The sequence below is a fragment of the Narcine bancroftii genome, chromosome 6 (genome assembly GCF_036971445.1).
Source record: "Narcine bancroftii isolate sNarBan1 chromosome 6, sNarBan1.hap1, whole genome shotgun sequence".
Lineage (NCBI taxonomy): Eukaryota > Metazoa > Chordata > Chondrichthyes > Torpediniformes > Narcinidae > Narcine > Narcine bancroftii.
Genome location: NC_091474.1, coordinates 241,283,555 through 241,355,643, shown reverse-complemented (window position 1 = coordinate 241,355,643; position 72,089 = coordinate 241,283,555). Strand labels below are relative to the sequence as shown.

The following is a 72,089-nucleotide window of genomic DNA, read 5'->3' as shown; positions in this document are numbered from 1 at the left end:
GTTGGCCATGGATGGGAGGTCAGAGCTCGCGATGGACCTGGCTGTGTTTTCTACTTTCTGCCGCCTTCTGCGTTCCCAGTCAGTCAAATTCTCGAAACAGGCTGTGATGCAATCCATCAGTGTGCACTATAAACCTGCAGCAGTTTGACTGAGAGACTGTTGCATCCCAAATCTCCTCAGACTTCTTGGAGAGTAGAGGTGTAGTCTACCTCGATGTGCTGTCTCCATAGGAGAGACCCTCTGAAATATGGACTCCCAGGAACAGACTGAGTAAGAGCATATGAAGTAGGAGCAGGAATAGGTCATCCAGCCCGTCGAGCCTGCTGTGATCATGGCTGATCTAATGATAGGCTCATCTCTGCCTACCTGCCTTTTCCCCCACATCCCTTAGATTTCCCTACTATGTAAAAATCTATTCAACCTTGTCTTAAATCTGTTTTCTGACTACATTTAGAGGCTGAAGGACCTGTGCAGTAGGGTTCCATGCTTGCATGTTCGCACAATCTTCCATTCCCTGCCTATTCTTGTGTCTCTGGAGTCCTCGTAACATATAGCAATTTACCCTCATTCAGCCCATAACCCTCCACACCTCTCCCATCCATATACCTATCCAACCCATCCTTAAATATTAACATCGATCTCACTTCTACCACCACTGCCGGAAGTTCGTTCCGTACCCCCACCACCCTCTGCGTGAAGAAATTCCCCCTCACGTTTCCCTTAAATGTTTCCCCTTTTACTCTCAATCCATGCTCTCTTGTTTGAATCTCTCCCACTCTCAGTGGAAAAAGCCTATCCACATTGACTCTATCTGTCCCCCTTATAATTTTGAATACCACTATCAATTCACCCCTCAACCTTCTTTTTTTCTTTCTTTGGCTTGGCTTCACGGACGAAGATTTATGGAGGGGTAATGTCCACGTCTGCTGCAGGCTCGTTTGTGGCTGACAAGTCTGATGCGGGACAGGCAGACACGGTTGCAGCGGTTGCAAGGGAAAATTGGTGGGTTGGGGTTGGGTGTTGGGTTTTTCCTCCTTTGTCTTTTGTCAGTGAGGTGGGCTCTGCGGTCTTCTTCAAAGGAGGTTGCTGCCCGCCGAACTGTGAAGCGCCAAGATGCACGGTTTGAGGCGAGATCAGCCCACTGGCAGTGGTCAATGTGGCAGGCACCAAGAGCTTTCTTTAGGCAGTCCTTGTACCTCTTCTTTGGTGCACCTCTGTCTCGGTGGCCAGTGGAATAAAGTCCTGCTCAACCTTTCCCTGTAACTCAAACCCTGAAACCCTGGCAACATTCTCGTAAACCTTCTCTGCCCTCTCTCTATACTGTTTACATCTTTCCTGTAATTCGGTGACCAAAACTGCACACAGTATTCCAAATTTGGCCTCACCAATGCCTTATACAATTTCAATCATGTCGTGATTGTGTCTACTTCCACCACTATTTCTTCCGGCTAGTTCCAGGCAACTGAGTTACTCTCTGTGTGAAAAAACCATCCCCGTACTTCTCCCTTAAACCTTCTGTAGCAGTAGCTATATGATAGAAAGAAACCACAAGTTGAGGTGAGTCCCAGGTTCAACTGTTTATTTCAAACTCACACGCTGCTCTTTAAGGGTGAGCCCGCGCCACGTCACCATGTTGGCTGTGATGTCATGACATAGCCGAAAGGGCATGCACTGTGGCCGATCCCTGAACCCAATGGCGCTATCTTAACGTGGCTGCTCTGCTACCACGGCCATGACATACGGATTCGGTACGCCTGCGTCACGGTGTGCACTACCACACTTCCCCATTTGTCTTAAATGCGTTGTCTTCTGGTCTATGGTAATTTCATCTTGGAGAAAATGTTTTTGACTGTCTACCCTCTCAATACCTTTCCTCTCTGCACTGCACTTGATCAGTCTCCCAGCAGTTCTTGTGAGAAGGCCGCGGTGTGGCAGGGCACCCAGCCTCCAGCCTCCTTGTCTGACCAGATGAGCTTCTGGTCAACGGCAATGCCTGGGGTGCTGTGGCTTGCCAGCCTGGATTGAGATAAGGTTGGGAGCAGGGCTGAGAGGTAGCAGACGGAGTTTAGCCCAGAAGTAGTTCATTTTGGCAGGCCAAGTTTGAAGGCAGAATTCCATGTTAACGGGAGGACTCTGAGCGGCGTGAATGACCTCCGAGACCTTGGGTTCCGTGCCCATGGGACACTCAGAACTGATGCACAGCTCAATAACGTTTTTAAGGAGGTGCACGGTTTTCATTAACCGAGGCAACGAGTTCAAGAGCCGAGAGGTAATGTTACAGCTTCACAAAACCATGGTTAGATCCCACTTCCAATATTGTGTTTCATTCTGGTCACCTCCCTGCAGGAAAGATGCGGATGCTGTAGAGATGGGGCAGAAGAGATTAGCAAGGATGCTGCCTGGATTGGAGAACATGTCTTATAAGGATAAGAACTTAGTCTTTTGAGTGACTGGCGATAGGGGGGTGGGGGGGTGGTGTGACCTGAGATAGGTGTATAAAATGATGTAAGCCATTGATTGGGTGAATGGGCAAAGACTTTTTTCCCCAGGGCTGAAGTGGCTAGCATGAGGGGGTATGGTTTTAAGGTGCTCAGGAACAAGTACAGGGTGGGTAGGGGCATGGAATGCACTGCCGGCAATGGTGGTGAGGCGGGGACAATAGGATCTTTGGAGAGACTCTTAGATAGGACATAGAGCTGAGAAAAATGGAGGGTTATGTCATAAGGAAACGCTGGGCTGTTAGAGTAGGTCATCAGGTCAGCACAACATTGTGGGCAGAAGGGCTTGTATTGTGCTGTAGATTCCTAGGGCCTATCTCTGAGCCCCTTGCCGGTGGTGCATTCTTCATTTGTGCTCACAGTTGGAATGTCGGAATTTTAATTGCCACTTTGTACAAAGAAAGCTCCCACGAACTAATAATCTTTTTATGAGGCAGGTCACAAGGCAAATATTTGTTGGGACAGCAAGGAGAATTCCACTGTGCTTCGGAACCCTTGCCTCATCATCCATGTGTGTAGACAAGGCCTCTCTTCAAGCCTGATCACCACCCAGCACCAAAGATGTTGCAGCACAAAGCGCATCTGGCGTACGTGGCAACTGCAGGTAAAAGAAGCTCACGACCCCGCTAGGCTGACAACAGCCGATCTCCGAAGCCAAGCCGGCTCGAGCTCGGGTGGGAGACTGCCGTGTGCACTGCAGGCTTTGGGGTGGCTCGGCGAGGGCAACACCGCTACAGCGCCAGCGACCGAATCCATTGCTGCCTGCGCAGCCTCCCCGTGTCTGCGTGGGATCCCTCCAGGCGCTCGGAGCCTCCTCCCACCTTACAAAACGTACAGGGGAGAGAGGATTGCAGGTCTATTGGGCGCAATTGGGCGGCGCGGGCTCGTGAGCTGAAAGGACCTGTCACCGTGCTGCATGTCTAAATGTAAATAAAGGAAAAGAGATTATCACTCCCTTGCCTCCATTGAGCCAAAATTGACAAAAATGCATTCACAGATCCACAGCAGTAACCTCTATCCCCAGTTGTTTTCCCCCCAGACCTTATCGGTGTGGATAAGAATGCAAATCTTGTTTGGAATTCAAGGGCCTCACATCCTTGGTTTTAAGTTCACAATAAATTTGATTTCATAACTTCAATGCTGCACCTCAGTATCTCTTTAAAAAATTCACTGCACTAAGAAGTTAAATAAAAAATCTCTTCATGACGTACTTTAAACAACTCTAATGTTTATTTAAGCTCAGTGTCAACATATACAATTCCTGAGATCTACATAATATTTTGAAAACAGACATTGACCTCCAAGTTCACCCTCTGGTCTGTGGGCTGGTTTGTTATTTGAATGAAGAGGGATCTCATCTGTTGGGCCTCGTTCTTTCAATGTCCTCTTGTCTGTCTCCACACTGGAAAAGGGGCGACCTTCCCTCAGCCGGGGATTGGCATCTGCATGAGGCGCTGCCTCAACAATATAAAGGACCCCCCCCCTCCCATGACACCCTGCTCACCACCTCTTCTCACTGCAAACAAAGAGTCACCAGGAGCACTTCCCCACGCCCCTAACTATAGGAGAAAGAGAAGCAAATGAGAGTCCCTTCAGAGACACGGCATGTCCGTGCATTTGCCTCCAGCGCTCCCTCAGACTCTGAAGACCATCGGCAACCCCAGCTCCAGATCCAACACCTCTTGAACGGCTCCTGCCCAGAAACAACTCTGAGACCACCAAATCTGTCTGTAGGACGGAAATATCACGTTTTTTTTAACACTAATCACAACTGAATTTTTCTATCATTTTATATTTGTGATCTCTTTTTCTGTCTTGGCACACCATGGTCATTTAATTTATACTGTTGTGACATTTTACATGCCTGGTTGGCGCTCCAACTTGTCCACGCCGACCAAATTGTCCCTCTTACACTAGTCCCACCTGCCTGCATTTGGCCCATATCCCTCTAACCCCATCCTATCCAAGTATACATCCAATTTTTTTACTCACACCGCCTGCCTCAACCCCCTTGTCCGGCAGCCCATTCGTTACGCCCACCACCCTCTGCGCAAAAACGATATCCCTCAGGTTCCTGTTACATCTCTCCAACCTCACCTTAAACCCACGTCCTCTGGTTACCAATCCCCCTACTCTTGACAAAAGACTCTCTGCCCTTGGCCAATCTGTTGCTCTCTTGATTTTATACACCTCCACGAGATTGCCCCAGCCTGCTCAACCTCTCCCTGTAGCTCAGAACCCCGAGTCCTGGCACCACCCTTGTAAACCCTCTCTGCACCCTTTCTTGCTTGGCAACATCTTTCCTGCACCATGGTGACCAAATCTGAACCCGATGCTCCAAATGGGGCCTCCCCAACATCTTGTACAACTACAAAATGTGGTAAGCCTATTGGTGCATCTGACCATTATAATTAATTATTATGATGATAAACTCTCTCTCCCTCTCAGTTTCTGTGCCTCTCTATTTCTCTCTCTCTCTTTGGCTCAGTCTGTCTCTCCCCCCTCTCTTTCTCTTTCTACCTCTCTCCCTCACTCTTTGTTTCTGTCTCTATTTCTCTCCTCTCAATCTGTCTCTCTCCCTCTTTCTCCCCCTCCCTTCATCCCCTTCACTTTTACAACTTCCCAAAACACTAGGCTCATTTTACGCCGACCTATTAATCCGCACGTCTTTGGGACGTGACCCACTTGGTCACAGGGTGAGCGTGCAAACTCCACAAAGCCAGTGGCAGAGGACATCCAGTGCAGCAGGTCTAATTATTTCACCTGTCACTAATTAGCCTGAAAAAAAAGACAGTGTTTTCCTCTCTCCATAAACGCTGCCTTACCTGCTGAAACTTTCTATCAACTTTTAATTTTACTTCAGGTTTCCAGTATCATTTTTGTAATTGTGCGATTTTAGTTCAGGGATGAATGAGTTCTTGGAAATAGCTAGTGTCCAATTCTTTGAACAAGAGCCACAGGTTCCGTTCCATCCAGAGGGGGCCCCAATATGACTTCCCACCCAAATTGCAGCACAGTCTCCCCTCTGTATTATTTTGAATATTCTGTCCAAATTCAGTCCTGGAATTGGATTTCAGCGTCAGATCTTCCAACTCCAGGAAAAAATGTGTTTCCAACATGAGCTACAGCTGCCTCTTTCGAAGGAGGAAGGATGAAATTGGAGCCAAAAGGCTTGGATCTCTGAGGGAGAGCAGGAGTCACGGGGAGATGAGCTAACGAGGCGACTTCGATTTGCAAAGATGTCAGCATGAGCCGGGAGGCTGCCCTAGTTCAAGGCATGGAAAATCTATGAAGGGCAACAGAAGCAAAATATGCCGGAGCAGTCAGAGAAACAGCCGTAGGCAAAAGTGAAGAGGAAGGGGAGGTGGGGGGGGGGGGGTGCTAGACTGATGAGATGGTCATCGAGAGGGCTAGTGCACACTGGAGGGGCTGAATGATCTCTCCTGGCATATGACAGGGCAGATGTCAAAATGTTGTGACAGTGCCATTAGAGCAGTAGAGACCCAGTTTTGAATCTAGATAACAACACAGAAACAGGCCCTTCAGCCCATCTAGCCTGTGTCAAAGGTTTCTTCTGCTTCATCCCTGTGACCTTCCACATCACTCTATACACCTCCCATCCATCTCATTGTCCAAATTTTTCTGCACTGTTGAAATGGAACCCACATTCATTACTGGCAGCTCGTTCCACACCCCTACTGCTCTCTGTGAAGAAATTCCCTCTCATGCTCCCCCTAAACTTCACCCCTTTCATCCTTAACTCATGTTCCCTGGTTTATATCTCACCTAAACCTTAGTGGAAAAATGTTGCTTGCATTTACTCTATCTATACCTTGATCAAACCCCACCGTGCCCCCCTCCACCACCCCTCATTCCCTGACGCTCCAGGGACTAAAGTATTAACCTGTTAAACCTTTCCCTGTGGCTCAGTCACTGAAACCCCGGCAACAATCTTCTCTGTGCGGAGCTCATATGTTCTCCCCTTGACTTGCTTGGGCAAGTGAGCTGGGATATCGTTTCCCAAGTCCCAAAGACATACGGGTTAATTGGTCACGTGGGTGTATTTGGACAGCACGGGCTCATGGGGCAGAATGGCCTGATACCGTGCTGCATAGAATGTAGAACACTACAGCACAGTACAGGCCCTTTGTCCCTTGATGCTGTGCAGACCCATAGACTCCTACCAAGAACAAAAATCCCACTTTATCAGATTAAGTTAAAATTAAATTCAGCTTTTGTGGATCTGGACTGCTTTATATAAAAGGTCACCGGGATGACCCCTGATGACCTAGTGGTGTAATTACATATCACCACCTTCACACCCCCTTAAAAAATTGTTATTCCACCCCCCCCCCCCCCCCCCCCCCGTCCTCCTTCCCTTGTTTGTAAGTTCATAAGTCCAAAATTTTTCGTGGCTTCCGTTGCCTTCTGGACCTACTCGGTAGTGGTATAGGGGTGGGGAGTGCGGTCTGCCTTTCGGCCTTTCTTGGTGGAGGTGTGGGAGTGGGATGTACTAGATGGCCATGTGGGCGGGGGATCCTCTTATATGGGATTAGGTCCTGCCATCAAGTCTAGGATGGTGATATTTTGTGGGGTGGGCGTACCCAGAGTCCCGATTTCCAGGGTGGGTGGTAGAGTCCTCTGGAGTGACTTGATGGACGACTATTCTAGTGACTGCTGCTGTGCTCCTTGTTGATCCATAGACATCTGTGTTTCCTCTGCATTGTTCACACATCCGGCTGGTGCGAGATCCCTGGTGGCCACCTAGTCTTCTCTTCCATATGGGAATGTGACAAAGGCGTACTGAGGGTTCGCGTGCCTCAACTCCACTTGAGCCACCAGCGGGTCCGCTTTGTGGGGTCTGCAGTGCTTCCAGAGGAGAACAGGTCCCGGGGTCATCATCCATTTAGGCACCACTGTGCCCGTCGTGGCTTTCTTTGTGAAAGAAAAGATACGGTCATGTGGGGTCATGTTAGTGGCAGTACACAACAAAGAACATATAGCGTGTAGGGCTTCTGGCAACACTTCTTGCCATTTAGTAACAGGCAGGTCTTTTGCTTTTAAAGTCAAGAAGACCGTTTTCCAGATAGTGGCATTTTCCCTTTTGACTTGTCCATTCCCCCTGGGATTGTAACTTGTAGTGCAGCTGGTAGCAATCCCTCTCTCAGGTACTATTCTCTCAGGTACTGCTGTACTTCTGTGCTCATGAATGCAGCTCCCCTGTCTGTGTGTATGTAGTTCGGGTACCCAAATATGCTGAAGATGGGTTGGAGGCATTTTATAACAGTGGGTGCTGATACATCAGAACACAGGATTGCGAAGGGGAAACGGGAATATTCATCTATTATGTTTAGGAAATAAACATTTCTATTCAAACTTGTTTCACAAGATCTTTACTGAAGACAGAGTAAAAGGAAGAAAAATGAAAGGAATTTAAAATGATGGCACTTTCATAATTTTCTCTCAGTATCTTAAAAAAAATGCATCATTTTAAATTACTTTCATTTATCACATCATTAAAAGGGTCTTTTTTTTTTCTTCTTTTCTTTGGCTTGGCTTCGCGGACGAAGATTTATGGAGGGGGTAAAAAAGTCCACGTCAGCTGCAGGCTCGTTTGTGGCTGACCAGTCCGATGCGGGACAGGCAGACACGATTGCAGCGGTTGCAAGGGAAAATTGGTTGGTTGGGGTTGGGTGTTGGGTTTTTCCTCCTTTGCCTTTTGTCAGTGAGGTGGGCTCTGCGGTCTTCTTCAAAGGAGGCTGCTGCCCGCCAAACTGTGAGGCGCCAAGATGCACGGTTTGAGGCGTTATCAGCCCACTGGCGGTGGTCAATGTGGCAGGCACCAAGAGATTTCTTTAGGCAGTCCTTGTACCTTTTCTTTGGTGCACCTCTGTCACGGTGGCCAGTGGAGAGCTCGCCATATAATACGATCTTGGGAAGGCGATGGTCCTCCATTCTGGAGACGTGACCCATCCAGCGCAGCTGGATCTTCAGCAGCGTGGACTCGATGCTGTCGACCTCTGCCATCTCGAGTACCTCGACGTTAGGGGTGTGAGCGCTCCAATGGATGTTGAGGATGGAGCGGAGACAACGCTGGTGGAAGCGTTCTAGGAGCCGTAGGTGGTGCCGGTAGAGGACCCATGATTCGGAGCCGAACAGGAGTGTGGGTATGACAACGGCTCTGTATACGCTTATCTTTGTGAGGTTTTTCAGTTGGTTGTTTTTCCAGACTCTTTTGTGTAGTCTTCCAAAGGCGCTATTTGCCTTGGCGAGTCTGTTGTCTATCTCATTGTCGATCCTTGCATCTGATGAAATGGTGCAGCCGAGATAGGTAAACTGGTTGACCGTTTTGAGTTTTGTGTGCCCGATGGAGATGTGGGGGGGCTGGTAGTCATGGTGGGGAGCTGGCTGATGGAGGACCTCAGTTTTCTTCAGGCTGACTTCCAGGCCAAACATTTTGGCAGTTTCCGCAAAGCAGGACGTCAAGCGCTGAAGAGCTGGCTCTGAATGGGCAACTAAAGCGGCATCATCTGCAAAGAGTAGTTCACGGACAAGTTTCTCTTGTGTCTTGGTGTGAGCTTGCAGGCGCCTCAGATTGAAGAGACTGCCATCCGTGCGGTACCGGATGTAAACAGCGTCTTCATTGTTGGGGTCTTTCATGGCTTGGTTCAGCATCATGCTGAAGAAGAAAGGGTAGGAAAGAAATAAATCACAACATTCTGTGGTTGAAGTAAGAGAAGGTTGTATGTGTACATGGAGGTGAGGGGGTTGGAGGGTTATTGGCGGAGAGCGGGAGGTTTGAGCTTGAGGAGTCATTCTAGTGAACCGGTGCGGACTCGAAAGGCTGACATGGCTTGTTTCCGCTCCGTAAATGGTTATATGGTTATATGGTTATTGGACGGGAGTGGGCCTTTAAAATTGAGGCTGAGGCACTCAAAAGGTTTGGTAGCTTTTATCAGGGTGGCTTTGTCTGGCCAGTAAAATTGTGGTTTGCATTCCGCACAGATGGGGCAGCTCTTGTTCACTGACCTCACTTCCTCTACTGAAGACGGGAGGTTTTGGGTTTTAACGAAGGGAAACAGTCTAGCGACTCCCGGGTGGCCCAGTTCATTGTGCAAGTTCTGCAACTGGGACGTGGGGTTAAGAATGGCACAAGTGCCTCTGGACAGCGCGTCCGGGGGCTCGTTGAGTCTCCCGGGGCGGTATAGAATGTTGTAGTTCAATGTAGACAATTCTATCTGCCAGCGCAGGATTTTGTCATTCTCCCCCTGTTCTGGTTATTGAACATAAAAGCCACAGACCGTTGGTCCGTGACGAGGGTGAAGTGTTTGGACACCAGATAATGTCGCCAGTGTCTTACTGCTTCCACAACGGCTAGGGCCTCCTTCTCTACTGCTGAATGTCTTACTTCTGACCCCATGTAGGGTTCGCGAGCAAAAGGCCACCGGTTGTCCGTCTTAGTTTAGGGTGGCTGCCAGAGCCACATCGGATGTATCCGTTTCTATTTGAAACGGGATCGACTGATCTATGGACCGCATGGTTGCTTTAGCGATATGGTCCTCATTGTCCCTGAATGCTCTGGTGGCTGCTGGGCACAATGGGAAAACTGAGGCTTTTATAAGTGGGCGGGCCCTGTTGATGTAGTTGAGGACCCATTGGGTGTAGTAAGCGAACAGTCCCAAACACCTTTTTAGTGCTTTCAGCATGTGTGGCTCTGGGAGGTCTAGGAGAGGGCGCATACGGGCTGGGTCTGGGCTGATTTCCCCATTCTGCACTATGTAGCCCAGGATTGGCAACTTCCTGGCACTAAAGACGCATCTGTCCCTGTTGTACGTTAGGTTTCTTGGCTGCCTGGAAGAAGCATTTTAAATTCGTGTCATGATCCTCCTGAGTGTGGCCACAGATTGTCATGTTGTTTAAGTAGGGGAACACCGCTTTCACTTGGAACTCATCTACTATTCAGTCCATTTCTCTCTGAAACAGGGACCCTCCATTGGTGACACCGAAGGGAAGATGCAGAAATTGATACAGCCTGCCGTCTGCCTCAAATGCCGTGTAAAAGCGATCGCTGTTTCTAATGGGCACTTGGTGGTATGCTGCCTTCAGGTCTATGGTGGAGAACACCTTATACTGCGCAATGTTGTTGACCATGTCTGCTATGCGTGGCAGGGAGAAGGCATCTAGTTGTGTAAATTTGTTGATTGTTTGGCTGTAATCGACTACCATGCGCAGTTTTTCTCCTGACTTTACTACAACCACCTGGGCTCTCCAGGGGCTGGTCCTCTACTCTATGATGCCCTCCTGTAGTAGCCTGTAGACCTCTGTCCTAATGAAGGCTCTATCCCTCGGGCTGTACCTCCTGCTCTTTGTGGCTCTTGGTGTGTATTCTGAGGTCAGGTGTGTGAACAGGGGAGGGGGTTCTATGTTCAGGACAGACAGGCTGCAGTGTTGTTTCTTCCTAAGGCGTAGTGTGGGGTACGGCCCGTTGTGCACTATTGTAATGCTTTCTAACTGGCACTGAAAATCTAACCCCAATAGTACCGGGGCACAGAGGTGAGGGAGTACTAGTAAATTGAACCCTTCATATTTTGTGCCCTGGATTTCTAGAGTAACCCTGCAAAACTGTTTTACCTCAGCCGCAAGGCTGCTGGCTGCTAACAGGATCTGGTGCTCACTCGGGCATGTGGGGAGGGCAAGGCAGTTGACTAACCCCTGGTCAATAAAACTTTCAGTGCTTCCACTATCTATTAAGCAATTTACCCTTACATCATTAATTTTGATGCACACAGTGGTGTCAGATAAATTGAGTGGACTCGCCTGATTCATGCGTAGGGAAGGAAGTCTGGCGCGTCCTTCATGTCCTTCCATCCGATAGTACTCGGCGTCATATTTGTCTCCTGAAGACTGTGTCCTCTGCTCTGTAGCATTTGTCCAAGATGGTCGGCTGCACATGGCATTCTTCTTCTGTTTGTCTGTGGAGAAAGAAGAGCTTTCCCACCTCTTATTAGCTTGAGAATGGGCCTTGGTTGTGGCCTTGGGGCTTCTGTGGACTTTTGTATAATGCCCACGTTTTCCACAGTTGGAACAGATATTTTCTCTGGCAGGGCAGAGGTCTCTGGGGTGCTTTCTTTGTCCACAGAAAAAGCACTTGGGACCTCAAGGTCTGCTGTGAGTTCCTGTGAGGCAGCATACTTATCGTGGGGCTAGAGAGTCCAGCAGTTTGATGTTTGTCCCAGCCCCAGGGTCCTGTGAGTACTCTTCCAATTCTTTCCTGGTGTTTTCTAAAGCTTCTGCAATAGTCTCTGCCTCATCTTGCCCCACCATTCCTTTCTCCAGCAATCGATGTCTCATCTCAGTGGACCGTATGCCCGCAACAATTCTGTCCCTAATAATGTCCTCCGCATACTCCTGGGCTGATACTGCTTTAAAGTTGCAGCCTCTCGCCAGGTCTTTCAGAGAGAGTATAAAGTCAATGGCAGACTCCCCTACTTGTTGTGACCTGGTCATGAGCCTGTACCGGGAGTGGAGTTCACTATGTCCCTTACTGTAATCCCTCTGTAAAATGCTCATTGTCCATTGGTAGGACCTGGCATCCTGTATAAGGGAGTAAGGGTGGTCTCCCAGCTGGACTAACAGCAGCATTAATAGTTCTTTATCTGATGCTTCTGCACCCTCCATGTAATTCAGAAAGCATCTCTGCCAGTGGCCAAAGTGTGTGCCGGCTCCAGGATTTCTGGGGTCGAACTCCAGACTGTTTGGTCGCAGCATGTGGCTAAGCCGCAGTCTCTGGTCCCTTAGGTGTAGCAAGGGTGGACCCTGGGGTACTGGGAGCTCCTGCTGGGGGAGTGATGGTAGTGGCGTCTGCTTTTCCTGGCTCTGGAGTGGTTTGGAATTTTGCACCTACGTGGCGATCGGGAGCATGACTTATGGAGATCCTTCCACCTGTACTTGTAGTGGCCCCTTTCTGATCGGACCGGGTTTAGGGTCGGCGGCGCTTGTACCGGCGAACCCATGGGCAGGCAGGGCTCTTGGCCGTTTCTTACCTACCCTATCGTACTTCTGTGGTATTCCCTGCATTCCACCACAATTCCAGTACAGCGGTTCCTCGTCGTCTCTGTCCACAGAAGCACATGCGTGCTCATCGTCCCCAGATTCCATTCCTCAGGAAGAGTTTCCTGATGGTCGGGAATGCGCGTTGGAGCAGAAGAAGCTTCCATCCTAATAGCTATCATATTAGTTTATTAAATTGTACTGACAATAACCACAACAGCAGTGTGAGTATAAGACAGCTTTAATAAACTAATATTTACACTAAGAGGCCTTGTCTCTCTGCAAGACGAACCTGGAAGACTAGACTGTAGCTCTGGACTGCTTTATAGACAAGGTCACCGGGATGCCCCCTGGTGACCTAGTGGTGACATTACATCTCACCACAGCTTTGACTCGTGCATAGCCTTCTTGGCATTCTCCCAACAGACGGTGCCAATATTGATCTCTCCTGTGCCCGTTAAATTTAGAAATGTGGACGTACAGCCCACAGGCCAAACCAGGAAAGACGGAAGGGCATAAACAATTTCAATAGAGGCTGGTGAATCTCTGGAACTCTGGAGGCCGGATGATCAGAGATATTTCAGGCTGACGTCGACAAATGGCGAGAATGAGATGGCAAAGAATTGAAGGCTCTGGCAAACTGGTGCTGAGGAGGTCACTGAGTGTCCGGATAGGCCTGAGGATTTGACTGAACGATCGAGGGCCCTTTCCATTCAGCCCACAGTGCCTTTGACCAGTGGCCACCAGGAAGGAGGCATGGGAGCATCAAAATCAGCTGGGAAATAGCTTCTTCCTACAGGCTGCAGGCAAGTAAATTATTCCAAAATATTTATATATATTTATTTCAAATGATATCTGCACATATCTGTTCGATGATTAAGAGCTGCATATTGTGGGCGTGTGCATGTACATTGTGGTCTGGTGGAAAGCCGTTTAGTCTGGTTGTAGACGTAATCAGATGATAAAAAACTGGAACTTGATTTCTCACTGGGTTTCTTGTGGCTTTCCTGGTTCCACATGGGCAAGGGGCAGCGGGGGAAAGGAGCACGATCCTTGCCCGTAGCCACCTTCTTGGCATTCTCCCAACAGATGGTGCTAATATTGATCTCTCCTGTGCCCATTAAATTTAGAAATGTGGACGTACAGCCCACGGGCCAACACCACCCAATTAACCTACAACCCCCGGTACATTTCAAACAGAGGGAGGAAACCGGAGGCCACCCCCACCCCCCCCCCCCCCCCCCCCACTCCAGGGAAAACCTATGCAGCCATGGGGAGAATGTGCAAGCTCCTTCCAGACAGCGTGGGATTTGAACCCTGGTCTCGGTGCCGTAACGGTGTTGTGCTAACCACGCCGCCCCCCCCCCACCTTTCTCTCTCTCTCCCCCTCCCTTCCTCCCTTGTCCTCCATCTCCCTGCCACCTTTCCTCACTTTCTGCTGCCTTTTGCATACCTGGACGCTTGAGTTTGTGAGGGCATCCGGTCAGTGTACTTTCCACAGTTGACCTGTAGAAGTTCGATTGAGTATACCTGACCTACCAAATCACGCAGACTTCTTAGAAAGCAGAGGTGTTCTCCATCCTCTGTCTCTCTCTCTCTCTGCTTCCAGGATGTCTCACTGTAAGTAAAACCAGGTTACCAACTACACAGCCAGCATAGCACAAAAGGGGAAACACAGGTTAAAAATAAAAGCACTAATTGACAGGCTGTCATGGGCAATTAGAACCATAAACCTTTGGAATTGGATTTAGAAGTTGTACATGGAACTTGTTTATCCTGGGGCAGAGGCCTGTCTCAAGAGATAAGCAGCAGACTCATGGATAATGGGGAGGCTGGTGAGTTACTGGCCTATGACTTGAATTTATCATAGCATTTTCCATGAGCAGGGGAGACCATTTGGCCCATTGGAGTCTGTACCTGCTTAAATAGACCAATCCGATCAGCCCTGTTCCCTTGTTCTGACGATAATGAGTTTATTGTCATGCGCACAGCACAATGTGTAGACACACTGAAGTTCACAGGTACAGTAAAATCCCCCGTTATCCGGAACTCAAGTAGCCTCAATCGACCAGAAAAGAATTTGCAGAAAATACATAGGTTAAAAAATATCAGTGCTTAAAATTGGCGTCCCCTAGTAGTTAGTTCATTAACCACACAGCACGCAGTCTCAAACAACTGGAAAATTAACTTATCCAGCTTCTACCAATGTCCATAAGTGCTGGACACTAGGGGTTTTACTGTACTACAGTAATGTACTGTATACCATGGGGTGCCATGATTGATGTAGCGGTTATTACAGTGCCAGCGATCGGGACTGGCGTCTGTAAGGAGTTTGTACGTTCTCCTCGTGTCTGCGTGTGTTTTCCCAGGGTCTCTGGTTTCCTCCAATCTTTTGAAACATTCCAGGGGTTAATTGGGTGTAAGTTGGGTGGCACAGACTCATGGGCCGAAATGGCCATAAGTGCCATAAGTCTAAATTTAAAATTTACATTTGAATGAAAGAGTTAATAAGTACAAAAGGTGGATACATTATAAATATTCACAATCCTCCTAGTGCAAGAAAGAAATGACTACTCAGTGGAGCAGACAAGTCTTTTTATGGTGTGGGAGCGGCCCTGATTTGTGATTCAAGAGATGTTCAAGAGCCCGATGGCTGTTGGAAAGAAACTGTTCCTGAACCTCGAGGAGCTGGTCTTCGGGCTTATGTACCTTCTGCCCAAAGGGAGCAGTGAAGTGGGGGGGTCCTGTTATGATGTTGGCTGCCTTCTCGAGGCAGCGCCTCACGTCGATATTTGCATTGGAAGGGAAGTCGGACCCTGTGGCCTACCTGACTACGTTGGTAACCTTCTGCAGTGTTCTGCCTTCCTGGGCACTCAAATTCTCAAGCCAGGTTGTGATGCAACCAATCCGTATTGTTTCCACTGGGCACGTGCAGAAATTTGAAATTTGATGGAATATTTGATGACATGTCAAATCACATCAGCTTCCTTAAATAATAAAGGCCTTCCTCACGATTTCTAGACATTTCTGGAATGAGGGGGTTGTCCTATCACAATAGATGTCCTAAATAAAAGATCTATGTCCTCCAGCGTTTCATTTTTAAAATTTGGACATACTGCATGGTAACAGGCCCTTTTGGCCTACAAGCCCATGCCGCCCAATTACACCCAATTGACCTACTACCCTGGTACATTTTGGAGGGTGGGAGGAAACCGGAGCCCCCGGACGAAACCCGCATAGACACAGGGAGAACGTACAAACTTCTTGCAGACAAGGCTGGATTTGAACCCAGGTCGACGATGCTGTGACAGCTAACTAGCTGAAACAAAGGGGGCTTGACGGAATAGATATTGAGATGTTTCCTCCAAGATGGGACTTAGTTGCAAGATTCAACAATCGCGTAAAACAGAGTTGCATTGGAACTTCACATCGCGGGTGGTGAATCACGGGGATTCTCTATTCTGGAGAGTCGTGGAGGCTTGAAGAGTGGGGATATTTAAAGAGGAAATAGTTACCTTCAGAAAGGGAGCCCTGAGGAACTGGAACGAGACTGACTAGGGCAGATCAACCTTGACCCTATTGAATGGTGGAACAGGTTTGAGGGACAGAGTGGCCTGAAATGGTTCCTATTTTCTCAGATCTTTTGGCGACTGCCTTGTGCTTCCCCATGTTGGATTAGTGAAGCTGAAGGAAGCTTGGGAGGCAACCCACTAAACATCAAAAGATGAGAAAATAGAAGCAGGAGTTGGCTGATGCTCTTAGATTATTCTTATAACTTTCAGCTCATTGAGTGATAAAGGCCAGTCGGCTCCCTTTCATAGTGTGACAGATTATGTATAGATATAATTTTGGAAGATAGATTGTGGGGTTTTAGTTAAGTCACACACAGATACAAAAACTCCAAAACAGATCTCATTTTAAAATGGCAAAGTTATACATAAAGTGGTGCCTCCAAGTTTGCAAAGGCAATAAACTCCTGCGCTGGAGATTTTCACAAGGAGGTGCGAATGGAAGGGCCCATCTCAGGAAACTGATAAGATCTCTTATGAATTGCTTTTGGGAGTCAGCTTTTGGTGGAGTGTGCTGTTTTAGGAAGGTCATGTGGTCTTGCAAGCAGAGAGAAGCAAACAGTTTTTTTTCTCTAAGTGTGACAGAGAGAGAGAGAGAGGGACTGCTGGGTTTCTACAGTGGCTTTTGGAAGCTTGGTTGAAACCACATTTTGAAGATGGGTTGTGAATTCTGAGTTCAGCTTGTTCAAAGCCCTTGTGGTCCATACAAGAGGAGATGGCTGCCTATATAATGTTTCATCTGAGATAAGGGAAAGAGAAAAGGAATTATGTGGTGACCTAAAGAAAGAGGTTATCATCTGGAAAACCCTGATGGGGCAAGTTTCTTTGGCAAGACACTTAAGTGGTTGATCGGAAGGAATCAGTTTGTGTGTGTCTATAGTTGCTGGGTTTTGGGGTCCTCTGGGCTCGTGACATTGGTCACTGCCCTTCTGATATAGACGCAAAGGAGATCAGGATGTCAAGAACATGGAACAGTAGGAGCAGGCCCTTTGGATGAACACATTGCTGAACACAATGTTTGAATTAAATGAACACTTTATGACTTGCACGTGATTCACATCTCTCTATCCCAATGGTTCTCACCCTTTTTATTTCCACTCACATCCTACTTTAAGTAATCCCTGAGCTATAAGTGCTCTGTGATTAGTAAGGGATTGCTTAAGGTGGGATATGGGTGGGAAAGTTGAGAATCACTGCTCTAGACCCAATTATTACTGAAATATTTTGCTTGAGAAAATTTGTCATTGGCTCATTTCCTTTGGAGTTATGAAACTGTGCACATAATGAGTCAATGAGGGACGATTAAAGCAGTGGTTTTCAAACTTTTTCTTTCCACTATCATTCCACCTTAAGCAATCCCTTACTAATCACAGAGCACCGATGGCATAGGGATTACTTAAAGTGGGATGTGAGTGGAAAGAAAAAGGTGGAGAACCACTGCTCTCTCCCCTTCATATTCACGTAACTATCTTAAAGTTTCTTAATTTTTCCCGTGGTTGGAGAGTCTTGGACAAGATGGCGAAACTTCAGGATTGAAGGGTATCCACAAAGAACAGAGGTGCGGAGAAATCTCTTCTGCCTGGGGGTGGTAAATCTGTGGAATTTGCTGCCACGGGCGGTTGTGGTGGCCAGGTCATTAAGGCAGAGATTGATAGCCAGGAGTTTAAGGGCTGTGGGGAGAAGGCTGGGCAGTGGGGCTGAGTGGGAGAATGGATCTGCTCATGAATGAATGGTGGCACAGACTTGATGGGCTGAATGACTTATTTCTGCCCCTCTGTCTGATGGTCTTAACCACTACTATTGAATCTTCTTCCACCACTACTCCTGCCAGCCTGTTCCAGGCACCTACAACTCTGGGTTAATTAATTAATTTCCCCTCACATCTCCCTTAAAATTAACCCCCCCCCCCCCACCTTAAACGCAGGTCAATGACTGTGTGATCTTTGTATGCTGGGAGAAAGAGTTTGACTGTCCACCTTATCATGCCCCTCATGAGTTTATGTGCTTTTAATTATGATTTTAAAAAAAATTAGAAATACAGGCCCTTCTGGCCTGTTTAGCCCAATTATTCCCAATTAACCTACAATGCCCGTACATTTTGAAGGGTGGGAGAAAACTGGAGCACCCAGAGGAAACCCACGCAGACACGAGTAGAACGTACAAACTCCTTTCAGACGGCACTGGATCAGTGGCGGATTGTTTTATCAGGTCTCCAATCAGCCAGAGAAAGCATCCCAGCAGAAAGAACTCGATTCGCTGGCGCTGTAATAGCGAAGCGCTATTCGCCACGCTAACCGTGCCACCGAATGGTTCCATCAGGCTGTGTCTGGGTGATGCAACCATCTCTATCCAGGTGTCCCTGTAACACGACTGAATGCGCTCAGAGACAAATGAGGGGCTTTTAATAGCTTACTATCAATAGCCAGTAGACACAATAGTCCTCAGATGAGTCTGGGGGAAGCGTTTATATCGGGGTAGGTGAGGGTGGAGCCAGGGGAGGAGCCAGCTACCTGAACAACACATAGACCGTGAATCCCAGTGCACTGCAGTCCCACAATGCATTCCACAGCGAGGGCTCCGAGCATTTTACTGATGATTATGTTAAGCTATCTCCTGCACAGATTTAATTGTTCTTCACACAGAGAGCCGAGGGGAGTGTAGAACGAACTGCCAGCTGAAGTGGTGAATGCGGGCTCAATTTTGACATTTAATTTTAAATTAGATATAATTTAGACATACAGGCAGGGAACAGGCCCGTCCAGCCCGCGAGCCTGTGCCGCCCAATTATACCCAATTGACCTATGAACCCCCCCGTAGGTTTTCGAACAGTGGGAGGAACCTGGAGCCCCCGGGTAAAACGCATGCAGACACGAGGAGAACATGCAAACTCCTTACAGACAGCGTGGGATTTGAACCCTGGTTCCAATCGCTGGTGCTTTAACAACGTTGCACTAACCACTATGCTTTTGTTTGCCTTTCGTCAGGTAAAAATTGAGTACATCTTTTGTATTACATTTTATGCATTTTTATGTCATAATATAAGGAACCTTGAATCCTTTACACACAAAAGTATGAACTATTTATGCACTCCAATGTGCGGAATCGCTAGAGGAACTCAACGGGTCAGGCAGCCTCTGTGAAAAACAATAAGCCGTGAACGTCTGGGGCCAGAGCTCCTGGTCAGCCCCTGCATAAATAAGGTGGTTAGGGGGAATGAGGAAGGGAAGGAGCAAACGTGACAGGTGGATACAGGTGGGAGGTGGAAGAAGGATAGGGAACTGGGAGTTGATTGGGGGAGAGGGCAGAAGGCTGAGAAAGGTGAACAAAGGAAGGGAAGGGGGTGGGGAAGAGGAGGGGAAGGGAAGGCAGCAGTGGGATGAGGAGACTTGAGGGAGGGAGCTACTGGAAATTGGAGGTCGCTGTTGATGCCGACTGGTTAGAGAGTGCTCCTCCATTTTACACATGGCCTCACCCTGGCTGCGCTTGATACTGTGGGCAGACATGTCAGTGTGGCACTGAGCAGCCACTTCAAGATCACACCTTGTTGCCACCCACCATTGAGAAGGAGAAGCCTGGGAGGTGACCCGACAGTCTGGTGATTACAGCAGTGGATCAGTGGCTGAACAACCCACACAGGCTGCTGGAGACTGGCTCATGGTAACCTGATATCGGAACGGCGGATTCGGGAAGGCGCTGAGGGCAAGAAGAGCTCCCGAAGGTGCCTCGGGTGATGAAGGCTTCCTGATCATATCAGAGGTTTGGAGCCCAGGTGGTTGATGGTTTGAATGGGGGTCTGCGCGACTGCAGAGGCCGCGGGGAGCGGCTGGAGGTGAATCCATGGACACTCAATGACTCTGAAGGGACCCTCTTTTGCTTCTCTTTCTCCTATTGTTAGAGGCAAATCTCCTGGTGACACTTTGTTTCCTTTGGTGGGCGAGTTCAGGACAAAAGGGCTCAGCCTTAGAATTCAGGTACCCATTTAAAACAGAGAGGAGGAGAAATTTCTTCAGCCTGAGGGTCGAGGATTTGTGGAATTTGTTGCCACATCCAGCTGTGGAGGCCCCATCATTGGGGGAGTTTAAGGAGGAGATTGAGTGGTATCTAATTAGTCAGGGTTTCAAGGGATATGGGGAAAAGGCTGGAAATTGGAACTTGATGTGACAATCGTTTAGCTCAGGGTGGAGTGGTGGAGCAGATTCGAAGAGCCAAATGGCCTACTTCTGTTCCTTTATCTTGTGATCTTGTGATATCATGTATATTACAATTTTTTTGTATTATTATGTGAAATAAAAGAAACCTTGGACCTTGGGAGGTCCTTGGCTTGGTCACTTTAATGTCCCAAGCTTTGAATTTCATGTCACTTGCAACCAGAATCAGAATTTATTATCATGAACCAGTCATGAACACTACAGCACAGAAACAGGCCTCTTCGGCCCTTCTAGTCTGTGCCAAACCATTTTTTTAGCCTGGTCCCACTGACCTGCATCTAGTCCATAGCCCTCCATACCCCTCCCATCCACGAACCTGTCTAAATTCCTCTTAAATGTTAAAATTGAGCCCGTATTCACTGCTTTACACATCTCGTTCCACACCCCCACCGCTCTCTGTGTGAAGAAGTTCCCCCTCAACTTTTCCCCTTTCACCCTGAACCTATGTCCTCTGGTTTATATCTCACCCACCTTCAGTGGAAAAAAAAACCTATCTACATTTACTCTGTCTGTTCCCCTCATAATTTTAAATACCTCTATCAAATCTCCCCTCATTCTTCTACACTCCAGGGAATAAAGTCTGAACCTGTTTAACTTTCCCCTGCAACTCAGTTCCTGAAGTCCTGGCAACATCCTAGTAAATCTTCTCTACTCTCTTTCTATCTCATTGATATCTTTCCTGTAGTTCGATGACCAAAACTGCACACGATACTCCAAATTTAGCCTCTAAACTTCACCATATCATCTCAACTCCTTTACTCAATACTTTGATTTATGAAGGCCAATATGCCAAAAATATTTATATTACTCAAGCTCTTCCAACTTCTGCCTGTTCATTCACTCAGTGGGATCTGAGGGAATAGGGAAATGCAAAGTGGACTTCAGGAAGGACCAAGAATGAACATCCTCCACTATCCATTAATAACTCAGCCGTGGATAGAGTGGCGAGCTCCAAGTTCCTCATTGTCCGTGTGATAGGACAGGATACCATCACCACTCTATATACTTACATATAGTAGCAATGATTGGATGAGAGCCGTAGCCACGCCCAGTAGCAGGTCATAAAGGACTGCTCCTCACCAGACCCAGGTCAGTCTGGACTGGTTGACCTCGATGTACTACGCTCCAGTCTTTTGTTAATAAAACCCTTGGTTTGATTTAACATCTTTGAGTCATTTGATGCACTACATCCGCCTAAAAAGTGACCCATCCCAGACACACAACATCTCGTCACTTGTCGGGAAGGCGCAACCACGACTGCACTTCCTAAGGAGACTGATGTGGGCAACCTGCCAACTTTCCGCAGGAGCTCCACCGAGAGGGTCTTGGCCGTCTGGGATTTCAGTGGGGCACGCTTGCTGTAGACTAGAGCATCGGATCGGAGATCAATCCAAAAGGGGGACACAGAGGATCACTGGGGTCTCCCTCAATCATTATTTAAAGAGGGTGCACAAAATCATTGAGGACCCTCTTCCACCCCACACACAGCAGTTTTCAGCTGCTCCCATTGGAGAAGAGATCCAGGAGGATCAGAGCCAGCTCCACCAGGCTGAGGAACAGCTGCTTCCCACGGGCAGGGAGAACGCTGAACGACTGATGAAACAACTCTCCATGACTCTACTATTTATTAAGAATATTTAAGTTAATATATGTACATATGCAGTGCACATATGTTTCGTTTGTCTGTACATATGTAATGTCTGCATGTGTGTTTTGCACTGTTCTGCACTCTGGATCAGAGAACGCTGTTTCGTCAGGTTGGACTGGCACAATTGGATGACAAATAAGCTTGAACTTCACTTGATAAACTGGGAACAGGAGTCAGCCACTAACCCTGAAAGCCAATGCCAGCAATGAAAAAGTGGTGGTGGGGTGGTGGGGTATCTTGTATAAAATTATGAAAGGAAGCAAGGAGGTTGTTCCCATCGGTAGATGAGACCAGATCTCGGAGACGTAGCCTCAATATTCAAGGAGAAGATTGAAGACAGAGATGAGGGGGAAACTGTTCGATCCAGCAACATTTCAGAGAACGTTGGATTGACAGTGTTCAGTTCCGGTCACCTCACTGCAGGAAGGCTGTGGACGCAGTAGAGAGGATTCAGAGACAATTTACCAGGATGCTGCCTGGATTGGAGAGCATGCCTCATGAGGATAGGTTGAGCGAATTTGGTCATTTCCCCTTGGAACGATAGAGGATGAGGGGTGATCTGATAGAGGTGTACAAGATGAGGAGAGGCATTGATCATGTGGATGGTCAGAGGCTTTTTCCCCCAGGGCTGAAATGGCTAACATGAGGTGCTTGGGTGGATGTTAGAGGTAAGTTTTTCACACAGGGTGGTGGAAGCATGGAATTGGCTGCCAGAAACAGTGGTGAAAGCAGATACAAAAGGATCTTTTAAAGGACTATTTAGAGAGGAACCTGGAACTGAGAAAAAGGGAGGGTTATTTTAATTTAATTTTAAATTAGACGTACAGCAGGGTAACAGGTCATTTCGGCCCATGAATCTGTGCCGCCCAATTTACACCCCGTTAACACCCCCAGCATGTTTCGAATGGTGGGATGAAACCGGAGCCCCTGGGGGGGGGGAAACCCATGCAGACGCGGGGAGAATGTGCAAACTCCTTACAGACAGCATGGGATTCAAACCCCAGTCCTGATCGCTGGCGCTGTAAAGGTGTTGCATTAACCGCTATGCCAACTGTGCCGTTATGTAGTAGGGAATTTCTAGGCAGTTGTTAGACAAGGTTATTAGGTCGGCATAGCATCATGGGCCAAAGGGCCTGTACTGTGCTGTAGATCTCTGTGTTTTGTGTTTGCAAAGTTTAAGAAGCACTTGACAGATACATGGATAGGATAGTCTTAGAGAGATATGGACCAAATTCAGGAAGGTGGGATATTTTGGTCAGTGTGGGCAAGTTGAGCCAACTGGCCTGTTCACACACAATGAGAATCCAACTGCTTCTCCCAGAGAACTGAGAATTCTCTGACCAAAGAAGCAGGAGATGTTTTTAACAGGCAGGTTAGAAAGACGGTGGACACAGAAAAGGCTGCAGATGCCGGAGTGTGGAGAACAAACCATCTGGCGGGGGGGTGGGTGGGGGGTGGTTGGGGAGCTCAGTGGGCCAAGCAGCGCCAGTGGGAGAAAATCATTGGGCAAGTTTCGGGTTGAAGGACAGGGAATTTAGAGGTCCTGGGGGACAGGTGAGAAGGCGGAGCTGAGTCCACAGCCAGGTCAGCCATGATATCGCTGATCGGAGGAGTAGGCTCTCTTGGCCGGATGGTTTCTACTGCAGTCCCCCCTGCCCCTTGGCTCCTTTCACCCCCAATGCTTGTCAGGAGACTATTAAACTCTGGTTTTAAATATCCATACCTTCCACCACTTCTTGAGGAAGAGACTCGCAACTCTCGCAGACTCCACTGGGTGACCCTTAAACCTAAACATTGGCCCCCTAAGTTCTAGATTCTCGCAGATGAGGAAGAATTATCTCTGCATCCACTTGGTCAAGAAATGGTGGACTTCAGCCAGTCCAGTCCAGCGGCGTTGGAAAATTCTTCCCAAAGCAACTGCTTCCATCTGGCAGTGCAGGAGAAGGGAAGGGATTGTGGACACCCTAGTGTGGAGCTGAGGGACTGCAGCAAAGTTGGTCAGCCAGTTTTACTATTTCTCCGTGACGTTATAGTCTGCACTTGAAACCCTGCCGCATCTTAAATATGAGCTGACTTGCCTGGATAGGATGTAAAACAAAACTTTTCCAAGGTGTACCTGCTTCTACTGATTCCTCTGGCAGCGCGTTCCAGATATGGACCACCCTCTGGGTGAAATGCATGCCTGTCATGCCCTTCTTAAATCTCTCCCCTCTCACCTTAAACCTACGCCCTCCAGATCTGGAATCATTCACCATGAGAATAAAGATTGAACTTAATCCATGTCCCTCGTGGTTTTATAAACCTCTGTAAAACCACCCGCCTCCTCTGTCCCCCGCACATATGTTTTTAATGCTTCGAGGAATAAAGATCCAGCCTATCCTTCTTCTCCCTATAACTCAGCCCCTCCAGTCCCGGTGAATCTCCTCTGCACCCCTTCCAATTTTACTGATATCCTTTTCACGGCTGAGTGACCAGAGGTCTCACCAACTCGTTGTACAGCTGAATCATGGAGTCCTAATGTTTGTGCTTCAATACCCCATGATGTGGGAAAATATAGAAAAAGTGAGGAAATGGGAATGAGGCGTTGGTCTGCTGGAGATTGGCCACTTTCTGTGCCATTATATTCGATGGTGCAAACCTGAGAAGGTACAGAGGAGATTTAGAACATAATTGTTTAAGGCATTGGTGAGGCCAAATTTGGAGTATTGTGTGCATTCTGGTCTTCAAACTACAGGAAGGATATCAGTAAAAGTGCAGAGAAGATGTTGCCGGGTCTTCAGGGAAAGGTTAAACAGGTTAGGACTTTATTCCTTGGAGCAAAGAAGAATGAGGGGAGATTTGATAGAGGCTTACACAATTATGAGAGGTATAGACCGAATGGAAGCACTCTTCCACTTAGATTGGGGGAGTTAAATACGAGAGGTCATAGCTTTAAGCAGAAAGGGGAAAGGTTTAGGGGGAAGATTAGGGGAAATGTCTTCAATTAGAGAGTGGTGGGAGTGTGGAATGGGCTGCAATCTGGTGTGGTGGTTGCGGGCTCGATCGTGTGCTTTAAGAGTAAATTGGATAGATATATGGAGGGTTATGGAATGGGAGCAGGTCAATGGGACTAGTGGAATGATGGTCAGCACAGACTCGAAGGGCCAAATGTTCTGTTTTCTGTGCAGTAGCATTCTATGGAACACTACAGTACAGAACACTACAGTACAGTACAGGCCCTTTGGCCCTCAATGTTGCACCTGCTTAATTTTCCTTAAAAATTACTAAATCTTCCCCACGTTCATTTTTCTTCCATCCATGTGCCTGTCGAAGAGTCTCTTAAATGCCTTCAATGTTCCAGCCTCCACCACCATCTCTGGAAAGGCATTCCAGGCACCCACAACTCTCTGCGTAAAGAACTTACTCCTGATGTCTGCCCTAAACTTCCTGCCCTTCACTTTGTACACATGTCCTCTGGCTTTTTCTGATCCTGCCCTGGGAAACAGGTGCTGGCTGTTCACCCTGTCTATGCCTTTCATATTCTTATCTTTGGCTTGGCTTCGCGGACGAAGATTTATGGAGGGGGTAAAAAGTCCACGTCAGCTGCAGGCTCGTTTGTGGCTGACAAGTCCGATGCGGGACAGGCAGACACGATTGCAGCGGTTGCAAGGGAAAATTGGTTGGTTGGGGTTGGGTGTTGGGTTTTTCCTCCTTTGCCTTTTGTCAGTGAGGTGGGCTCTGCGGTCTTCTTCAAAGGAGGTTGCTGCCCGCCAAACTGTGAGGCGCCAAGATGCACGGTTTGAGGCGTTATCAGCCTACTGGCGGTGGTCAATGTGGCAGGCACCAAGAGATTTCTTTAGGCAGTCCTTGTACCTTTTCTTTGGTGCACCTCTGTCACGGTGGCCAGTGGAGAGCTCGCCATATAACACGATCTTGGGAAGGCGATGGTCCTCCATTCTGGAGACGTGACCCATCCAGCGCAGCTGGATCTTCAGCAGCGTGGACTCGATGCTGTCGACCTCTGCCATCTCGAGTACTTCGACGTTAGGGGTGTAAGCGCTCCAATGGATGTTGAGGATGGAGCGGAGACAACGCTGGTGGAAGCGTTCTAGGAGCCGTAGGTGGTGCCGGTAGAGGACCCATGATTCGGAGCCGAACAGGAGTGTGGGTATGACAACGGCTCTGTATACGCTTATCTTTGTGAGGGTTTTCAGTTGGTTGTTTTTCCAGACTCTTTTGTGTAGTCTTCCAAAGGCGCTATTTGCCTTGGCGAGTCTGTTGTCTATCTCATTGACCTCTATTATAGACCTCTATTAAGTCTCCTTGTGGTGATACAAGTATATTTTCTTTGGCTTGGCTTCGCGGACGAAGATTTATGGAGGGGGTAAAAAGTCCACGTCAGCTGCAGGCTCGTTTGTGGCTGACCAGTCCGATGCGGGACAGGCAGACACGATTGCAGCGGTTGCAAGGGAAAATTGGTTGGTTGGGGTTGGGTGTTGGGTTTTTCCTCCTTTGCCTTTTGTCAGTGAGGTGGGCTCTGCGGTCTTCTTCAAAGGAGGCTGCTGCCCGCCAAACTGTGAGGCGCCAAGATGCACGGTTTGAGGCGTTATCAGCCCACTGGCGGTGGTCAATGTGGCAGGCACCAAGAGATTTCTTTAGGCAGTCCTTGTACCTTTTCTTTGGTGCACCTCTGTCACGGTGGCCAGTGGAGAGCTCTCCATATAATACGATCTTGGGAAGGCGATGGTCCTCCATTCTGGAGACGTGACCCATCCAGCGCAGCTGGATCTTCAGCAGCGTGGACTCGATGCTGTCGACCTCTGCCATCTCGAGTACCTCGACGTTAGGGGTGTGAGCGCTCCAATGGATGTTGAGGATGGAGCGGAGACAACGCTGGTGGAAGCGTTCTAGGAGCCGTAGGTGGTGCCGGTAGAGGACCCATGATTTGGAGCCGAACAGGAGTGTGGGTATGACAACGGCTCTGTATACGCTTATCTTTGTGAGGTTTTTCAGTTGGTTGTTTTTCCAGACTCTTTTGTGTAGTCTTCCAAAGGCGCTATTTGCCTTGGCGAGTCTGTTGTCCATCTCATTGTCGATCCTTGCATCTGATGAAATGGTGCAGCCGAGATAGGTAAACTGGTTGACCGTTTTGAGTTTTGTGTGCCCGATGGAGATGTGGGGGGGCTGGTAGTCATGGTGGGGAGCTGGCTGATGGAGGACCTCAGTTTTCAATACATATACAAGTATATGTATTATATAACTGTCATTGGGTAGCTGGCCTGCCCCCTACTGGTGACTCACTCCCCTTGTGACCCTGGAATGAAGGTCGACTTCCCTCTCCCTGTCCTCTGTTGAGCACTTGGAATCAGGCCAACTACAAGTCTAAAGTGTAATAAAGCCTATCATTCCTCACTCGACAGCTTTTGGAATCATTGATAGACCCAATCACTTCTCTCATCCTTCTACGGTCCAAGGAGAAAAGACCCAGCTCTGCTAACCTTGCCTCATGAGACTTATTTTCCAATCTAGGCAACATCCTGGTGAATCTCATCTGCCCCCTCTCTATAGCTTCCACATCCTTCCTATAATGACGTGACCAGAACTGGATGCAATACTCAAGTGTGGTTTCACCTTAAGTAACTTCTTAACTATCCAATCAAACTTGAGATATGTATGGATTTGGATCCCAAGATCCCTCTGTTCATCCACACTCCTAAGTAACTGACCATTAACCCTTAGTCAGATTGAACTCTACCTGCCACTTTTCCCACACAACTCTGCATCCTTTTGTAGCCTATGCCAACTTTCAGCACCTTCCACAACTCCTCCAATCTTGGTATCATCCAATCATTCCTTCCACCTCTTCATCGAGGCCATTTATAAAGATCACAAAGTTCAGGGGTCCCAGAACAGATCCTTGCGGCCCCTCCACTAGTCACCGACCTCAGGCAGAATACTTTCCTTCCATTACTACTCTCTGCTTTCTACATGCAAGCCAATTTGTTTATCCACACACCCCAGGTTCCATGGATCCCATGCCCCATGACTTTCTGAACCAATCTCTCATGGGGGATATTGCCAGGACTCAGAGGGTGGGGGGGCTCTGAGGTCTTGGGAGAGGTTGAGCAGGTTGGGGCTTTATTCCTTGGAGTGCAGGAGGATGAGGGGTGATCTCTTGTACAAAATCATGGGAGGAACAGATTGGGTGAACGCAGAGCATCTTTTGTGCAGAGTAGGGGGAATTGGCAAAAAGAGGCCATAGGTTTAAGGTGAGAGGGAGTGATTTAACAGGAACTTTCCTTTTTTAGATAGAGGGTGGTGGGTGTATGGAATGGTTGGCCAGAGGAGGTGGATGAGGCAGGTACTATTGCAAAGTTTAAGAAAAGATTGGATGGATACGTGGATAGGATGGCTTTAGAGGGATATGGGGCAATACAGGGAGGTAGAACTAGTGTGGGTGGGACATTTTAGTTTTGCCTGAGCAGATGTTTTCCTGTTGTATGACACCATGACTCCATCTTCTCCAGTGGTTCTCAACCTTTTTCTTTCCATGCACAATCCGCTTTAAGTAATCCCTATGCCATCGGTGCTCTGTAAGGGATTGCAGAGTCCCTCATGGACTCGTTATGTGCACGGTTTCAGAGCTCCAAAGGAAATAGGCCAATGACAATTTTTCTCAACCAAAATATTTCAGTAGGATTGGGTCTAGAGTAGTGATTCTCAACCTTCCCTTCCCACCCACATCCCACTTTAAGCAATCCCTTACTAATCACAGAGCACCGATGGCAGAGGGATTACTTAAAGTGGGATGAGAGGGGAAAGAAAAAGGTTGAGAACCACTGATCAACCCTTTCATTTCCCCTCAGGATCATGAATGTTTGAATACGGTCACCCTCATTCTTCCAAACTCAAAGGAATAAAATCCCAAACCTTTTCCAGCTGGACAGCTGCATTTCTGTATTAGAGTGAACACAGTGGACATGGTTGGTGCAGCTCTTTGCCCAACGCCTTTACAGGGTCAGGTTTTGAATCCCGCGCTGTCTGTAAGGAGCTTGTGTCTGAATGGGTTTTCCCCGGGGGCTCTAGTTTCCACCTATCATTCAAAAACGTACCGGGGGGGGTTGTTATAAATTTTCTGAACATCTCAGTTTAAAATGATCTTGTGGTTATGTCCCCATATTAGAGCCTCTCCTTCTGAGGAAACATTCGACATTGGTCTTCACCAGCCAGATTTACCGAGTACAGAAGTCAAGAGGTGATGTTATATATTGGTGAGGCCCCATTAGACATACAGCACGGTAACGGGCCCTTTCAGCCCAGAAGCCCGTTCCAGCTAATAACATCCAATTGATCTATTACCACACCTCTGTAGACCTTTGCGAGGGTTTCCGGTGTCATACCGAACCTCCGCAAACTCCTGAGGAAGTAGAAGCACTGATGTGCTTTCCATTGGGTTGATGCCAGACAATGTAGTACCAATAGTACCAAGGGTCCATTGTAATATGGTGCAGGAGAGTTTGAGGTGGGAGAGGGGGCTCGGGGAGAGCACACACAGTGAGCGGTGGTGAACACTGAACGCAGGAGGTATCGAGCAAGCATTACAGGTGGGTGTGGGAGGGAGGGGTGGGGACTGGTGTCGGAGGGGTCACTCACTGAGGCTGGCCTGGGCAGGGATGGGTTAAAGTGGAGACGTGCCGATCGGCTGCTCGTATTAGCAGCCTTGTCCCAGCCGAGACCTGGTGAAAGGGCAGCGGGGGGTGGGGGGGGGAGCTCGCATTTTTCTCTCTCTGAGGAGGAACCCTGCGCAAGGAGCTGGAACTCACAAGCTACTTGATTAGAAAGGCAAATAAATCAAACCCTTTTCATCATCCCCCCTCAAACTCCCACTTCAAACAGCTGTGCAGAAAGGACTCCAGGATCCTTTTGGATCTTCCCTACTTCTCCCTTGGAAAATCTTCCTTTTATTTTCCCCTCATCCATTGCCATTTTCAGGAACCTCTTGGCTCCCCAGAGGGTGGGTCACTCAGACCATCTGTAAATGAATGGGCATCCCATGAGAGGAGAGAGAGCGAGCGAGAGGGTGATGAACAGATAGAGGAACAGATGGAGAGAAAGAATGAGGATTTTGGAGGAAGATGGGTAAAGAGGAAGCTGGAAAAAGAGGGAAGATTGAGAGGAGGAAACTTAGAAAGCTGGAAAGAGAAGAAGGTTGTGAGAGATGATAGAGAGGAAAAATGAGAAATGAGAAGAGAGGATTGAGAGGCAGGAGAGGGGGTAAAGTTGACAGGGGAGAGAGAGAGAGAGAGAGAGAGAGAGATAGAGAGAGAGAGAGAGAGAGAGAGAGAGAGAGAGAGAGAGAGAGAGAGAGAGAGAGAGAGCAGGTTCATGTGCCATAGGAGAAGAAGTAGGCCATTTTCCCCATCAGTCTGCTGCACCATTCCATCATGAACTGATCCATTTCATCGTGAGCTGATCCATTTAATCGTAAGCTTATCCATTCTCTGCCCTCCCAATAACGTTTGATACCCTGACTATTTAGATGCCTATTGATATCTGTCTTAAATCCACCCAACGTCTTGACCTCCGTGGCCGCCCGTGGTAGCAAATTCCAAAGGTTCGCCACCCCCTAGCTAAAGAAATTTCTCCACATCCCTGTTTTAAATGGCCTTCAATCCTGTAGTTGTGCCTTCTTGTCCTCGACTCCCCTACCATGAGAAACAACTTTGTCACGTCTATTCAGTCCAGGACTTTCAACGTTTGAAATGCTTATATGAAGATTCCCCCCCCCCTCTCTTTCTTTTGATCTCCAAAGAAGTGCAGCCCAAGAACAGTCAAACATTCCTCACATGCTAATCCCTTCGTTCCGGGAATCATTCTTGTGAATCTTTTCTGAATCCTCTTCAATGCCAGCACATTCTTTCTTAAATAATGAGCCAAAAACTGTACCTGTTCTCCAAGTGAGGCCTTTACCATAAAGCCTCAACACCACACACCTGCTCGTGTATCCTATTCCTTTAGAAACGAATGGCAACATTGCATTTGCCTTCTTCACCACTGAGTCAACCTGGAGATCAACATTTGGGGTATCCTGCATGAGGACCCCCAGGTCCCTTGGCTTCCATGAATTTTGATGTTTTTTCCTCATAGCAAAGTGCATGAGCATTCATTTTGTCTCTTCTCATCTATCTGTCTCCCTGCAGCCTCTCCATTTCCTCATCAAAACCTACCCCTCCACCTCTCATTGAATCATCTACAAACTTAGCCACAAAGACATTTATTCTCCAGTCCAAATCATTAACGTACAAAGTAGAAATAAGGCAGCCCCAACATCAACCCCAATGGAACACCACTGGTAACCAGCAGCCAACCAGAATGAATTCCTTCATTCCCTCATCAGCCAATGCTCATCCATGCTGGTATCGTTACTGCAATTCCATGGGCTCTCAAGCCTCGTGTGTGAGAGAGAGCAAAGGGGAAGAGAAAGAAAGAAGGAGAGGAAGACAGAGAGAGAAAGAGGGAAAGGGAGAGAGGGTGGAAGAAAAAGAGGGGGAGAGGAAGACAGAGGAGAAGGAGAGAGAGTGAGCAAAAGAGGGAGCGAGAAAGAGGGAGAGAGGGGGAGAAGAGAAAGAGAAGAGAGGAAGAGAGAGGAGAGAGAGGGGAGAGGGAGAGAGAGGGGGAGAAGAAGAGAAAGAGGGGTGAGGGAGAGGAGAGGGAGAGAGAGGGGGAGAAGAAGAGAAAGAGGGGTGAGGGAGAGGAGAGGGAGAGGGAGAGAGAGGGGAGAGGGAGAGAGAGGAGAGAGGGAGGGAAAGGGGAGAGGGAGGGAAAGGGGAGAGGGAGGGAGTGTCAGTGGGAAGGATTTTGAGTTGGATTGATTCATGTGTCAGGGGAAGAAAGATTTACAATTAACCCATCATAAGTGAAAAATCGTAAGTTGAAAAGAATTCTGCAGGCACGGGAACAGACTGAAATTCGAAATTCAAAGTACAGATTCTGCCGAATGTGTCTCACTATCAAACCATTGTATATAGAGAAGCTGATCATTGTACCTCACCCGACCAATTCCACGGGTCTGCATTGATTCCCTATCCTCTCATGCCCTGAACATTCAATTATCTGTCCAGATATCTCTGAAATGTCATCACTATTCCTGCCTCAACCTCATCCTCTGGTATCACATTCCTAATACCAAAAACTCCTTCTCTAAAGGTTTTAAACTTAGGATCTCCTTCAAACCTTCTCTCCCTCACCATAAATCTGCTCCCACACCATAAACCCCCATCTCCCCCTCAAAAATCCCTTCCCCTCACCATAAATCCCTTCCCCAAACATAAACCCCATCCCCTCACCATAAACCCCTTCCACACAATAAACCCATCCCCCAACCATAAACCCCATCCCCCCACCATAAACCCCTTCCACACAATAAACCCATCCCCCAACCATAAACCCCATCCCCCCACCATAAACCCCTTCCACACAATAAACCCATCCCCCAACCATAAACCCCATCCCCCCACCATAAACCCCTTCCACACAATAAACCCATCCCCCAACCATAAACCCCATTCCCCCACCATAAACCCCTTCCACACAATAAACCCATCCCCCAACCATAAACCCCATTCCCCCACCATAAACCCCATTCCCCCACCATAAACCCCTTCTACACAATAAACCCATCCCCAACCATAAACCCATCCCCTCATTGTAAACCACTTCCCCTCACCATAAACCCCTACCCCCTCATGATACAGCTCTACAACTCACATTAAACCCCTTGTCCTCAACATAAACTCCTTCCCCCTCACTGTAAACCCATTCCCCCTCACCATAAACGCTTTCCCCCACTGTAAACCACTTCCACTCACCATAAACCCCTTCCCCTCACCAAAAACCCCTTCCCCATCATAAACTCCTCCCCCTCACCATAAGCCCCTCCCCTCACCATAAACCCCTCCCTCTCTCCATAAACCCCTCCTTTCACCATAAACCCCTCCCTTTCTCCATAATCCCCTCCTTTCACCATAAACCCCTTCCCCTCACCATAAACCCCTCCCCTCACCATAAAGCCCTCCCCCTCACTATAAACCTCCCCCTCACCATAAACCCCTTCCCCCACCATAAACACCTCCCCTTCACCATAAACCCCTCCCCCTCACCATAAACCCCTCCTTCTTACCGTAAACCTATGGCCTTTGTTTTGACACATCTTCTACAGGAAACCAATTCTGGATGATGTGTCCTTTCAAAATACAGACATGCAGCACGGTCACAGGCCTTCCATCGCATGGGCCCCACGCCACTCAATTACATAAATTAACCTACAATCTCCATACGAGCACCTCTTTCATGATTGTATCCACCTCCATCTCTACCTGTTCGGCTGCTGTAAGAAACATTTTTGATGAATGTCTTCATTAGACTCATATCTGTGACAATAAATTCTTATTATAGATTTGCAGGTGTCTGCGCGGAGTTTGCCCATTCTTCCTGTGACCCTATTGGATTTCCACTGGGTCCTCTGGTTTCCTCCAGAAGGCATGCGGCAGGCCACTGATAAGTAGAATTTCTGCCTGGCCCACATGGAAAAGAATCTCTCGGGTTGTATGATGGGGGATAGCGGTTATCGCAACGCGCCAGAAAACGGGACCGGGGTTCAAACCCCAGGCTGTCTGTAAAGAGTTTGTTGGTTTTCTCTCTGTGTCCACGTGAGTTTCCTCCTGGGTCTCCGGTTCCCTCCAATTGGGAGTAATTGGGCTCGAAAGGGCCTGTTACCGTGCTCTAAATCAAATTAAAAAATTTAAAATATAAAAACTTCTAAAATTGATGCTTGTACTCAGGCAATAACTTTTAAGTTTGCGTGCAGATAAGCGACACAATCAAAGGGGGTGATAGGCTGTAAATAAAGTGTGCAGCAGGGTCAGAAGGGAGAAGAGTTGGAGTGAATGAAGGAATGGGACTGAAGAGATTCTAGTAGGGAACTGAAAGGGCCAAATGGCCTGTATGGTTGGCACACAGTTTGATAGGATAGTTAAGAAGGCCTATGGGATTCTGAGCTTCATTAATAGAGGTACTGAATTTAGGAGTAGAGAGGTCATGTTACAAGTTTATAATTGTTTGGTGAGACCACGCTTGGGAGTATTGTGTTCAATTCTGGTCACCTCATTACAGGTAGGATGTGGAAGCTACAGAGAGGGTGCAAAGGAGATTTACCAGGATGTTGCCTGGATTGGGAAACAAGTCTTACGAGGTAAGGTTAGCAGAGCTGGGACTTTTATCTTTGGAGCATAGAAGGATGAGAGGAGACTTCCTAGATGTCTACAAGATTATGAGAGGCATAGATAGGGTGGACAGCCAGCACCTGTTTCCCAGGGCAGGATCAACAAACGCCAGAGGACATGAGTACAAAGTGAAGGGAGAGAAGTTTAGAGGAGACATCAGGGTTATTTTTTTTACACAGAGAGTTGTGGGTGCCTGGAATGCCTTGTCATCAGGGATGGTGGCATTAGAGGGATTTAACAGACTCTTAGACAGGCACGTGGATTAAAGAAAAATTGCTGGTTACGGGGTAGGGAGGGTTTAGTAGTTTTCTTTAAGGAATATAGGAGTCGGCACCACATCGAGGGCTGAAGGGCCTACATTGTGCTGTAGTGTTCTATGCTCTAGGTATTGTTGTGGTTAGCTTACCCTAGTACTGAACTGGATCTGAGTTGTACGTGATGCTCCATTGAACCAGCTCATTAAATCTCCGTGCAAAATTGACAGCTCCTGAGATCATTGGGGTGCAGATTCCCAAATGGTTACAGAGGGTTGCAGAAAGCACTTATTTCTTGACTGTTAAATTGCTTCATATCGGAAGGTCATGAATTGCTCAAGTACTCCTTCGCATTAAAGAAATATGAACAATGTTGCAATGACCTGACAAAGTGTTAGAGCTGGTTTATCGAGAAATACTGCCTGTTACTCGAGGGTGACTGTATATTTATAAATAAACAGCGATTACTTTTTATTTCTTCAATTTAAAAGTTCCATGCCAGAGGACCACATCCACATCCAGTTGGTAATGAACTCTTTCACCAAAGAGAACTTCGCCTTTGATGGTAGCCAAGTGCATTATTGGTTGGTGGGAAGGTTGATAGGGTAGTTAAGAAGGCTTATGGTCAGGGGTGTATCTTTCTACTCGCAGCAAGGCAAGATCACTGAGTCTGCCTTGACCCCTGGAAGCTCTGGGTGGCTGCTCTTGAAACCCAGCAGGACGGATGGGCAGTCTTCGAAGTGCATGTCGTTGAGGGAGCGCAGGACACTGAGCCCCTGTCGCCGCGGTTTAGCAGCTCCTCGAAACGCTTGGCCGGACGCCTCATAAAACGGGGTGGGTGGTGGGGGGAGTTTCCGTTCGACATGGTCGGACTTCACCACCGGATACGCGCTCTAACAGCTGAGTCCGCGACCCCTGGGCGCGCGCCAGAGTACCGCTTCTGTGAAGACCATGGCGTTTACTCCCCTGCCCATGGTAACTTATCTTGAGTTTGAACTGTTTAGCGGCAGCAACTTGGATGCACAGGCACAAGGGTCCAAAAATTCAGCTCTCCAGAGGATGACTTTAATAGAAACAGCTCAGTGGCGACCCCCCTCCCCCTTCCAATGGTGCCCAGGACACGAGCCATACCTGTCACACCTTACGTATGCCACCACTTATGGTATGCTGGCCTTGGGTAGTTGGGGGATTGAGTTCAAGAGTAATTTTGCAGCTCTTGTAAACTCTGGTTAGGCCACACTTGGAATATTATGTTCAGTTCTGGTTGCAGGACGGATGCAGAAGAAATGGAGAGGGTGTAGAGGAGATTTGCCAGGATGTTGCCAGGATTGGAGAATGTGTCATATGAAGCAAGGTCAACTGAACTGGGGCTTTTCTCTTTGGAGCGACAAAGGATGAGAGATGACTAGGTCTAAAAGTTTATGAGAGGCATAGATAGGGTGGACAGTCAGTACCTTCTCCCCTGGATGACAATTAGCAAACACCAGAGGACGTCTGTATAAGGTGAGGGGAGGAAAGTTTAGGGGAGGTGTCAGGGGTATTTTTTTTTACACACAGTGTAGTGGGAGCCTGGAATGCATTGTCAGGGGTGGTGGTGAAGGGTGGTAAGATAGGGGTATTTAACAGACTCTTAGATACAAGCTCTAAAGGTTGTCATCGGCGACGGGTGGGAGTGGGGACGAGCTCGACAACCTTCAGTTCCATCCATGGCTCCTCCAACTTTCACGTCATCCGCAAACTTACTGACCCATCCTTCATGCAATGCCTATATCTACCTCCTCCCTCTATCACTTCTCAGCTTCGACCCTCCCACTCGTACCCACCTGTTTGCCAGTGCTTCACCCCCTGCCCCATCCTCTGTCTTCTACCCTCATCACCCCCCCACCAAAATTTTTTATTTAGTCTCCTGCATGGTTCCCCTTTACTTACACCAGCCAAGATTCGAGATTCCATTCTTCACATTAAACATGAAATTCATTATTTTTACTTGACATAAAGGTGCACGAAGAGGCTCCGATAGCCTGTCCCCCCCCCACCCCCCACCCCCCAAACTGATATGAGAAAGAGAGCCCCTCAGAGACACCGAGTGTCCACGAATTCTCCTCTGGCGCTGCCGTAACCTCGGCAGTCGCATGACCTATGGTCCCCAAGCACCCAGTTCCCGACCCCCGATATGATCAGTGGAGCTGTCAGCACCCAAAGACCCCTGGAGAGCTCTGCTCACTGCTGGCACCCACATGGAGCTCGGTCCCGATCCCCAGCTTCCCTTGAGCTGGTCCCCATCAGCCCGCAGGCCAGTGAGAGTCCCAGCAGCCTGCGTGGGTCCTTCAGCCACGGAACCCCCTCGCTGGTCCGAAGCTGAGGTCACTTTCCCTGTGGGGTCCCAACCCAGGCTTCTCCTTCTCAGGGGTAGTGTGGGGGATGGAAATTATGTTCCTCTCTCTCCCTCCCACTCTCCCTCCCACTCTCTCTCTCTCTCTCTCTCTCTCTCTCTCTCTCTCTCCCCCCCCTGACCTCCCCCCCCCACTCCCTCTCTCTCGTGCTCTGTGCCGGTCTGCTATCTCCCTAGAGCCCACAACCCTCATGGTCCTGGCTGCTGAATATGGGGCGCAGCTATCTTGGGCACGGATCTCTTGAGGGAATCACCTCTGCTTCCTTCTACAGGCTGTTTAAAACCTGTACTGAGCCTTCGGCCCAACTACTGGGCAGTAGCACCCTCGCAGAGGTCCCTACCCTCCTGGGTCCGCACCAGCACCACCACAGGCATCACTGCACCAATCATCTCCTGGCCTGCCTTTTTCACCTCCCCTTCTACACACCAACCCTCCCCCCTCCCCCGCCAAATTCGACCATCCACCCTTCACACAACGATGATGGGATTCAGTTTATTGTCATGTACAGGAGTGCAACGTATGGGCGCATCAGAATTCCTTCTTGCTGCAGCCAAACAAGTACTTTGCAAAAAAGAAACTCTATTATATGAAGGGAAGCACGGTTAGCGGTTGCGGTCAGTGCAATGTTATTACAGTGCCAGCGACCCGGGTTCGAGCCCTGCGCTGTCTGTTAGGAGGGTTTCCTCCGGGCTCTCTGGTTTCTTCCCAACCTTCAAAACCGTATGGGGGTAGCTTGGGGTTGGGGCTGGTAGTCATGTGGGCGGTGTAGGCCTGTGGGCCGGAGAAGTCTCTTATTGTACTGTACCTTTAAATTAAAATGTTACGAAAATAAAATAAAATTATCCCTGCACATGAAGAGAAAACAGCTATTGAAGGTGGATCATGATCCACAGTTACAATTTGTGCAAATGGCGTGAACCCTAAGATATAGGAGCAGAAGCAGGCCATTCAGCCCATCGGGTTTGTCCGCTATTCCATCATGAGCTGATCCATTCTCCCACAGCCCCACTCCTTGGCCTTCTCCCCATTACCTTTGATTCCCTGACTCTTCAGACGCCTATTAATCTCTGCCTTAAATACACCCAGTGCCCTGGCTTCAGTGGCAGCCCGAGGTAGCAGATTCAGAGGTTTCATCGCTCCTTCGATAAAAATAAAATCCTTCATATCTCTGCTGCAAATGAGTACTTGATTAGAGTCTTCAGTAGTCTTTTAGTGGTCTGGGTCGCTTCCAGGGTGAGGGAGAACATGCTAACTCCACAGAGACAGCATCTGATGTCAGGATTGAATCCAAGAGGCTGAGGGTGTGAGGCAGTTGCTCTCCCATCTGTCCCAAAGATCCAATGGGCCTTTCCCTTTAAGAGCCTGTGGTTCGAGGAGCAGGTGGAGGGTGAGGCAGTCATTGCTATTCCTTGGTCTACTGCCACCTCCTGTGGCTACAGCCTAACGAATGGAAGCAGGCCTGAAGTTTACAGGGCCTGGGAACAGCCCCTACCTGCTGGGCACGCTGCTCCTCCAGCCTGATGCAATCGGAAGCTTTCTGATGAAACCTTCTGAGAGCATTTCCCTTCCAACAGGTTGAGTTCTCATGCCACTCCCACAGCTGGTTACACACACTGAGATCTTGTGACATGATGAACACACAGGGAAAACATTCCCACACATACAGACACACACACACACACACACACACACTTACACACACACACCCAAACACATAAATACACACAAAAACTTATACACACACATGTACACACATCCACACATACTCACCCAAAACCCACACCCACACATGTACACACACACATATACTCACCCTCACACATACACATGTGTTTCACACATGAACACATACATGGACACATACACACACATGTGCGAGCACACACACATGATTATATACACTCTCCCCCCACACACACACGCAAACACAGACACCCACACACACAAACAAACACACTCTTACACACAGCCATCCCCATGCACATTCATATACACACATAAGCATACACACAAACCCATACACATATGTACACACACACACATACACATACATGTGCATACACACTCAGGCATACACACTCATCCACACACACACACACACACATGCATACACATTCACATACACACACATGTATGTACACACATCTGCATACACTGACAGACACACACATGTGCACACACACACATGCACATACACACACACACCCACACACACACCCATCCCCCACACACACCCACACTCCCACCACACATCCACCCCCACCCCCCTCCACACACCCACATACACACACACAGTGTATGTTGTACTCCGCTGCCCCACGAAAGGCAGCTCACACACTGAAGGACCCATCAACCCCCCCCCCCCTTCCACCCACTCTCTTCTCGCCTCCCATTGGGAGAGGGAGGGGTCCCAAGTGTGAAAGGAAGCTCCAACTGGCTTCTTCTCCACAGCCAGCTGTCATGATAATGAATATGTATGAGATGTACCGGAAGTCACGTGGTATGAGAGAGAGATAAGAGCACAAGCAGGAGAACAAAGGAAACTGGAAAATAAAGACACTGAGAAGTTTACCTGATAAAACTTGTGTTTGATGTTTTGTTAACTTCACATTTCGGGCCACAAATGTGACATTGGCGACGAGGATGAAAGAAGCTTGAAGAAAATTAAAGACTAAAGAAGATTACAGACAACTTCAAGGTGATAAGAATTTTCTCTTTGACTCAGTACTTTTGGGGCTGGAATATTTCCTCATGGCTGGTGCAGACAGTGACTTTCTAACACATAGTGGAATTGCTCATTTTGACCCGACTGGTGATGCAAGCACTGTAAGTGTGAAGTGGAAGGCATGGCTGGAAGAATTTGAATCCTACGACAACAGTCGTGACCTATTTCTAGATACCGGTACAGTTGAACAAAAAGCGCAGAGGAGGGCGATACTTCTTTTCACTGCTGGACCCGTAGTTCGGAAAACGTTTAAGACACTTTTGAATACTGGAAGAAAGGATGAGTACCGGAAAGCGGGAGATGCATTAAATACACACTATGTAGTGACACTGAATGCTACATTTCAATGCCATTTGCTTTGGAGAACGAGACAAGAAGATGGCCAGACAATTGCTCAGTACGTGACGAGACTACGCCAGCTAGCTGTTGGATGCAATTACATGCCAGCTGATTTGGACAACCAATTATTGGATCAAGTCGTGCAGCACTGTAGATCAGATAAACTTAGAAGACGTCTACTGGAAAGAGGGAGTGAGTTGGAACTCACCGATGCTTTAACCATTGCTGCTGCATTAGAGGCTGTTGAAGGGCAATTTCATACCATGACCCTAAAAGACAACTCAAGCCAGCAAATTAAGAGGCTCTCACATCGCCATAACCAGCCAAGATATACGTCGACACAGGACGTGGAGTGTTATCGATGTGGAAACCGAGGTCACTTTGGAAAAGACCCATATTGCCCGGCCAAAGGCAAAGTTTGCAGAAAGTGTGGAGGTAAGGACCACTTTGCAAAGAAGTGCAAAAGCAAGTCCAATGCAGACCAGAAGAGGAAGAGTACAACTTCCAAAGGCAAAGCCTGGGGGAAAGGAAAGTATCCTGGAAAGAAAGATACCATTCGCCAGATAGACGGTGATGATGATGATACCCAGGAGGGACAGAGTTGTTACCAATTTACGTTGAATGAAGTACATCATGAGAAGGTCCCAGTGATCATTGGTGGAGTGACAGTGCAGGTCATTGTAGACTCAGGCAGTGACAGTAATGTGATTGATCGACATTTATGGGAGAAGTTGAAAAGGAAAAAGATCATCTGTACCTCAAAGAAGTGTTCCAAGAAACTGTATCCATACACAGCAACCAAGCCATTGCAGACCATTGGATGTTTTACTGCAACTGTTGAAGCTGGAGATAAGTACACCGAAGCAGAGTTTATGGTTATAGAAGAGAGGGGAGAACCATTGCTGAGTAGCACAGCGCAAGACCTGGCAATACTTCATATTGGAGTTTGTGTCAATTCAATTCAGTCATACGAGGATATGAAGCAAGAATTCCCCACAGTCTTCCAAGGAGTAGGAAAGCTGAAAGGTCGACAATTGAAGCTAGCGGTAGATGAAATGGTCAAACCCAAGACACAACCAATGCGCCGAACTCCGTTTGGACTTCGTGGGAAAGTCGAAGCCAAAATTAAAGAATTGATCGAACAAGACATTATTGAACCGGTGGAACATTCGACACAATGGGTCAGTCCCGTAGTGATTGTGCCCAAACCAAAGGGTGACATAAGACTATGTGTTGACATGAGAATGACCAATGAAGCTGTAATTAGAGAATGACACCCTATACCAACAGTGGAGGAAATACTTCAAGAACTAACTACCAGCAAGGTATTCTCAAAAATTGATCTGAAATGGGGCTATCATCAATTAGAGCTAGATCCAGGTTCCCGAGATGTAACTACATTTGTGACTCACTGTGGATTGTATCGTTACAAGAGACTATCATTTGGAATTAATGCAGCTTCGGAGATCTACCAGTATCCATCAAGTGATTCAAGGCATTCCTGGAGTTGCCAACATTTCTGACGACATCATAGTCCATGCACCAACGAAGGAAGAGCATGACAAACGGTTGAGGCGTGTACTATCTAGACTACAGGAGGCAGGCCTTACCGTGAATGGAAACAAGTGCCAGTTCGGTGTGTCAGAAATGGACTTCATGGGACACAGACTTAGATGGGAAGGACTAAACCCTGCAGAGGCCAAGGTGAAAGCTATTGCAGAGGCACGTGCACCTCAGAACGCAACAGAGGTGAGGAGTTTCCTGGGATTGGTCAATTTTTGTGCAAAGTTCATTCCTAATTTCGCTACAGTGGCAGAACCACTAAGGAAACTAACCAGGAAAGGTGTACCATTTCATTTTGGATCTGAGCAGAAGAAAGCGTTCACAGCGCTGAAGCAAAGCCTGACAGATGCAAAAACTCTTGGATATTACGATCCGGCGGCATCAACCAAAGTCATAGCGGATGCCAGCCCGGTTGGTTTAGGAGCCGTGTTGGTCCAGATGCATGATGGAGGACCAAGAATCATTGCCTATGCCAGCAGATCGTTATCAGATGTGGAGAGAAGATACTCTCAGACAGAGAAAGAAGCACTCGGACTTGTATGGGCCTGTGAGAGGTTCCATGCATATTTATACGGCATTGAATTTGAACTCATCACAGATCATAAGCCATTAGAGGTGATCTATGCACCTAGATCCAAACCATGTGCCAGAATAGAGAGATGGGTACTCAGACTACAACCCTACAAATATAAAGTAATCCACATTGCAGGGAAAACAAACATTGCAGATCCGCTGTCCAGATTGGTGAAGGATGGTGGTCCACAATCCAAGTCAGAATTGGGAACTGAAACAGAGAGCTTTGTATGCTTCGTAGCTGTTCAGGCGACACCGAAAGCTGTGACTACGAATGAAGTCGAGAGAGAATCCAACGTGATCCAGAACTCAGGGAAGTAAGAGAATGCATACAGAGTGGACAATGGGACAAGTGTACTCACAAGGCTTACATTCCCATTAGAGACGAACTTTGTTGCATCGGACAGTGTGTATTAAGAGGTTGCAGATTGGTGATTCCGCAAAGATTGAGACCGAAGATCGTATCCTTAGCGCATGAAGGACACCTAGGCATTGTTGGTACCAAGCAAAACCTCAGGACCAAGGTATGGTGGCCAGGTTGTGATAAAGACGCCGAGAAATTTGTTAAAACTTGTCACGGATGTCAAATCACAAGTAGGAGTAATCCGCCAGAACCGATCCAGAGTACGCAACTTCCGACAGGACCATGGATCGACGTAGCTGTTGATTTTCTTGGACCTTTACCGACGGGTGAATCAATTATGGTAGTGATAGATTACTACAGCAGATACTATGAGTACGTGGTGTTGAAGTCCTCAACCACTGAAAAAACAATACAAGCGTTAGCAGAGATATTCGCAAGATATGGATTACCTGTTACATTATACTCTGACAATGGTCCACAATTCATTTCAGAGACATTTGCGGAATACATGAGGACCACAGGTATCCACCATCATAAAGTAACTCCGAAATGGCCGCAAGCCAACGGAGAAGTAGAGAGACAAAATCAATCCATTGAAAAACGATTGAGGATTGCACACGCAGAAGGACAAAATTGGTGAGAAGCATTGCTATCTTATGTGGCTGTCTATCGAGCAACGCCTCATGCAACCACTGGAAAAAGTCCTGCAGAAGCATTTATTGGAAGAAAAATCCGCACAAAAATGCCAGAAATAAAGGAAATCCGAGACGACCAGGAGATGAGGGACCACGATGCTGAAAAGAAAGGTGCAGCAAAGCTGTACACAGATTCGAAACGTGGAGCCAAGTGCTCAGATATCATGCCAGATAATGTTCTAGTGAGGCATGAAACTGGTGGTAAGCTAGACACACCTTATTACCATCAACCCTATACTGTCGTATCCAGAAGTGGCAGTATGGTGACAGTCAAGTCTCCGACTGGAGTCCTGTATAAGAGAAATGTATCAGGTGTAAAAAGGTACCAGTCCAAAGATACATCGAGCGAAGAGGTTGAAAGGCCAATACGAGATGCTGAAACTGAGAGACCTGATGATGTTCCAGAGGCAGTTACCAGCACTCCTGATGAAGTGACTAGAGCGCCAGAAACACCCGAAGCCGTGGTGAGCAGTATTTCCGACGCTGAGAGTGAACAACCGAGAAGCGACGACAATATCGCAGGCAGGCCGAAACGAAACCGGAAAGTGCCCAAACGATACGAAGACTTTGTGCCATAGTTTTAATAAGAACTTTGGGTCAGTATTTTAATCTTATATCATAAAGTGCATGTATGAGTGCTGTAGGAAGTAAATTTTATGTAGTTGAGTTATAGTATTACCATTAGTTACGATGTTTGTATGTTTCCGAGGGATATTGGTAAGTGAAGGTAAAGTTTATTTCTGATTAAAGGAGGGATGTCATGAGAATGAATATGTATGAGATGTACCGGAAGTCACGTGGTATGAGAGAGAGATAAGAGCACAAGCAGGAGAACAAAGGAAACTGGAAAATAAAGACACTGAGAAGCTTACCTGATAAAACTTGTGTTTGATGTTTTATTAACTTCACATTTCGGGCCACAAATGTGACACCAGCCAACTCCTGAATGGACCCCATCACAGTACCCACATGTTCCCCTTGCTTGGTGCTAATCCATCTACCTTTGATTGTAATCTTGTACTCCATAAATGTGTTCTTTACCATGGCTGTGTGAATGCTGTAGATAGCAGCTAGACAGCTCACAGAAGAACTGTCCTCTCTGCACGAGGTATAAAGTGACCCATAAACTTGATGGACACTCTCCAGTTACCAGGATGAGTGCTGCCCCAACAATGAGCTCTGCACTGTCTCATTTTACTGGGACTCCCTCCACCACACTATTCACTCAACCCCTCCCATTGCCCTCCCCTCCACCCACCATGGTTTCCCATGGTTTTTGGACAAGGGGGCACAACTTCAGGATTGAAGAGTGCCCACTTCGAACAGAGATGCTGAGGACTTTTATTGGCAGAGGTGGGTGAATCTGTGGAATTTGTTGTCACAGGAGGTTGTGGAGGCCAAACCACTGGGTGTGTTTAAGGCAGAGATTCTTGATTATCCAGGGCATCAAAGGTTATGGGGAGAAGGCTGGGGAGTGGGAAAAATTGATTGAATGGCAGAGTAGAATTGGTAGGCTGAATGGCCCATTTCTGCTCCCATGTCTGATGGTCTTATAAACATCCCGCAGCACATCCTGGACCCGTGGCCTCGATCACCGAGGACAACTCCAGGATCGCCAAGGAGAACTCCAGGATTACCATTGCCTTCAGCTGCCCCTCAAGGTCAGACCCTGACGTGGAGGTTCACCTGCCTTCCTTTGAGTCCCTATCCCGGATTTACCTCCCTAACACCACCTTCAACTGGAAATGACCGCAGCGTTCCCAAACCCTCCTCAAAACCAGATCAGGGATGGAAAATGTGGATTCTGCCAACAACCCAGGAAACGGATAAACAAGGAGAGAAGGTCAGGGACCAACTGGAGGAACTGCCCTTTTAAGGGATGTAGAAACGATTCCCCACTCAGCAAGGAGTTAAACACTGATCTTCAGCGATCAGAAAGTGATTGTTCCCGCCATCTTAAACTTGGCCAGCGATCAAGAAAAATAAGTTAAAGTCAAGCAGTGTCAGTGATGTGTAGAATGTTCCGGATTGAAGATTGCTGCTCATCTGCCAACAGCTGCAGCATATATTTCATGTGCTCCATTTCCTTTGATGAGTGGTGACCATTGTCTGACTTGGCCGAGACCGAAATCCCATCTCCAGGAGTTCTCTGTCCTTCCCAAGGACATGGCTGCCACCTAGAGGCCCGGCGGACATCCAGCCACCTCGGACATGAAACAGGAAAGTCTGCAGGCATTGAGGCTGTAGTGAAAAAACACACTTAGGAATGCTGGAGGAACTCAGCCGGTCTCAGAGAGCCCACAGGAGGTAAAGATATATTTCTGATGTTTCAGGATTGATGCCTTCTTCAAGGAGTAAGCCAGTGGTCCTCAACCTTTAGCATCGGATGCTAAAGGTGTTCTATGGTTAGGAAGAGATTACTTAAGGTGGTATGTGAGTGGAAAGAATAAAGGTTGAGGACCACCGTGATAAGAGGAAAGGTGACAATTGATTTTGTCTCTGTGAAAGGAGACAGTGGGAAATGGGAAGAGAGAGAGAGAGAGAGAGAGAGAGAGAGAGAGAGAGAAAGAGAGAAAGAATTTTCTGCCCTTTGAAGCAGTGGAGGAATATGGGGGAAAAAGGCAGGTCATAGATGAGCCCATCATCAGATCAGACATGATCACATTAAATGGCGGAGCAGGTTCGACAGGCCGAATGGCTTGCTCCAGTTCCTATTTCTTCTTATTAAGTAGGTTTACAGAGGTGGGTACAACAGGCTGAAGGGTCTGTACTGTGCTATAATGTTCTATATCTTTTTCTTTGGCTTGGCTTCGCGGATGAAGATTTATGGAGGGGTAATGTTCACGTCAGCTGCAGGCTCGTTTGTGGCTGACAAGTCCGATGCGGGACAGGCAGACACGGTTGCAGCGATTGCAAGGGAAAATTGGTTGGTTGGGGTTGGGTGTTGGGTTTTTCCTCTTTGTCTTTTGTCAGTGAGGTGGGCGCTATGGTCTTCTTCAAAGGAGGTTGCTGCCCGCCGAATTGTGAGGCGCCAAGATGCACGGTTTGAGATGATATCAGCCCACTGGTGGTGGTCAATGTGGGAGGCACCAAGAGATTTCTTTAGGCAGTCCTTGTACCTCTTCTTTCGTTGCACCTCTGTCTCGGTGGCCAGTGGAGAGCTCGCCATATAACACGATCTTGGGAAGGCGATGGTCCTCCATTCTGGAGACGTGACCTATCCAGCGCAGTTGGATCTTCAGCAGCGTGGATTCGATGCTGTCGGCCTCTGCCATCTCGAGTACTTCGATGTTGGAGATGAAGTCGCTCCAATGAATGTTGAGGATGGAGCGGAGACAACGCTGGTGGAAGCGTTCTAGGGGATGCCGGTAGAGGACCCATGATTCGGAGCAGAACAGGAGTGTGGGTATGACAACGGCTCTGTATACGCTTATCTTTGTGAGGTTTTTCAGTTGGTTGTTTCTCCAGACTCTTTTGTGTAGTCTTCCAAAGGCGCTATTTGCCTTGGCGAGTCTGTTGTCTATCTCGTTGTCGATCCTTGCATCTGATGAAATGGTGCAGCTGAGATAGGTAAACTGGTTGACCGTTTTGAGTTTTGTGTGCCCAATGGAGATGTGGGGGGGCTGGTAGTCATGGTGGGGAGCTGGCTGATGGAGGACCTCAGTTTTCTTCAGGCTGTCTTCCAGGCCAAACATTTTGGCAGTTTCCGCAAAACAGGACGTCAAGCGCTGAAGAGCTGGCTCTGAATGGGCAACATAAAGCGGCATCGTCTGCAAAGAGTAGTTCATGGACAAGTTGCTCTTGTGTCTTGGTGTGAGCTTGCAGGCGCCTCAGATTGAAGAGACTGCCATCTGTGCGATACCGGATGTAAACAGCGTCTTCATTGTTGAGGTCTTTCATGGCTTGTTTCAGCATCATGCTGAAGAAGATTGAAAAGAGGGTTGGTGCGAGGACGCAGCCTTGCTTCATGCCATTGTTAATGGAGAAGGGTTCAGAGAGCTCATTGCTGTATCTGACCTGACCTTGTTGGTTTTCGTGCAGTTGGATAACCATGTTGAGGAACTTTGGGGGGCATCCGAGGCGCTCTAGTATTTGCCAAAGCCCTTTCCTGCTCACAGTGTCGAAGGCTTTGGTGAGGTCAACAAAGGTGATGTAGAGTCCTTTGTTTTGTTCTCTGCACTTTTCTTGGAGCTGTCTGAGGGCAAAGACCATGTCAGTAGTTCCTCTGTTTGCGCGAAAGCTGCACTGTGATTCTGGGAGAACATTCTCGGCGACACGAGGTATTATTCTATTTAGGAGAATCCTAGCGAAGATTTTGCCTGCAATGGAGAGCAGCATGATTCTATATATATGTAGTGTTCTATATATTCCCATTCTATCTAAGCATCCACTCCTCTCTCTACCCCTCTGCTCAATATCCTATCAGTTCTTAATCCTGCCCCAGGTTCCTGGCCCCTCTTTCTTTTTGTTTTGTTCACCATTTATTTATCACCTCTTCCCACTTTAGTTCTCGATCAAGGATCCTGACTCGAAACTTTGACTGATTTCTCACTGTGGACATGACCTGGAACCTGCTGAGTCCCTCCAGCTTTCTTAATGTTGGTCGAAGATTCCAGCATCTGAAGCTGTTGTGTTTCATTGAGGTCCCGGAGAAGTGTTGAAGCTCATCTCCCATGCCTGTCGATTGTTATGAAAAAGGAAGCAGGTGCCCACTCTGCGGGTGAATCCACGGCCCAAATGAGTGATTGAGCCCCCCCAGCACCAGCGTCACATGGCATTGTGTTCACGCGCGTTTGTCTGTTACGTCAGAGGGAGGGGGAGGTGTGATGATGACATAGATAAGAGGTTCATAGCAGGTATGGCACTCGGTTCCCCCACTTCACAATTACCCTAATGCCTATCAATCTGCCACTCCGTGTTCTCCAGAGCTGTGGCTACAAAGGATGGCAAGGCTCAATGGTGCTAATGCGTTCCCAGAGCTGTCCCCAAACCTGGTGACTCAGAAGGGAGCGAGCTAAAGAGACCAAGTTACAACAAAACTGCGTGGAGGAACCAAGAGAGGTTGCTGTGCAAGTTGACGGGGTGGTTAAGGAGGCCTATGGTGTGCTGGCCTTCATTAGTCAGGGGACTGAGTTTAAGAGCCACAAAACTCTGGTGGAGATCCCACTTGTGTTCAGTTCTGGTCGCCTCATTTGCAGGAAGGATGTGGAAGCCATGGAAAGGGTGTGGAGGAGATTTACCAGGATTGGAGAACCTAGCCCAGGAGCCCTAGGTTAACAGAGTGAGGATTTTTCTCTTTGGACCAATGAAGCTTGAGAGGCGACTTAATAGAGAGGTGTAAGATTATGGGTGGTGTAGACAGGGTGGACAGTCAACACCTTTTCCCTGGAGCGAGAATAGCAAACAACAAAGGACATCTATTTAAGGTGAGGGGAGACAAGTTTACCACGTCAGGGGTGTTTTTTTGCACGGAGAGTGGTGGGCGCCTGGAATGCATTGGGGGAGGTGGTGGTGGAGACTAGTAAAAGACTCTTAGACAGGCACACGGGTAAAGGGTGTGTGGTTGGATTGTTGTGGAGGTTTATACAGGTCAGCACAACATTGGAGGCTGAAGGGCCTGCATTGAGCTAGAATGTTCTCTGCTCTAAAGGCACTTGAATGGAGTAGAGGGATACTGGCCTATGGCAGGCAAATGGGACCACTGAAATGCCGGAGAAACTCAGCTGGTCCATTGGACTTCTAGAGGAGACATATATTTTTGCTGACTTTCCGGGCTTGAGCCCTTCTTCAAGGGAAAACCAGAAAAGGCCCAAGCAGGATGTATCAGAAAGTCTCAGAATTCAAACCATTCAATCCAAACCAGCAAAAGGTCTTAATTGAATGCGATGAGGGACTAGGTGAGAATTTGTCATGTCTGTGCAAAGGAGGACAGGGAATGGAGAGGCAGGGGAAGAAGTGGGGAGGGGGGGGTTTAATGAAATCCAGAAAAGTCGATATTAATGCTATCCAGTTGGAGGGGGGGCCCAGTCACAAGATGAGCTGGTGTTGCTCCAATTTAGGGTGGTCTCAGTCTGGACAGTACAAGAGACCATGGACAGACATTTCAGCGAGGGAATGGGATGGAGCAAATGGGACCAGCAGAGACTAGGTTGACGGATGGCATGGGAAAGGCTCTGGGAAAGGTTTGTATCTGCACTGTACATTTCAATGTTTCTATGATTAAGAACATAACCAACAGGAGCAGGAGTCGGCCATTCAGCCTGTTGAGCCTGCTCTGCCATTCAATGAGGTAGTGGCTGATTTGCCCATGGTCTCAGTTCCACCTACCTGCCTATTCACCCTAACCCTTAATCCCTCTACTGTTCAAAAATCTATCCAACTGCATTAAATGCCTTAATGAAGCAGCCTCCACAGAATACCCCTGATTCATCAGTCCCTCTCATCTCTGTCTTAAATCTGGTCTCCCTAATCTCAAGGCTAAGCCCTCTGGTTCCCGTCACACCGGTTAGTGTTAGTGGCGGCACGATTGGCGTAGGGATTGGCCAAGGTGGGATGTGAGTGGGAAGAGAAGGTTGAGAATCACTGCTCTAGACCCAATTGTTACTGAAATATTTTTCTTGAGAAAAATCGTCCTTGGCCCATTTCCTTTGGAGTTCTGAAACCGTGCACATAATGAGTCAAATAGGGATGATTAAAACAGTTGTTTTCCAACTTTTTCTTCCCACCCACATCCCACCTTAAGCAACCCCTTACTTATCATAGACCACCAATGGCACAGGGATTACTTAAAATGGGATGTAAATGGAAAGAAAAAGGTTATGAACCAGTGGTAGATGGAGCCTGTGGAGGGGAAGGGTGGTTCGCATAATGGTTTGAGCTAAGTTCACAAGTCTCTGTCTGAAATGTCCTATCCCTTACTCTGAGAATGTGCCATGGTTTGAGGAATTTTGTCTTTCAATGAGATCTGCTGGCAACTCTCGGGAGACAGTCTGCTCAACATCTCCTCCTCTAACAATCTACCTCCCAGCTCAATCTGATGAACCTTCACTGCTTTCTCTCCGTGGCAGATATATCCTTTCTTAGGCAACTCCTTCACGCAGGGGGTGGGGAGGGTAGGAAACGAGCTGCCTTGAGGAAGTGGTGGAGGAGGGGGACGATTGTCATGTGCAACTACAATCTCAATATTTTAAAGATTTTACATAATGCAGACACACAGAAAAATGATTGATATGTAACACTGATAGAGCTGTTACAAAGTAAGCCAACTCATTAATAGAATTTATTTTTACATTAATAATTCAAGGATAAATTGAAAAAAGGAAAAGAGAAAAAAAAACAGAGAGAAAAACCTAAAAAATATGATTATATAATCCAAGCCCGAAACCATTCCCACGTAGCATGGCAGTGTCAGAAGAAACGTAAATCCGTGAGAATCACAACCCATTAAAGGTTATGAAAGTCATTCAAAAAGGAGCCCCAAAGATTAGAAACATTTAAATTTAAAACACTCGTAGAACATCTTATTTTCTCCAAAGCTAGATCACGTCAGATCACCAATGATCACGAGTGGACGAGACAGCGCCTTTCCATCGGATCCAAGTTACTCATCCCGCAATAAGAGAAGCAAAGGGCCATACATGGTGTTGAGATGAAGACAATTTCACCACCTTCTGCTCAGCCAATCCCAAACAAGGCTATTAATGGCTCAGATTTATGGTTTAGGTGTAGATCTGAGGTTGGACCCTTTTTTCATTCAACTTGGCAATGGCCTAATGTTGGACAATTTTGGTTAGGGGTCGGTAGGTAAATTTTTGGGATGAATTATGGGGGTCAAATTCCCGCAGGACCCGATGTTATTTTTTCTGAGTTATAAGGCCAAAATTAAATTTAAATATTTATCAAGTTGAACTTGTGTAAGTTGCTTTAGCAGTTTCTAGGAAAGGTAGAGCAATATCATGGAAGTCAGTTATAGATTTAGGCACGGAAAGACGGCATGCAGAACTTTCTCGTTGGAGAGAAAATTACTTATAAATTTTGAGATAAATATCATACTTTTTGGAAAATATGGAGCCCATATTTACAAAATTTTGGTTTGCAGATATGATTGACTTTCTGAGACCTCCCCTCCAATAGATCTTTTCTTCATTCTCCAGTCTTTTCTTCCTTTTTTCTATCTTAGGGGTGGGAGGGTGGGTTGAGGGAGGATATTACCACATGTAATAATTTTTTAAAAATAGTTTACAATTGAATGCAATGTAATTATATTGTGGTTTAAAATTTATAAATAAAGTATTAAAAAAACAGATCTGGTGTTAAGTTTGCATTAATAATTAGTGATAAAATACGGAAAATCTCTTCCCAATATTTGACCAGGGTCAGACAAGACCAGAACAAATGAATTAGTGGGCCATCCTCATTCATACATCTGTCACAAGGACAGCTAATATTAGGATAAATTTAAGTTTGGACATCTAAGTTCTGTGCACAACTTTAAATTGTAGTAGTGAGCAACGGGCACACAGAGAAAATGTATTAATCAACTTAAAAATGGAATTCCAAGAATCTTCAGAAATTGAAATATCGAGGATCTGCTCCCATGTCTTTTTAATTTTATCCAATAATGTTTGCCTTGATTTTGACAGAGCGATATTCACAACAGCTTAATTATTTCTCTCAAATTCATAACAGGAGCCTGGGAAAGGTTTGATCTTTGAGAACGGAGGAAGTCCCTAATTTGCAGATATCTCAAAAAAATGAGAATTTGGTGAATTAAATTTGGTAGAAACTTACTTTATAATCAAAAAATAAATCATAAAAACCTAATCTGAAAAGCAGAGTCGATCAAAGAAGGTTGAACAAAGTAGTTCGATAGAATAGGACTAACAAGAAGAAATCCGTGGAGTCCAAAATAATTTCTAAACTGAAACCAAATCCTAATTTTGCATTTGACCAGCAGTTTTTCAATCTTTTTACCAATAGAGGAAGAGGCAAGAACACTCCAAATAATCAACCCAGGCTGGGCCACCAGTTTTGCTATCATAGTATAACCAAACTTTAATGTAACGAAGATTAACAGCCCAACAATAGAGTGTAAAATTGGATAAAGCCAAGCCTCCATTCTTTTTCAGAATTTGGAGATAAATTTTATTTGAACGACAAGATTTATTTTTCCAAATATATGATGATATAAAAGAATCAAGTGAGTCAAAAAAGATTTAGGAACATAAATTGGAATAGATTGAAAAATATATAGAAATTCAGGTAAAATATTCATCTTAATAACATTAATCCATTGAAAGAGGAGACAACTGAGATAAATATTTCTTCAACTACAGTGATTAAAGAACACGGATAGCTACGATTTAGAGGGATAAGGGCCAAACACAGGCTAATGGGACTAGCTTAGCCGAGCTTTTGGTTCGCATGGGTGGGTTGGGCCGAAGGGCCTGCTTCCGTACAGAACACCACAACACAGAAACAGGTCTTTCGCCCTTTCTAGTCTGTGTCAGATTATTATTCTGACTCACCCCCCTGACCTGCACCCGGATCATATCACTCTTTCGATCTTACACCCTTTCCATCTTATTGATGCCCTTCCCGTGGTTTGGTGACCAAAACTGGCACACAATGCTCCAAATTTGACAGCATGGGATTCAAACACTGGACTTGATCACTGGCGCCAACCGTGCCACCCCCAACTTGGCCATAACAACTTGACTCCTAGACTCATGAAAGCCAAAAGTTCGCTTTAAAACCCGATCAATGGTTTATGATTCCATAGCCATGACAGAGAAGTTTGGCAAGTGGGCCTACTTCCATTCCTCGCAGCTGAACGAACTGAGACGCATGAGTCATGGCCTGGCTCTCTTGCCTCCTAGCTCCAGTTCATTCACAAATTGCCTTTGCCATCTCCTGGCTCTCCTTTGACGAGAGGCGATGTCACCTGGGGGGAGTTGGGGGGAGCCTGAGTGAGCCCAGGTTCCAAGCAACAAGTGGTGAGCACCCAGACAGCCACCCCCCACCCCCCCCCTCCCCCGAGCCTGACTCAGACCAGTATATCGAGTTCATTGGCCCTGCGTTTGTCATCTCGGGAGAGACAGGAAGCAAATCCGTGTCTGCCATTGAAGCGTTTCTGCCTTTTGTCAACAGCTTTCGAATAACAGGCTGGTCTCTGGGCTCCTCTGTGAGGTAGCCCTCTCAAGCAGGCCTTCCTGCTTGTCCATTATCGGTTCGAAAAGAACGGAATGTTCTTCTTAATGGGAAGACCAGAAGCATTGTCCTCCCTCCTGAGCTTTTCTCCAGCTAAATAATTTAAATTTATATGTAGTCATACTGCACGGTAACAGGCCGTTTTGGCCCTCGAGTCCCTGCCGCCCAATTTACACCTCATTAATCTACAACCCCTGTTACGTTTCAAAAGGTGGGAGGAAACGGGAGGCCCCATGGAAAACCCAGGCAGACACGGGGAGAACGTATGAACTCTCTGCGGGTTTCAAACCCTGGTCCCAACTGCTGGCGCTGTAAGGGCATGGTGCTAACCACTACGCCAACCGTGGCACCCTTTTATTGGAAAGAAAGGAAGAGACGTCATCATTTTTGAATGGCTAAACATTTCCTCCAGTGAAGTGGAGAGCGAGAGCCTTGATTCTAAGATTAGGGATGTGAAGTATGGAACCCTAGAACACTCTTTGGCTTGGTTTCGCGGACGAAGATTTATGGAGGGGGTAAATGTCCACGTCAGCTGCAGGCTCGTTTGTGGCTGACAAGTCCGATGCGGGACAGGCAGACACGGTTGCAACGGTTGCAGGGGAAAATTGGTTGGTTGGGGTTGGGTGTTGGGTTTTTCCTCCTTTGCCTTTTGTCAGTAAGGCCCTCAGCCCATCTAGTCCATGCCAAAGTGTTTTTCCACCTTGATTCAAGGACTTGCACCAGGACCCTATCCCTCTTTACCACTCCCACCCTTGTAACCACCTAGTCCTCCCTTAAATGTTGAAATTGAACCCACATCCACCACTTCCGCTGGCCGCTCGCTCCGCACTCCCACCACTCTCTGCGCGAAGAGGATCCCCCCCTAATGTTCCCCTTAAACATTTCACCTTTCACCCTTAACCCATGTCCTCTCATTCTTGTATCATCCAAACTCAGCGGAAACAACCTGTCTGCATTTACTTTCTTTATCCCTGCCCCTCCCCCTCAAACACTTCCATTTTAACCTCTCCTCATCCTCCGACGCTCCAGGCAATAACATCCTAACCTTAACACAAGTTAAGGTCACGGGGGGGGGGGGGGGGGGGGGGTGGCAGGGGGACCGCTCCAGATGACACCAGCAGAAAGCGGTGACACCATAACATTGTTGTGCAGTGTTTCAGCAGAAATTGATTATTTTTTTATGAAAATATCCCTGAAGTTAGTTATAACGACAACATTTTTCATAAGCCCAGCTTTCACGCATCAATCTACCTGTAAGGCTAAAATTCAACGCTAATTTACTTTTTGAACCCTCTAATGTGTCGCTATTACCCAATGACAACAACACTTTGAATCTCGCGGCTTCGTCTGCACACGCTCCAACCACGCGCTGTTGTTTTCGCTCCTGCTGGTGTTTTTATAGTCTCTGCTTTTGCCAAATTTTCTAGTGTTTTAGCTACAATATTGTGGTAAATCATATTTGTAAACACATGGAGGCCCGTGCGAATGACGTTGTAATTTAAAGAAGTGATTTTAATTTTGCTCGTTGTTAATAACTTGAATTCAGTGATCTAGGGGAATTACGATTTACAAGTAACATCCGTACAAAAAGACATTACTAAGGATTCTGTATGGTTTGGTATGGGAGGAGGCCTGTGGAGGGGAGGGGTGGGTGACACCATGAGTAACCGCACTGGGTCTGCTCCCCACCGATCACTTCCCAGCTTTCTACTCTTTCACCTGTACTCACCTCTTACCTCTTACACTATCCCATCCCCCTCCTCTTCTTCTCCCCCTCCCCCACCTGTTTATTTCTCCTTATTCCTGACGAAGGGCTCAAGGTCGAAACGCTGGCGACCATTTACTTCCCGTGGATGCTGCTGAGTTCTTCCAGAAATGTTCGTGCACTGAATCTGCAGGGAACAGAGGGGCACGTCTCCTGTGCAAGCTGCAGACATTTAGTATAACCTGGGCCTCACGTTCAGCACGGATATTGCAGGCTTGACAGGCTGCTCCTTCGCTGCACTTTTCTGGGGTCTATGTTACAAAGCGTCTGCGCTTTCAAATGAGGTCAGGGAGGGCAAGGCTACCGGCCCCCATCTTGATAACCTTTTGCTGGAGCACAACTGAGAGCTGCATCCCTGTGTGGGAAGGTACCTGCAAAATGGCTGAGAAGATCACTGGGTCTCCCTTCCCTCTACTGATGACATTCACTAGAAGCATTGCTTAAATGGACTGATAGAAATCTATCCCTAACCCTAACCCTTCTCAACGAACTAAACCTGCTCTACCATTAACCCTCAATTTGTTCTTCTATCCCTGTGCCTGTGTAAGAGTCTTTCAAAAGCCCCTATTAAATGTTTTAAAGTTAAACACCGTGGTAACAGGCCATTTTGGCCCATGAGCCCATGCTGCCCCATTAACCCCCGGTACAGTGGGAGGACACCAGAGCACCCCCCCCTCGGGGAAAACCCACGCAGACACAGGCAGAACTCCTTACGGACAGCTCGGGATTCGACACCAGTGGCCTGGTCCCGATTGCTAGCACTGTAAAGGCATTGTGCTAACTGCTACGCCAACCGGGCCGCCCTCATTTATGGTCTCAAAGGATTATAGAGGACTCTTCCCATCCAGCACACAGTATCTTTGATACACTAATATCAGGAAGGAGCATCAAAATCAGGATTCTCAGGCTGGGGAATAACTTCCTGTAGATTGATTAAATCTTTCCAATATATTTATCGATATTTATTTTGTATTATGTATGCACGCAATCATTATGTACTGTGTGGTGCATCTAGGTGTCTGCACCGTGGTCCAGAGAAATGCTGTTCCGTCTGGTTATATATGTACAGCCAGTTGATAATAAACTTGAACTTAACGCACGGTAAACGCTGGAGGAACTCGGCCAGCCTCGCGGTGTAGACTGGCTGAGTTCCTCTAGCATTTACAGTGTGTCTTTACGACAATCGCAGCGTCTTTCACTCCATTGGTTCTTAACAATCTGCTGGACAAACTTGGCGGGAGCATCAGCATCAGTGGGAGATAAAGAGCGGCTGACGCACTCGGCTTTATGCAGCATTCCCCCCCCCTGCACTGATGAATCGTCCCCTCAGCCAATTCTCCCCACATTACCATTGGATCCCTGCCCCCCCCCCCCAAGGTTCTCTCCACCAAAACCAAAACAGCCGAGAGGACGGGTGGCCCAGTTGGCGCAGCTGTCCGCGTAACATTGATACAGCGTTGGAGGTCGGGACCAGGGTTTGAATCCCGCGCGCTGACCGTAAGGAGTTCATATGTTCTCCCCGTGTCTGCGTGGGTTTTCCCCGGGGGTGGGGGGAAGCTCTGGTTTCTTCCTACAGTTCAAAACATTCAGGAGGTTTGTTGGTTACTTTGGGTGTAAATTGGGCGGCACAGGGCTCATGGGCCAAAATGGCCTGTAACTGTGCTGTATGTTTAAAATTTAAAAAAATATAAACACCAGGGATGGTTTACAATTCACCCAACAGTGAGAAAATCTTTGTTGGAGTGTTGTTTTGCTGGTGCAACTCAGAGGGGCCCCTCCCTCATGACTCCCTTGTCCACTCCTCTCTCCCCACCCATTGCCACCTTGACATCTATCCCTGTGACCAAAGGAGATGTTCCACTTGCACCCACACCTCCTCGCTCAGCACCATTCGGGGCCCCAAACAGTCCTTCCAAGTGAAGCCACATTTCACTTGTGAATCTGCAGGGGTTGTCTACTCCATCCCATTGTGATCTCCTTTACACCGGAGGGACCCAACGCAGACTAGGAGATTGCTTTGTTGAACACCTTGGCTCTGTCCTCCACAACAGCGTGGATCTCCCAGTGGCCACCCATTTTAATTCCTCATCCCATTCCCTTCCTGACAAGTCTCATGTACTACCACACTGAAACCACCCGCGAAAATGGAGGAACAGTACCTCATCTCCCGATTGGGCACCCTCCAACCGGATGGCATCAACATTGACCTCTGCCTTTCATTAACCCCCCGCCTCACTTCTTCCCCTTCACCCACTCCCATTGCCTTCCCCCAGTTCTGTATCTCCCTTTTCCTTCTGTCTCCTTTCACACGGACAAAATCAATTCTCACCTCTCCCCTTATGTTAGCCTGGACCCCTCCCCTACCCAGCACTCTCTCAATTCTGAGATTTCCTTTCTTTTGCGTCTTCCTTGAGGAAGCAGGCTGACACAGTGAGAGAGCCCCCCTCCCCCCACACCCCGGACAGCCGTGCGTGCTCTGCGGCCCCAAGGCAGCACTTTCCTGACTCAGAGGGCCTGCTGACGGATCAGAAGGTCTGCTGGAGCTGCCAGCAGGCACAGATGCAATGCTGTGGCTGGTCTGACATGCAGGAGCTGGTAAATCACTCGAGCTTAATGCTATGATTAATTGGCTGTGCATCACTCAGCTCAGGCCGACTGGAGGGTCTGACCAGAGCCCGGATCAGATTGCTCTGCGGTGAGTGAGTGAGTGAGGTGGGTGGCCGGCAGGAAGCTTTTAATGACACCTGCTCCCTCAGACACCATTGCCCAGTCAGAGACGTCCTCACCTAATATGTAAACAAACACAGGGGAGGCGGGGAAGAGGCAACTTCACACCATCACACATTCCATCTCATCCGAGCCTGCAGCTGGAAAGCTGTGGTCCAAATGACGCAATGGATTACATGCACCCCGCCCCGCCCCAGAAGGACACTGACGAAAAGACTAAGAATGATTCAACCCTTCTCGACCTGCTGTCCGCATTAAAATCCATCTCAGCACCCGTTCCTGCCTTCGCTCCTGAACACCCGATTCCTTGTGGAGCTCGACAGCATGGAGACAGGCCCTTCGGCTCATCTCATTGTTGCTGGCCAAACTATTCCCATTTTACCCTATCCCTCCAAGCCTTCCCTTTCCATGCATCTGCCTAAGTCCACCTTTGAACTGTACAATTGTCCACCCGCCTATACCAGAAGGTGCCCTTCCGGTCCTCTTCCCTAAATCTATCCCTCTAGGCTCCCCTTCCAGAGGGAAAAATGAACCTTATCCATAACCCCTCAAGATGTTCTAAATGTCTATAGAGTCACCTCTCTGCCTCCCCGATGATGCAGGCTGGTCAGTCCTGTCACATGATAATTTCAATAAATAATTTGGTGATACAGCACGGGAACAGACCCTTCCACTCCACACCGCCCAAAGACACCCATGTGATCAATTAACCTACTAACCCCATTCGTCTTTGTAACATGGGAGGAAGCCGGAGCACTGGGAGGAAGTCCACGTGGACATGGGGAGAATGTACAAACTCCTACAGACAGCGCCAGATTTGGTGTTGAAATAGCGTGGCGCTAACTGCTAAGTTAACCACAGCGCATTCTTGTTTGCTTCCTTTCCAGCTTAATAACACCCTTCCAATGGTACCCGTCCATCCCAAGGAGCACCGCAGGTCTTCGCGCGATACCTCATTCAAAGGAATGCCCTATATTCGCTTGTCAACAGGGAACCCCCCACCTCCCTGCATTGGGCAACCATTTTAATTCTACACTCAATCTCCACATCGACATGTCTGTCCATGCACTGCCAAAGTGAGGTCACCTGCAAATTAGAGGACCACCACCTCATAGTCCATCTCTCCAACCAGACGGCATTAACATGCGATAACCCCCTTCCCTGTGTGTCTCTCTCTCCCTGTCCATCTGTCTCCTTTCTGCTGGATTTCCACACCTTTGCCTTCCTTATTGGAGAGCTTCCCTTCTTGGCCCTCTGCCCTCTCCCCAATCATCCAACATAACAGAACATGGGAGGCACAGTCTGAAGGTTAGCCTTTACAGCACCAACGATCGTGACCGGGGTACGAATCTTGCGCTGACCGTAAGGAGTTTGCAATTTCTCCCCGTGTCTGTGTGGGTTTTCCCCAGGGGCTCTGGTTTCCTACCACCATTCAAAATGTACTGAAGAGTGTAGGTTAATTGGGTGTAAATTGGGTGGCACGGGATCATGGGCCGAAATGGCCCGTCACTGTGCTGATTGCCTAAATATAAATTTAAAACATTAATTTAACAGCACAGTACAGGCTCTTCGGCCCACAATTTTATGCCAAACTAAACCTACTCCACAACAACCTAATTTTTCCTGATCTCATACCCATGACCCTCTATTTTTCTTATATCCGTGTGGTTGTCTAAGAGTCTTTTAAATGTTCCTGTTGTTCCAGCCTCCACCACCACCCCCGGGAATGCATTCCAGGCACCCACCACTCTCTGTGCAAACAACTGACACCGTCATCTCCCCTAAACTTTCCTCCACAGACCTTACACTGATGGTCGCTGGCATTGGCCATCGCCGTACTGGGAAAATGGTGCTGGTTGTCCACCTATTCCTCTCATCATGTTATATAACCTAGATTAATTCACCTCATTCTTTCTTTCTTCTTCTTTCTTTGGCTTGGCTTCGCAGACAAAGATTTATGGAGGGGTAATGTCCACATCAGCTGCAGGCTCGTTTGTGGCTGACAAGTCTGATGTGGGACAGGCAGACACGGTTGCAGCGGTTGCAAGGGAAAATTGGTTGGTTGGGGTTGGGTGTTGGGTTTTTCCTCCTTTGTCTTATGTCAGTGAGGTGGGCTCTGCGGTCTTCTTCAAAGGAGGTTGCTGCCCGCCGAACTGTGAGGCGCCAAGATGCACGGCTTGAGGCAATATCAGCCCACTGGCAGTGGTCAATGTGGGAGGCACAAAGAGATTTCTTGCGGCAGTCCTTGTACCTCTTCTTTGGTGCACCTCTGTCACGGTGGCCAGTGGAGAGCTCGCCATATAACACGATCTTGGGAAGGCGATGGTCCTCCATTCTGGAGACGTGACCTACCCAGCGCAATTGGATCTTCAACAGCATGGATTCGATGCTGTCGGCCTCTGCCATCTTGAGTACTTCGATGTTGGAGATGAAGTCGCTCCAATGAATGTTGAGGATGGAGCAGAAACAACGCTGGTGGAAGCGTTCTAGGAGCCGTAGGTGATGCCGGTAGAGGACCCATGATTCGGAGCCGAACAGGAGTGTGGGTATGACAACGGCTCTGTATACGCTAATCTTTGTGAGGTTTTTCAGTTGGTTGTTTTTCCAGACTCTTTTGTGTAGTCTTCCAAAGGCGCTATTTGCCTTGGCGAGTCTGTTGTCTATCTCATTGTCGATCCTTGCATCTGATGAAATGGTGCAGCCGAGATAGGTAAACTGGTTGACCGTTTTGAGTTTTGTGTGCCCGATGGAGATGTGGGGGGGCTGGTAGTCATGGTGGGGAGCTGGCTGATGGAGGACCTCAGTTTTCTTCAGGCTGACTTTCAGGCCAAACATTTTGGCAGTTTCCGCAAAACAGGACATCAAGCGCTGAAGAGCTGGCTCTGAATGGGCAACAAAAGCGGCATCGTCTGCAAAGAGTAGTTCACAGACAAGTTGCTCTTGTGTCTTGGTGTGAGCTTGCAGGCGCCTCAGATTGAAGAGACTGCCATCTGTGCGGTACCAGATGTAAACAGCGTCTTCATTGTTGAGGTCTTTCATGGCTTGGTTCAGCATCATGCTGAAGAAGATTGAAAAGAGGGTTGGTGCGAGAACGCAGCCTTGCTTCACGCCATTGTTAATGGAGAAGGGTTCAGTGAACTCATTGCTGTATCTGACCCGATCTTGTTGGTTTTCGTGCAGTTGGATAACCACATTGAGGAACTTTGGAGGGCATCCGAGGCGCTCTAGTATTTGCCAAAGCCCTTTCCTGCTCACAGTGTCGAAGGCTTTGGTGAGGTCAACAAAGGTGATGTAGAGTCCTTTGTTTTGTTCTCTGAACTTTTCTTGGAGCTGTCTGAGGGCAAAGACCATGTCAGTAGTTCCTCTGTTTGCTCGAAAGCTGCACTGTGATTCTGGGAGAACATTGTCGGCGACACTAGGTATTATTCTATTTAGGAGAATCCTAGCGAAGATTTTGCCTCCAATGGAGAGCAACGTGATTCCCCTGTAGTTTGAGCAGTCTGATTTCTCGCCTTTGTTTTTGTACACGGTGATGATGATGGCATCACGAAGGTCCTGAGGCAGCTTTCCTTGGTCTCAGCAGAGCTTGAAAAACTCATGCAGTTTGGCATGCAGAGTTTTGCCGCCAGCCTTCCAGACCTCTGGGGGGGGGGGGGATTCCATTCATACCTGCTGCTTTGCCACTTTTCAGTTGTTCAATTGCCTTATATGTCTCTTCCTGGGTGAGGACCTCATCCAGCTCTAGCCTTAGGGGCTGTTGAGGGAGCTGGAGCAGGGCGGAATCTTGGACTGAGCGGTTGGCACTGAAAAGAGATTGGAAGTGTTCTGACCATCGGTTGAGGATGGAGATCTTGTCGCTGAGGAGGACTTTGCCGTCTGAGCTGTGCAGCGGGCTTTGGACTTGGGTTGAGGGGCCGTACACAGCCTTTAGAGCCTCGTAAAAACCCCTGAAGTCGCCAATGTCCACGCTGAGCTAGATTCGTTTGGCGAGGCTAGTCCACCACTCATTTTGGATCTCCCAGAGTTTGCGCTGAAGATGGCTGCATGCGCGACGGAAGGCTCGTTTCTTCTCTGGCCAGGACGGCTTTGCAAGGTGAGCCTGGTGGGCAGATCGCTTCTTTGGCAGCAGCTCCTGGATTTCCTGGTTGTTTTCATCGAACCAATCCTTGTTTTTCCTGGAGGAGAAGCCCAGTACCTCTTCAGTGGATTGCAGTATGGCAGTCTTCAGCTGATCCCAGAGGGTTTCAGGGGACGAGTGCGTGAGGCAAATTGCATCCTCGAGCTTTGCTTTGAGGTTTGCCTGGAAGTTTCCTCTCACTTTGTCTGACTGTAATTTTCCAACATTGAACCTCTTTCTGGGGGCTTTACTGTTCCTGAACTTTGGCTTGAAGTGAAGGTTGAGCTTGCAGCGAACCAGCCGGTGGTCAGTGTGGCATTCCGCGCTGGGCATGACCCTGGTGTGGAGCACATCTCGTTTGTCTCTTTCTCGCACCAGGACGTAGTCCAGGAGGTGCCAGTGTTTGGATCGGGGATGCATCCAGGTAGTCTTCAGGCTGTCCCTCTGCTGAATAAGGGTGTTTGTAATGACAAGCCGCTGTTCTGCGCAGAGCTCCAACAGGAGGCGCCCGTTGTGGTTGCACTTGCCGACACCATGCTTGTGCAGGATTCCTGGCCAGGTTTCTGAGTCTTTGCCGACGCGAGCGTTGAAATCGCCAAGGATGACAACCTTGTCGTCTGTAGGGGTGCGTTGAATGAGGTTGCACAGGTCAGTGTAGAACTTGTCCTTTTCTGCTGGTTCCCCCTCATTACTCCAAAAAGAAAACCCCTAGACCTGTCCACTTTGCTTCATAAGACAATTTCTCCCATCTAAGCAACATCCCGGTAAATCTCTCCACCTTCTCCAGAGCATTTACACCCTTCCTGTAATGAGGTGAGCAGACCTGAACACAAAATTCCAAGAGTAGTCAATCCAGAGTCTTATAGAGCTGCAACATGACCTCTCACCTTATGCCCTCAGTCTCCCGACTACCAAAGGCCAGCACACCACATGGCCTCTTAACCCCCCTCATCGCCTCTCAGCTTCTTTCCATTTTATCCTCCCACCTGCAACCACCTATGATCTCTTACGTGTTAGCATTAGAACGTAGAACATCAAACATCACAGCACCGTACAGGCCCTTCAGCCCATGATGTTGTGCCGACATATGTAAGCCTACTCCACAACAATCTAACCCTTTCCAAACTCACACTATAGCCCTCTATTTTTCCTGCTCCCATGTTCCTATCTACTGAATGCCCCTATTGTAGCAGCCTCCACCACCACCCCGGCAATACATTCCAGGCACCCATCACTCCCTGAGTAATAAAAATCATACCTTTGATGTTTCCCCTAAACTTTCCTCCACTCACCTTAAGCCAGTGGTTCTCAACCTTTTCTTTCCACTCAGATACCACGTTAAATAATCCCTCTGCCATCGGTTTTCTGTGATTGGTAAGGGATTGCTTAAGGTGTTATGTGTGTGGGAAGGGAAGGTTGAGAATTACTGCTCCAGACCCAATTGTGACTGAAATATTTTGCCTCAGAAAAATGGTCATTGGTCCATTTCCTTTAGAGTTCTGAAACCATGCACATAACGAGTCAATGAGGGATGATTAAAACAGTGATTTTTCAAACACAGAGCACCTATGGCATAGGGATTACTTAAAGAGGGATTTGAGTGGAAAGAAAATGGTTAAGAATTATTGGCTTAAACCAATATCTTTTGGTTTTGATTATTGTCACCCCAGGAAAAAGGTTCTGGCTGCCCATTATATACCTCAATAATTAAGTCACCTCTCAAATTTCATCACTCTAAAGAGAAAAGCCCTAGCTCTGATAACCTGGCTTCATATGATGGCCTGTGCTCCACTCCCTGACTCTTCTCCTTCCTCTTCTCTCTCCCTCCCCCACCTCTTTTCAAATTTGGCCAAATTTGGAATATTGTGTGCAGTTCCGCTCCCCAAATTGTAGGAAGGAAATCAATAAGGTAGAGAGGGGGCAGAGAAGGTTTACTAAAAGGTTGCCTGGATTGCAGTATCTAGAATACGGAGAAAGATTGAGTAGACTGGGTCTTTATTCATTGGAGCTTAGAAGGTTGAGGGGGGTTTGATAGAGGTATTTAAAATTATGAGGGGGATAGTAGTTGTGAAAAGGCTCTTCCCCTTGAGGGTAGGTGAGATTGGAACGAGGGGTCATGAGTTAAGGGTTGGGGGAAAAAGTTTAGAAGTAACATGAGAGGAAGCTTCTTCACTCAGAGAGTGGTGGCTGAGTGGAATGACCTTCCAGGAGAGGTGGTTGCAGCAGGGTCAATTTTGTCATTTAAGAGAAGGTTGGATGAGTGCATGGATGTGAGGGGATTGGAGGGTTATGATTAGGTGGGACTAGTGGTGTTCACTTAAAGCGGTGCGGACTAGAGGGGCCGTGATGTCCTGTTTCCGTACTGTCATTGTTCCTGCAGCTGACATGGACATTTACCCCTCTATAAATCTTCGTCCGTGAAGCCAAGCCAAAGATATTCCCGACAAATGGCTCAGACCCATAAGTTCTTGTTGCCCTTTACTTCCTGTGGATGTTGTGTGACCTGCTGAGTTTCTCCAGCATGTCTGTGTTTTGGATTATTCTTTCACTGACATCATAACATTGAACTTCTGACTTTTGATTTTGAACGGCTAAGCCGGGTCTTGAACCTCTGACTCAGGAGTAAGAGTGCTCCAACCAAACCAACACTGACTGTCTCTTCCTTTCATCACGGTTTGCGTGTCACTTGTGGTGTGAGGAACAACCACTCATCGCTGCTTAATGCACGACATGGGAATTTTCTAAAATTTCCCTTAAATTCCCAAGTGGCTCACTGATATTTGAGGTTTGAACTGAGTCAGCAGATGGCCTCTGACTGTTAGATTTGACCATCAAATGGAAGCAGGGTTTGGGGGTGAGGGGGGGGGGGGTTAATTGGCCAAAATTTCTAGCGTGATTCTAGGGAAAAAAAAACATTTACACGGTTAACGTTGCAGATAGCGTGACGCTATTTCACTGCATTGTTCATAAGGAGGCTGTATGTTCTCCCCGTGTCTGCGTGGGTTTCCTCAGGTGCTCTGGTTTCCTCCCACCCTCTAAAATGTACTGGGGTTGTAGGTTAATTGGGGTATATGGGGGGAACGGGCTCGTGGGCCAGAAGGACTGTGCTGTTTGTCTAAATGTTTTAAAAGTAATTTAGCTGATCAATTTCAGCACCCAATTAGCCTGTCATAACGAATCACGGTCTGATCCAGAGAAATAAATGAGGAGTGGAGAATGGGATTGTTCTGCTGGGAGCTAGCATGAATCTCAAGGGCTGAGTGGTCTCCTGCACCAGAGGAAACAACTGAGCTCCTGTAGCTTAGAATTATTTAGCTCCCTTTTAGTAGCAAGCTGGACAAGATGATTCATTGCTAGGGTAAGGAGTCAATTTGACAGCCAATCCAAGGTGTTCAAGTTCAAGTTTATTGTCATTTGTACCAGGAAGAGGTGACGGAAATTGTTTTGTGAGCAATCCAGTTAAACACTTCATTCATCGTACAACAAGTAAGATTCGGTACTGAAGGGTAGAGTTACATAAAGAGCTCGTTTGGCATGGAGCAAGGGCAATGAAATTTTACTGTGGTGGGGATCATTCAGGAGTCTGATAACAGTAAGAAAGAAGCTATCCTTGAAACTGGCAGGGCAGGGGAAAGGGGAAAGCACGCTCTCATACTTCCTGAATAGGCGGGGGGAAGAGAGGGTTTGTCTGGAGTTGGATGAGTCTTTCATTATGTTGGCTGCTTCTCCAAGGCAGTGGGAGTTACAGATGGAATCAGTGGAGGGGACATTCTGTGAGGAATTGTGGGTTCCCCTGGAAGGGAGCTAGTGATGTGGAAGGGGAATTTGGCCAACAGAGTACAGAGTTACCAGTGGGGAGGCTGCAGATGGAAGGGATAACTCCCAGGCTTGTTTGTGGATCCGAAGCATTCATTGATCCACCCCAGAGAAGAGAAGGACTTTTTAATGTCCTTTGGGCCTCAATGTTGTGCTGACCTATAAGTTCCTTAAAAACAAGTGCTAAACCATCCATACCCTATAGGCCTCTATTTTCCTTCCATCCATGCACCTGTCTAAGAGTCTCTTAAATGTCTCTAATGTTTCAGCCTCCACCACCATCCTTGCAAGGCTTTTCAGGCACCAACAACTCTCTGTGTAATAAAAATGACCCCAGATGACTCCTCTAAACTTCACTTTGTAACAAGTCCTCTGGTGTTTGCTGATCCTGCCCTGGGAAAACAGATGCTGGTTGTCCACCCTATCTATGCCTCTTGTAGACCTCTATCAAGTCTCCTCTCAACCTTCTATGCTCCAAAGAGAAAAGTCCCAGCTCTGCTAACCTTGCCTCATAAGGCTTATTTTCCAATCCAGGCAACGTCCTGCTAAATCTCCTGCTGCTAAATTTCCACATCTTTCCTCTAATGGATGTGTCCAGAACTGACCAGTAATGTAGACATACAGTGAGGTAACAGGCCCTTCTGGCCCAAGAGCCCGAAGAGGACATATTAATCCATGTTTTTAAGAAGATCCAGCCCTTCCTCCTCCTTAACCAAAATGCTCCAATCCACAAGCCTGTTCTATTCTGACCTCACATTGACCAAGGTCTCTCTCACTCTCTCTCTCTGGTGAACACTAAAGGATGTCCCCTTCCTCCTCTGCACATGGTCCCTTCTTTATCCTTAAGCGGCCCTATCTTCACTCTAGTTATCCTTCTGTTCTTCACATAGAATACGCCTTAGAGTTGTCCTTAATCCTACGTGCCAATCCCTTCTCACGCCCCCTTCTAGCTCCCCTAAGTTCCTTCCTGACCACCATGTAACTCTCATGAGCCCTTCCTGACCATTTGCTCCCTAAGTCTTTTGTATGTTTCCTTCTTCCACTTGGCTAGTTCTCTCCCCTCTTTTTGTCAAGCACAGTTCCCTCTCCCTGTGTTGATGGGACAAACCTATTCAGAACCCCGGCCAAGTGGTTCTCAAATGTCCTCCACATACCTTCTGTGCCTTTTTCCCCCCCAAAACATCTGTTCCCCATTCACCTGCCTCATCCCTTCATAATTAGCCCTTCTCCAGTCACCATTTTATTTGCTGCTATCCTTGTTCATGGACATTCTCAACCTCTGCAATCGGTAGTCCTCACCTGTTTCAAAAGTGTAGATGTGAATAGACTCTTCCCCTTGAGGGTAGGTGAGATTGAAATGAGGGGTCATAAGTTAAGGGTTAGGGGGCAAAAGTTTAGAAGTAACATGAGAGGGAGCTTCTTCACTCAGAGAGTGGTGGCTGAGTGGAATGAAGTTCTGGAAGAGGTGTCAATTTTATCATTTAAGAGAAGGTTGGATGAGTGCATTGATGTAAGGGGATTGGAGGGTTATGGACGGGGAGCAGGTAGGTGGGAGTAGTGGAGTTCACTTAAATTGGTGCGAACTAGAGGGGCCCAAATGGCCTGTTTCTGTACTATAATTGTTATATGGATCATTTCAGTGCCCGAGGAGGTTCAGTAGGCTCAACGGCAATACCGTAGCACTCACATTAGTGTGATGAAATGTCTTGAGAGGTTGGTGAACCGAAGTAAAGATCTGGACCCGCTGGTCAGCGAGCTCCAAAACCTGGGCTTCAGCTCTGTAAATGAATCCTTGACTTCCTCATCAGTACGAAACAATGGGTCTTCCTCACTGACAATTAACGCAGGCGCACCTCAAGGGTACGTGCTTAGCCCACCGCTCAACTCGATCTACACCACTGACTGTGCAGCCAGGCACAATTCAAATGCTCTCTACTAATTTGCCGATTACACCCCAGTCGTCAGCAGAATCACAGACGGCAATGAGGGAGCGTACAGGCGGAAGATGGATCATCTGGTTGAGTGGTGTCACAGCAACAATGGCTTGGACATCTAATGGTCAAGAGGTGGTGTCTTAAGAAAGGGCCTTCACCACCCAGGCCATGGCCTCTTCACTCTGCTACCATCAGGAGCCTGAAGATGGGCACTCAGCGGCACAAGGACAGCTTCTTTCCCCACTGCCATCAGATTCCCGAATAAACAATGAACCAAAGACACAGCCTCACTTTCTCTTCTTTTGGCACTAATTTATTTATTTTAAAAATGTAATTTCTAGCAATATTTGCCCCTGTGACACTGTCGCAAAGCAACAAATTTCAGGACACGTTCATGACAATAAATTCTGATTCTGAACTGTCAGATAAAAACTACTCTTGAACTAAAAGGTCACTTCCATAGAACACTGGAACACAGAATCAGACCCTTCAGCCCATCTAGTGTGTGTCGATCGACCTCGCCCCAATGACCCGCAGCCAGACCAAAACTCTCCCATCTATGAACATAGAACATTACAACACAATACAGGCCCTCAGCCTACGATGTGCTGGCCTATATAAACCTACTCAACAGACTAAACCTTCCCTACCCGGGCAGATTTTTCTTCAATTACAAAATCGAGCCCCTGTTCACCTCTTCCGCTGGGAGCTTGTTCCACACTCTCATCAGTCACTGCATGAAGAAGTCCACCCCCCACCACCATGATTCCTTTAAACATCTCACCTTTCAGCCTTGACCCATGTCCTCCAGTTCTTGTCACACCAGACCTCAGTGGAAAAAGCCTGTCTAAATTTTTAATTAAAAAAAATAAAATTAGACATACAGCACGGTAACGGACTCTTCCAGCCCACAAGCCCGTGCCGCCCAAATACACCCAATTAACCTACACCACCGCCCCCCCCCCCCCCACCCACCCCGTACATTTTGAAGGGTGGGAGGAAACCAGAGAGCCTGGAGGAAAACTCACAAAGACACAGGGAAAATGTACAAACTCCTTACAGACAGAGTCCCAGTGACCTGCAGCCGGACCATAGATCTCCATACCCCATCCCATCTACGTTACATAGAACATTACAGCACAATGTAGGCTTCAAACAGGATTCCATCCTAGGTCGATGGCCCTGTAATAGCATCGAACCAACCACTACGCTAACCATGCTGCCTGCTTGAATTTATTCCAGCCTTAACCCTCATCATTTTGTACACCTCGGTCAAAACTCTCCTTAGTCCATGCCTAAAGGAAGATGGGATACTCTTCGCCATTCAGAGCTCTCCCACAGCAGCTCTGAAATGCCCTTTCTGCGGGCTGCAGTTTCACACGCCCAAAGGGATCTGCAGAGGCTTCCCTGCACGGTGGCCTGAGCTGTCCGACATCCATAATGAATGGGAGGTCAAACTGTTGAGGTCAAAGGTTTACCCCCCCACCACCCAGGAGGTTATCGTGTTGCCTGCAGGTCGTGCCACCCAGGAGGAGGATTTCCCTGTGGTGAGAGAAAGGGGGGGAGGGGAGTGGGCTGGTTTTAATCTTGACCAAAAGCCAGGTGGTTTCATACTGAGGGATCGTGCCTTTGAAAAGCAGGGGCTGGCTGAGGTTCTTTCACAAACGCAGCCCGAGCACCATTCAGCTTCATCGTCTCAATACGTGTTTTAAATTGAGGAGGTTCAGCATGGTATCGGGGCCCTCTGGCCCATGAGCCAGTGCCATCCCGATACGCCCATTCATTAACTTACTCCGGTCCTACTGTTTTTATCGTCTATCTATAATGCACCAATCCACTGAAATTCTTACTTGCCACAGCCCCACAGGTCCGTAAGAGACCCCAACGACAATGGCCTAAATTAAATTGCCACAATATGCCAAGATAGAAAAACAGATAGCAAACGTAAAAGCGGCCCTGATAAGCACATTACTGTTACAAAACCAGCGACCTGGGTTCGAATCCTGTGCTGTCTGGAAGGAGTTTGGCTTAGGTTTCCCCAGGGTGTTCCAGTTTCCTCCCACACTTCAAAAACCTGCAGGTTAATGAGGGTTGTTTGGGAGTCATGGGCTCATGGACTGGAAAAATGTATGCCTAAAGGATAGATCGATAAATATTCAGACTAGCAGTTATTGCAAAAAGAACATTACTTTTTAATTATTGGTTGTCCTTCGGTTCGAAGAAGACACATGGTTGTGCAGCTCATCTGTGGATACAAAGGTGACTCTGCAATCCCAGTCTCGAAGCGCAAAGACCAGCACAATGGAGGGGGGAGGGGGGGGCAATGGAAGTCCATTGTTGCACTACTAACCGTGGCTGCTGCTCTGTGATGCCATTCGCGGCCTTCCACTGGGATATTTTTATAAAAAGATACTAAATTTATGCTGAAGCGCTGCGCCAAGATTTTACAGACAGTCATTTTGGTGTCATCCCCTCTGGTGGGGTCGGTGTGGTCCCCAACCACCCCACCACCCCAGTGATGCCAGTGAGGGAAGGGAAGGAGAAGGTGGGGGGGGGGGGGAAGGATAGTCTAACAGATTGGAGGTGGGTGCAGGTAAAAGAATAGAAAGCAGGGAAGTGGTAGGTGGGGAGAGGGCAGAGAAGGGAAGGAAATGGGCGGGGGAACAGGTGGAAAGGAGGCAGAGGGATCGAAGTTGACTCCAGCATCTGCAGATTTTCTTGTTTACCTGCATATTCAGGTGTCTGTGCAGAAGCCTCTCAAACGCCACAGTCATATCTGCCTCCACTGTGCTCCCTGGAAGTCTGTTCAATGCACCCATGACTTTCTGTGTAGAAAGAAATTCCTTGACACATTTCTTTTAAATGCCCCCAAACCCTTCCCTTTAAATACATGTTTTCTGGCATGTGATATTCACTCTGGGGAAAGGATTCTGACTGTCTACCCTCTGCAAATTTCGAGCAAGTCTCCCCTCAGCCTCTAGCGTTCCCAAGAAAACAGCCCATGTTTGTCCAGCCTCTCACCCTAACTCATCACCTCTTTCCAGGAAACATCCTGGCAAATCTCTTCTGCCCTCTTTACTAAGCCCACATATCCTTTCCTGCTATGGAGGGACCAGAATTTGACACAATAAATAATATCCTAGAAATTGGAGTTTATGGTTTGTAAGACTAAAAACGCTGGGTGGATCAATCAGCTGATCAGTGGTCAGGGTGACCCATCCAGTGTGGACACGGCAACCTCATCCACTGAAGCCACTTCAGTATTTCTTCCCTCGTACAATCGTGGCCTCAGCATCGACGATGGTCTCAGCTCACAGATGGACCCCTCGCCGAAGGAGAAGGGACAACAATTACAACTCGGAGGGATCAGAGATCGTGACAGATGGAGAAACATGATCGCCCAAACCGAACGGCAAGGCACCTGAATGAACGGATATCTTTTCTCTCTCTCTCTCTCTCTCTCTCTCTGGATACCGCCAACACTTTAAGACCATAAGGCATAGGAGCAGAAATAGGCTGAAGTAAAACATGAAAATCTGCAGGCCCCCTGGATGTAGTGAAAACACAATGCTGGAGAAATGGAGCAGGTCAAAGGAGGGCAAAGATGAAGATACATAACCAACACTTCGGGCTCAAGATCTAAGCCAGTGGTTCTCAACCTTTTTCTTTCCACTCACATCCCACTTTAAGGAATCCCTATGCCATCGGTGCTCTGTGATCAGTAATGGATTCCTTAAGGTGGGATGTGAGTGGGAAGGGAAGGTTGAGAATCACTGCTCTAAACCCAATTGTTACTGAAATATTTTGCTTGAGAAAAATTGTCCTTGGCCTATTTCCTTTGGAGTTCTGAAACCGTGCACATAACGAGTCAATTAGGGACGATTAAAACTGTGGTTTTCAAACTTTTTCTTTCCACCCACATCCCAACTTAAGCAATCCCTTACTCATCACAGAGCACCGATGACAGAGGGATTAATGAAAGTGGGATGTGAGTGGAAAGAAAAAGGTTGAGAACCATTAATCTAAATGATGGTTATGTTTCCTTTTCCTTGCTATATAAAGTACACTTTTTGGCCTGCTCAGTTTCTCCAGCATTCTGTTTTTACCCGCAGAAATAGGCCATTCAGTCCATCGAGTCTGCCCTGCCATCTAATCATGAGCTGATCCAATTTTCCCACTCAGCCCCACTGCCCGGCCTTCTCCCCTTAACCTTTGATGCATGGTTAGTGTAGCGGCTAGCATGACGCTGCTGCGGTGCCAGTGACCTTGGTTCAAATCTGCTGCTGTCTGCAAGGAGTTTGCACGCTCTCCCGGTGACCTGCGTGGATTTTCCTCTGAGCACTCCGGTTTCCTCCCACTTTTCGAAAACGTGGAGTTAGTTG

At 47.7% G+C, this 72,089-nt stretch overlaps 1 protein-coding gene and 1 long non-coding RNA gene across 2 annotated transcripts; both read right to left on the bottom strand.

Annotated features, from left to right (window-relative positions):
* Window positions 1-6,859: 6,859 nt before the first annotated feature.
* Window positions 6,860-12,656, bottom strand: LOC138737382 (uncharacterized). The gene is made up of 3 exons (XM_069888128.1): window positions 12,447-12,656; window positions 11,316-12,398; window positions 6,860-7,433 (listed from the first exon to the last, which is right to left on the bottom strand). The coding sequence occupies exons 1-2, from the start codon at window positions 12,654-12,656 to the stop codon at window positions 11,691-11,693; spliced, it is 918 nt and encodes a 305-aa protein (XP_069744229.1). The 3' UTR covers window positions 6,860-7,433; window positions 11,316-11,690.
* Window positions 12,657-13,948: 1,292 nt separating this feature from the next.
* LOC138737180 (uncharacterized) lies at window positions 13,949-35,171 on the bottom strand. Its single transcript, XR_011340821.1, has 3 exons — window positions 34,640-35,171; window positions 33,132-33,733; window positions 13,949-14,166 (listed from the first exon to the last, which is right to left on the bottom strand). It is a non-coding gene; the product is annotated as an uncharacterized lncRNA (long non-coding RNA).
* Between the last annotated feature and the right edge of the window lie 36,918 nt (window positions 35,172-72,089).

Bases quoted from the DNA above. Each gene is read 5' to 3' on its own strand.
- LOC138737382 (XM_069888128.1), bottom strand. From the start codon at position 12,656: ATGGAATCTGGGGACGATGAGCACGCATGTGCTTCTGTGGACAGAGAC. The intron at 12,399-12,446 runs GTACAGGTGGAA...ATCGCCACGTAG, and splicing joins TCAGAAAGGGGCCACTACAA to GTGCAAAATTCCAAACCACT.